Genomic DNA, 64,640 nt, shown 5'->3' with positions numbered 1-64,640 from the left:
TATATTTAATTCAGCGCGATATATGTGAAAAGCCGGTAATTCAATTGCCGGCTTTTCATTTCTCCTTCCCAAACCCGACAGGATATGAGACATGGTTTACATACAGTAAACCATCTCATATCCCCTTTTTTTTTGCATATTCCACACTACTAATGTTAGTAGTGTGTATGTGCAAAATTTGGGTGCTGTAGCTTGTAAAATAAAGGATTAAATGGCGGAAAAAATTGGCGTGGGCTCCCGCGCAATTTTATCTGCCAGAGGGGTAAAGCCAATGACTGAGGGCAGATATTAATAGCCTAGAGAGGGTCCATGGTTATTGGCTCCCCCTGGCTAAAAACATCTGCCCCCAGCCACCCCAGGAAAGGCACATCTGGAAGATGCGCCTATTCTGGCACTTGGCCACTCTCTTCCCACTCCCGTGTAGCGGTGGGATATGGGGTAATAAAGGGTTAATGTCACCTTGCTATTGTAAGGTGACATTAAGCCAGATTAATAATGGAGAGGCGTCAATTATGACACCTATCCATTATTAATCCAATAGTACTAAATGGTTAATAAAACACACACACGATTACAAAGTATTTTAATGAAATAAAGACATGTTGTAATATTTTATTAGACTCTTAATCCATCTGAAGACCATTGTCCTGAAACAAAGTTAAAAAAACAAACAACAATATTCCATACCTTCCGTTGTTATGTCCCACAAAGTAAATCCATCTGAAGGGGTTAAATCATTTTACAGCCAGGAGCTGTGCTAATGCACTCGCTCATGGCTGTAAACCCCCGGGTGCTGAAAGGAAAGCTGGGTGATCTGTAGTTACCTTGAGTTGCGGTGATGCGCCCTCTGCTGGATGTCCTCATATGAACTCGAGCGTGAGAACTTTCCCAAGGCTCCGGTTCATGAGGACATCCAGCAGAGGGCGCCTCACCGCGACTCAAGGTAACTACAGATCACCCAGCTTTCCTTTCAGTACCCGGGGGTTTACAGGCACGAGCGAGTGCATTAGCACAGCTCCTGGCTGTAAAATGATTTAACCCCTTCAGATGGATTTACTTAGTGGGATGTGACAGATCATCAGAAGGTATGTATGTTGTTGGTTTATTATTTTTCAGAGCTAGGGTCTTCAGGTGGATTGAGAGAGCAATAAAATATTAAAACAACCTGTGTGTTTATTTCATTAAAATACTTTTTAATAATGTGTTTTTTAACCCTTTCATACAATTGGATTAATAATGGATAGGTGTCATAATTGACGCCTCTCCATTATTAATCTGGCTTAATGTCACCTTAACAATAGCAAGGTGACATTAACCCTTCATTACCCCATATCCCACCGCTACACGGGAATGGGAAAAGTGGCCAAGTGCCAGAATAGGCGCATCTTCCAGATGTGCCTTTTCTGGGGTGGCTGGGGGCAGATGTTTGTAGCCAGAGGGGGCCAAAAACCATGGACCCTCTCCTGGCTATTAATATCTGCCCAGTCACTGGCTTTACCACTCTGGCTGAGAAAATTGCGCGGGAGCCCACGCCAATTTTTTCTGCCATTTAACCCTTTATTTTACAAGCTACAGCGCCCAAATTTTGCACATACACACTACTAACATTAGTAGTGTGGAATATGCAAAAAAAAAAAGGGGATATGAGATGGTTTACTGTATGTAAACCATGTCTCATATCCTGTCGGGTTTGGGAAGGAGAAATGAAAAGCCGGCAATTGAATTACCGGCTTTTCACTAACACCGCTGTGTATTTCCCGCAAGTCACACTGCTGGTCCGTGTGGAATCCGTATTTTTCTCGCCCCCATAGACTTTCATTGGCGATTTTTTTGCGCAATACGGTGACAAACGCAGCATGCTGCGATTTTCTACGGTCGTACAAGATCGTATATTACGGATGCGTAATATACGGCAGATAGGAGCTGGGCCATAGAGAATCATTGGGCCGTGTGTAATGCGTATTTTACGGACGTAGTTTATGCGCTCATACGTCCGTAAAACTCGCTAGTGTGAGGCCGGCCTTAGTATGATGGTGCAGCATCAACACTAGAGGACTCTGATTAGTTAAACTGTGCACACAGGACTGGATAGCTCCTCATCCTCAAATTAGAACTGTCCTCCAGCTGTGGAATGGCATCAGTAAAGCAGAGCGCTGCGGTGCCAGTCCTTTTATAACCTCTGATGAGGTAATGCGGCCAGCCAATCACAGTAATCCCTCTACCAAGACTGCTATGGCATTAGTTATAAAACAGCCAATAAGCATGGAGAGATTGCCTGCCAAACAGGTGCCAAATATACAGGGCGGGGATTCGAGCTTCAAATCCAAGCACCAGCCAATGCTATTCGAGTGCCAAACATATCCGAGAACCCAGATACTCGAGTGAGATCAAAGTGAGTATCACAGAGCACGTTTGCCGATCCCTATTAATTACACAATTAAGAATTACAGTATGTTAACATTATTTTCCATTGATGCTGGAGCCCAGTCCTCATGGACCTTCTCTTCCATTTTTGTATGGGATATGTGCCTATATATAGGGGCTCATACCGTATATAGGAGGTGCTATATGGGGGCTCATTGTATGAAGGGTGGCTGTGTGTGTGAGCTTATATTGGAGATAGGGAGGCATCAGCATACTAAATTCTGCTCAATAATATTGATAGATTAACCCCTTCATGACTGGAGCTTTTTTCGGTTTTGCGTTTTCAATTTTTGCTCCCCTTCTTTCCAGAGCCATAACTTTTTTATTTTACCGTCAATATGGCCATGTGAGGGCTTATGTTTTGCGGGACACGAGTTGTACTTTTGAACGACACCATTGGTTTTACCATGTCATTAACTGAAAAAAGAGAAAAAAAGTCCAAGTGTGTCGAAATTGCAAAAAAAAGGTTCAATCCCACACTTGTTTTTTGTTTGGCTTTTTTTGCTAGGTTCATTAAATGCTAAAACTGACCTGCCATTATGATTCTCCAGGTCATTACAAGTTCTTAGACACCAAACATGTCTAGGTTCTTTTTTATCTAAGTGGTGAAAAAAAATTCCAAATTTTGCTAAAAAAAATAAAAATAAATAAAATTGTGCAATTTTCCAATACCCGTAGCGTCTCCATTTTTCGTGATCTGGGGTTTGGTGAGGGCTTATTTTATTTGCGCTGAGCTGATGTTTTTAATGATGCCACTTTTGTGCAGATACGTTCTTTTGATCGCCCGTTATTGCATTTTAATGCAATGTTGCGGCAACCAAAAAACGTAAATCTGGCGTTTTGATTTTTTTCTTACTACGCCGTTTAGCGATCAGGTTAATACTTTTTTTTTTATTGATAGATCAGGCGATTCTGAACACGGCGATACCAAATATGTGTAGGTTTGTTTTTATTTTTATTGTTTTACTTTGAATGGGGCGAAAGGGGGGTGATTTGAACTTTTTTTTTTTTTTTTTCATATTTTTAAACAAATTTTTTTTTTTACTTTTGCCATGCTTCAATAGCCTCTCTGGGAGGCTAGAAGCTGCCACATCTTGATCGCCTCTGCTCTGCACAGGGTGGCGCTCATAGCAATCTGGCATCAACAACCATAGAGGTCTTAAAAAGACCTCTGGTTGTCATGCCGATGCACCACTGACCCCCGATTGCTGATCCCCGTCACGTAGTGGGCATATTTCCGGCCCGATGGTTGGAAGCGCTTGTTAAATGACACTGTCAGAGTTTGACAGCGGCATTTAACTAGTTAATAGGTGTGGGCGGATCGCGATTCCACCCGCGCCTATTGCGGGCACGTCAGCTGTTGAAAACAGCTGACATGTCGCGGCTTTGAGGTGGGTTCACTGCCAGTGCCCACCTCAAAGCTGGGCTTCTGACGTCAGAAAGGGATTAAATAGGTTAACCCCTTCACCCCTGGGCAATTTTACATTTTTTTAGTCCTTTTCTTCCAAAAGCCATAAGTTTATTTTTCTGTCAATATAGCTGTATGAGGGCTTGTTTATTGTGGGATGACTTGTCCATTTGAATAACCTCATTCATTCTACTACATAGTGTACTGTACAACAATTGACATCCTAAACATGTGGGGAAAAGATGACTAAATATAAAGTCCCACCATGGAACAAAATAGCAAAATAATATTCCCCACAACTAGTATGGACGTAAGCAGGACAAGCTGCAACATTACAATAAACCAAAAAGCACCAACACCAGCTTTTTTGTCCAAAATAGCAAATAATACTTTATAAAAGATAATAGAATAAAAACAGATAAACGGGGAATATGGGGAAGCATGCAACAGTGCAGCACAAACCGTGCCCACTAAGAGCCGTGGACGGCATATCTCTATAATATAAATGAACAATGCATAGATGGAATAGGCATATTACAGCATAGACAGATATATAGCCACTGTTGGCTTTATTCAGATGCCATAAGGATATAGGGCATTTACCATAAATACATAGGGGGCATTTGGTAATATAACATACAAACTGACGTAAAAAACATACCCAGGTATATGTGCCCGTCACCACGCCGTACACCGCTGACCCCCTAAGAGCCGTGGACGGCATATCTCTATAATATAAATGAACAATGCATAGATGGAATAGGCATATTACAGCATAGACAGATATATAGCCACTGTTGGCTTTATTCAGATGCCATAAGGATATAGGGCATTTACCATAAATACATAGGGGGCATTTGGTAATATAACATACAAACTGACGTAAAAAACATACCCAGGTATATGTGCCCGTCACCACGCCGTACACCGCTGACCCCGACGCGCGTTTCGGTTATGTAAACCTTCCTCAGGGGGCGTGCCGAGAATCCACATGTGCCGTCTTATATAGTAAGAAGGTAACCGCACCAACCGGAAATGAGAAACCACGCTATAATAGCAACAAGCCCAGAACCCACAGCAATGTAGCGCCGGAAGTAAGGGGGCGTCGCCAGCATGTTGTTATAACAACAACCATACCAGCACATCATGACGCTACCGCGTCAGCTGAGAACTAAGGGACGCCTACATAAAAGAATGTTGCCATGACAGCAACTGCGGCGCACAGGTACGTCACCACCCGGTCAGCTGATGCCGGAACACATGGGGCCCCACGTGACCAAGCTCCAGACCGACCTCAGGGGGCGAGGCACCCACACCACAGTGCGTCCATGGCAAAAGACCATACTTTAATAAAGTATTATTTGCTATTTTGGACAAAAAAGCTGGTGTTGGTGCTTTTTGGTTTATTACATAGTGTACTGGAATATGGGAAAAAAATCCAAGTACAGTGAAATTACACAATTGTTTTTATTGACCATGTTCACACTATATGGTAAAATTGACCTGGCAATATGATTCGCCAGATCAATTTGAGGATGCAGATACCAAACGTGTAGGTTTTTTTTTATGGTGGGAGTGAAGGGGAACACAAATTGGGAACTTTGTGAGAATTTTTTTTCTTTTATCGCCATCTTCTGAGACATGTAATGTGAGGGCTTATTTATGCGTGAGGGCTTTTTTTTTGCGCAGTGTGCTTTTTATTGAGACCATTTTGGGGTAGATACAGTATATTGTCGCCTTTTATTGCCATGGTGTGGAGGCCAAAAACACGTATATTACTTACTGGTAATGTGTTTTTATGGAACCCATGACAGCACCAACGAGAGAGGGAATCCGCCCTTCAAGGACAGGAAACCGTCAAAATTAAAAGGGCAGCTCCCCTTTCCCCATCACTGGATTAGAGAGCATGAGAGGACCTCTGAGTTAGTGTACACACATGTATATGTTCTATGGACACGTCTGCTCTTTCAGCCCAAGACGTTGATATCGCTCTTGTAGAGTGGGCCCTCAGGTAATCAGGGACCGGTCTTCCTGTGCCTACATAGGCCAATCCGACAGCTTTTTTTTATCCATCTGGATAGGGTACCCTTCGAGACTCCCGTCCCCTTCCTAGAACCCTGGAAGGAGATAAACAGAGCCTTATCCTTCCTCCAAGGTTTTGTTGCCAACAAATGGTGAAGAAGGCATCTACTGGCATCTAGGGTATGGAATTTCCTTTCCCTATCATTCTTTGGGTTAGGACAGAAGGAATGTAGAGATATCTCTTGTGAGTTATTGAACCTAGATACTACTTTAGGCAGATAGAGTTTTAAAACCTGACCCTGCCTATCGTCTATTACCATGGTAAAGGGAGGATCTGCTGAGAGGGCCTGTAGGGGGCGTGGTCTGCCTGAGTAGGAGAGCAGACGTGCGGCTGAGGAGCTCCCGTGTGAGATGAGGAACTAGGGTGCATTCTACCCCCACAAAAGGGTGATTTGACACCCAGAGGACCTTATCGCCTCACCAGACCCTGAGAGAAGCCCCAGACTGGGACACCTTACTGCACCGTCCAGAAGTGAGGTGCTGGCTTGGGTGGTGAGGACGGCGGGAAGTTTTGGAACTTACTTGAAGTGTCCGTCTTGCGACTCGGGCACGGAAGCATAGACCACCTGAACAAATTGCTTCCACAGCTCCAGATCATCCACGTTCCCCAAGTCGAGCCCTGGAGACAGCGACAACCGCTGCGATGCCTGCTGTGCTGCGGAGCAAAGAAGTGCAGCGGGAGAGGCGAGGCGGAGGGATACCAACTGCCGGCGCCGGAGACCAGAAAGACCCAGCAAGTGTGCCGCCCGCCCGGTACACAAAGGTAGCCTGAAACACTCACCCGGCCTCGGGGGATCCCTCCCGCGGCATCCCTGAAGCGGCGAGGGCGGAGGTTTACCGCGGCGCCACGACGGTCCGGCCGCAGCACTCAGTAGCTCCGGCGGAGTCCAGGGGCTCGCTGCAGACTAGGCCTCGCTGCAAACTGAGCCCCCTGAGAATATTAGGGGATTGACACTGTGCCACGGGGTGGGGGGAAAAGAGGGGCATCTCCCCCCCCGATCCCTGATCTCTAATACTCAGACCACTTAATATAAACTATAATCATCCTACAGGGACACTTAATCCCCAACCAAAACCCAAAACCTTAGTACCCGCCCCCAGCTGAAACCACTAACACCTACAAAAGTAAAATTAAAGCCTTATCAGCGTGACCACTATATCTGGACAATTGAAATGACCAATTGATCTCTTCATCTCGTGGGTTGTGGGAGATCTATGAAGATAAACAATAAGTAACATTCCGAAGCCTATCTAATTAACCATGGGGAAATCTGGGGTCAAAACATTCCGAGGATCTTCCAAAGCCTCTAAATCCATAACCCAAGCTGATGTGGATAAATTCCTGAAAAAACAATCTGCCCTCTCTGACACTACTAAATCACCAAGACATATAGACTCACAGATAGAGGAAGACTCAGATTCGGACCTCGAAAGTGACTCTGATCTGGGAGGGAATGCAAAAGACAGTCTGGTGACCCGTTCATTTATCAAAAGAATACTATCTAAGGCGCTGGAACCTATAGGGAAAGAGCTGGCGGAAATAAAGCAAGATCTAATGCAACAGGGACACAGGCTGGAAACGGTCGAGTCCACCCAAGCATCAATGTCACAACATACCAATACGCTACTAGACTGCCTCAAAGAACATGAAACGCAGATCCAAACAATGCAATCTACGTTAGAGGATCACGAAAACCGAGAAAGAAGAAACAATATCCGCATCAAAGGTCTTCCAGAATCAGTAGCATTCGACGCACTAACTAAAGCTGCTGTGGAGATTTTTGGTAAACTCTTGCTTGATGGAGACTCAAAAAATATCGATCTTGTCAGAACCCATAGATCTCTCTGCCCAAAACCCAATATGCCGCTTCCTTGATTACAGAATGAAGGATCTTATTCTTCCACGAGCACGAGAGGCGCAAGATATCACATATGAGGGCTCACAAATAAGTCAATTTCAAGATCTTTCGACCAGAACACTGAAAAAACGAAGGCTACTGAAACCAGTTACGGAGGCCTTGATACAAAAAGGACATCGTTTTCGCTGGCTATTCCCCTTTGGAGTCTTCGTTACTGCAGGAGATAAAAAGCTTCAAGCCCGAACATCTGCAGACATCAAAGAACTATGCAAGACCTTAAACATTAACCTGGACATATATCCAGACCTGGAATCATTCCACACAGCATCTCAGCTCCAACCATTATCAGCTCCAACCCCGTGGCACCTTGCAGGAACTCCTAAATCTCAAAGGCTGAAAAGGAAATCAACAAAAACACCACCTTCAAAAGGAGACCCTGAAATAACCTGAACCCAAGTTCTGACTAATTTCTTAGAGGAAAAAAAAAAAAGAGACTCACCTGCTGAAAGCAGACTCTACAGTAATGTCTTATTACCAAATTTAAGATTTAAGTCAGTATTGGATCAAGATGGTTAATTAATAATCTTAAACCTTTTTCCCCTAACCCATCCATACCCTCTTCCCATCCCTATCCTAACCCTCCTCTTTTACCCGAACTTACCAACCCCCCCCCCCCCCCAACACTCTACTTGCCCCCCCTCCCCCCCCTTTTTTCTCCATTCCCTACCCCATCCCCTCAATCTCATATAATACCTAGGCTTCGGGTATATATTATGAATCTCCCAAAAAAAAGCCTACGAGTTTCCTTATGTTAACTGGTTCTATGTTTACTAAAGTCAATTTTCTCATTATTATGTTGCTTACTAATTATTGCATGTTCTATTTTTTTCCTTTTTCTCTATGTCCTTTCTACATTCTTGTTTCTCCCCCACCCTTTCCAATCACCACCTTAACCCTAGCACCTTACAGCAACAGAAATACCAGATGATGACCACTCAACGAACACTCGACTCTTCCGATCACTACACTAATGGCAGCACAGGATAAGGTGTTTACCATTGCATCATTTAATGCAAATATCCTAAACTCACCATCCACTAGATGACATACACTGGATTTCCTCAAGAGACAAAAAGCGGATATCCTGTTCATACAGGAAACGCATTTCAAGCCTGATAAACTCCCCAACTTCGAACGCAATTATTATGATACATGGTTCCATGCTACCACACCACAAGTAGGCTCGAGAGGTGCATCGATTGCGATAGCAAAAGGAATACCTTTCCAATCTCATACCATTTTAACAGATCCTAATGGTAGATTTGTTTTGGTCAAAGTTTTATTGGCGGGAAACCTGATCACTATATGTAGCTTATATGCTCCCAATAAAAAACACATAAAATGGCTACTATCACTGTTCAGGAAAATTGAAGATTTCAGAGAAGGTTCCCTCATAATAGGGGGAGACCTAAATATTGCCTTAAAACCCCTTATAGACACGACAACAAAAAAAAGTACAATCTCTATAAGAGATCTATTTAGGATTAAAACAAAAATTGGGTCAATGCAAATATTAGACATATGGAGACAAATGCACCCATCTGAACTTGACCACACTTATTATTCCCACCCTCATAAGTCATACCATAGACTCGACTATATATTCATACCCAGGCAACTGCTACCAAATGTAATAAGCTCTACAATACTCCCTAATGTTCACTCAGATCACTCCATAGTATTACTCCAAATGACGCTGCTCAAACCCCTCTCCATTAATAGGCAACTTAACGAGTCCATCTTGAACTCCCCAGAAATATGAATGCGTGTCACAAAAAAACTCAATCAATATTTTGAACAAAACGATACTGGTGGGGTCTCAGTCCCAACCCTATGGGAAGCACATAAATCAGTAATTAGGGAGGAACTGATCTCTATCACTTCGTATCTCAACAAAGACAACAAGAGGAGATATATGATTTAGAAACCCAACACAAAAAACAGCTGAGGCAGCATATATTAAATGAGCTAACCAAAAAAAGACAACGTCTTAAAGAAATTCTAAACTTAAAATCTGTAAAATGGTACACCTCTTGGCAAAACAAAATGTTTGTACATGGCAACAGAGCTACAAAATTAATGCTATCTAGACTAAAACGACGCCAAGCCCGTACCTTTATCCACTCCATCAAATCTACAAATGGCCAGAGCACCCAAAACTATAAACGAATCGAATCAGAATTTTTAAATTATTATAAACAACTCTATAACTTACGCCCAAAAGAAGATGGCTCTGAAAAATCAAAAAGAACGCAAATTATTAAAACCTTTTTGACCCTTCTGAAACTACCTCAGTTGACAACCCCTCAGCAGCGCTTATTAACCAAACCGTTCAAACTGGACGAACTCCGGTCCACCCTGTCAAAGAGCCCCTTGGGGAAAGCCCCAGGTCCTGATGGATTACCTACAATGTACTACAAGACCTTTTCCCAAATATTACTCCCACGCCTATTAAACACGTGCAATTCAATATTGAACGGCGAACAATTCCCTACACAAGCACTGGAAGCTAAGATATCGTTAATATATAAAGAAGGCAAGGATCCGGAGCTATGCAGTAGCTACAGACCAATCTCGTTATTAAATGTAGATCTGAAATTATTTGCTAGTATGATAGCACGTAGAATAGCAGAATTCTTGCCAACACTGATATCTACGAATCAAACAGGCTTCGTCATGGGAAGGGAAAGACAATGCTTATAAAATACTGCATCTTATGCACTATGCTAAGTAAAGAAAACTACCTTTAGTTTTACTCAGGACTGATGCGGAGAAGGCCTTTGACAGGGTGGACTGGACATATTTAGAGGAGACCCTGGCTGGCTTTGGCTTCCCACAACTAACTTCCTCAATAATGAGGATGTACCGAGACCCCAGGGCCCGTATCAGAATAAATGTCTCTTTGACAGATACGTTTACAATTACAAATGGCACACGCCAGGGCTGCCCCCTATCGCCGATACTTTTCGTGCTGCCGATGGAGCCCTTATCAAGTGCTATACAGCAGAATCCCGAAATTGAGGGCATTAAAATAGGAAAAACCCAGTACAAAATGGCGGCCTTTGCCGACGATCTACTTGTACTGATGACGAGACCACTCAGAAGTTTCCCGGCATTAATGTCAATACTAGAGGAATATAGTACCCTGTCAAACTTTAAAGCAAATCGGAGGCATTAGATCTCAACGTACCCGCACACACTCTTGTTAAGCTGAAGAAACTATATCCCTATACATGGCCTAAACACTACATCACATACAGCCCACTATTTGATAAAGTTAAATCTACTATACAATCCTGGAGAGACCAATTCCTATCATGGTCAGGGAGGAAAAATGTATTAAAAAGTTTAATACTCCCCAAGTTCATCTATCTGTTTCAAATGCTGCCTATACATGTACCAGATTCCTATCTAGCCAAGATAAACTCATTATTCCTCAGATATATTTGGAAGAATGCCAAACCACGAATAACTTATTCCACGCTAGTACTTTCTAAACCTAATGGTGGTATGGGTGCACCTGCGAGGAAATATTATTATGCCGCAATACTGGCACGGTCAGTAGACCTAATACGAGGCACACAAAGTAAACAATGGTTAACGGTAGAGAATGAACTCTCATCCTTACCTATTAGGCCGCTTCTGTTGACTTATGTCAAGAAATGACCACCCCCTCCACAATCTAATCCACTCACCCAAACACTCATCAAGATCTGGGCAAAGACATATAATATACTATTACCACCCTCGTCTCCATTGCTTGAGTTCTCAGACGTTCTAACCCACACAATCAAAACAGAAAATAAAGTGCACAACAACCTACAGGGTCCCAACACACCCATAGATCAGCTATTTGGAGATGGAGTACTTCTGCCACTCTCCGAAATCATAAAACTAACAGGCCTACCGAACCTTAATTTCGTACAGTACTCTACCCTTAAAGAATCATTGAAGTCAATGCAATTTAACTCGGACACCACCCGAAATCTCACCCCTTTTGAAACTCAGTGTGCCAGAGCATCTAAACCGCGGAAAACACTCTCTACTTTATACCAAATTCTCTTAACTGAAGGCCTTTGTTTAAAAAGAGCATATATAACAAATTGGGAAAAAGACTTAGGCTACACATTTAATAAATCCCAAGTGCTACATATCTATAAATATTCGCATGGCCCCACAAGCTGTGTGAAAACACAGGAAAACTCCTTTAAAATAGTATCTAGGTGGTATACCTCACAATCCCAAATACGGATCTGGAGACCAAATACTTCAGCCTTGTGTTGGAGATGTGAAAAAGGAATTGGAGACTACATACATCTATGGTGGTCATGTCCCATTATAAAACATTTTTGGTCCTCAGTGGAGTCAACCATACTGGATATCACAGGGAAAAAACTGAAATTGACGCCAGAAAAACCTCCCATGGCCTGACCTACACCATCGCTCCTCTACCCTAGCCTATAACATAATAGCGGCTGCCAAACTTCTAATTCCGACACATTGGAAATCAACAAAAGTTCCCACACATTCCCAATTGCTGTTTAAAATTGACCAACTATACAGAATGGCTGAATTAGCAGCATCAGTAAATTATACTGTCCTATCGTTTAAGGAAACATGGAGTCCATGGGTTCTCTATAGGTCTAACAAACATCTGATACTGGAAGGATTTACTTAAATAAAACTCAGATACAAGACAAGGTGCCTACTTTCCATTTGTTTCTTTTATCCCCCCCACCCCCCCTCCCCTCCTCTCTAACCTCTTCTCCTCTCTACAACTTTACTACTTATAGTCGCCATCCCTTTGGTGACCAACAACTACAGACTGATTGTAAATAATGCTTGATTCTTTAGTACATTACTTAATATTTAATTTAGTATTAGACCTTCATACAAGACAATTTATTATTGCTTGTTATTATTACGAAGCTCTAGTTCTCCTCTTATACATTTCAAGCATTGTTAATGTGCTCTGCATTCGATTCAAGCTCCTTTATATGCCTGCCGATTGTTGTTTTTCTGTCGATTTGCTATACGCATTTTACTGTTACCTGTTATTACTTTTTGATATCAATAAAAAGAACATTGAAAAGAGAGGGCCTGTATATTGCTTACTCTCCGTGCTGATGTAAGGGCTACTAAGAGTATAGTTTTTAATATAACCAGTTTGATGGATCCTTCACTTAAAGACTCAAAGGGGGGTTCTGTCAAAGCATTCAAGACCAGGTTCAAGTCCCATGGAGGGACCATGGCCACCACAACAGGTCTGGATCTAGCGCATGCCTTAATAAACCTGACCACCCAATGATTACCCATGAGGTTGTAATTATACAGAGCCCATAAGGCTGATACCTGAACTTCCAAGGTACTAATCGCCAGGCCCTGTTCCTGCCCCTTCTGTAGGAACTCCAGGATTTTTTGTAGTGACCGGCTTCCTACTAGCAAACAAGGTAGAGACCAGGTAGCACTGACTTTTCAAGTTCCAGGCTAAGTGCAGCCCAGTCACCTGAGGATGGAACACGAGCCCTTGAGCTAGAAGGTCCGGGATCCGGAAGGACCCACGGTTCTGTGACAGACATGTTCCTCAGCCAAAAGAACCAGGGCCTCTTGGACCAAAAGGGGGCTATGAGTACTACCCTTGAACTGTCCTGCCTGATCTTCCTGAGAACTGCTGGCATTAGGCCGGAGTCACACTTAGCGTAGGGAAATACGGTTCATTTTTTACAGGCGTAATACGCAGAAATGATGTCAAAAACAGTGATCCATATGTAATCCGTAGGCAGGGTGTGGCTGCGTATTTTACGCATGTCTTCCTCCTTATGTAATCCGTAATGCGTTTTTTTTTACGCAGCCTTACAAAATGGACAATTAACGGTTTTGAGGCCTGAAATTAATTTAAATCATCAGGAACCCTATTTAAGGCCTCTACAACAGGTGGCACCCTCCCATCTGGCCATTTTGTTGCTGTGCTTGTGTAGGTGTTTTGGTGGTACTTTGGCAACATGTGTGACCTCCTGCATTTCACCCCAACTCAGCGGGTGTTATTTAACTGGGTGTTGTCACGCCGCTTTGGGCAGCCATACCCCGTGATAGTGGATCTGCGAAGGAGAAGAATGTGGGTGCATTCACTTTGGAGGCAACGCCTCACTAAAGGACATTTTCACAGGCTGTATACAGCTCTGCGGGCACATCCGGACAAATTCTTTCAGTACTGTTGCATGACAATACCCACTCTTTGACATCTTATTGGAGACAGTACGTCCAGGAATAACATATCAGGATACCAGGATGCGGAAATGCATATCTGCAGAGGAGCATCTTCTCCTTACCTTACGGTATGTATTCACCATCCTCACATACTGTATGTTGATGTGTTTTTTTTTTATTTTGTATTTCCTAGCAGCTGATTTAAATTATATTACTAAATTAAACCAAAATCACATACATTTACATTAACTACATATCTGTAAGTAGCCAGTGTAGATTTTGGAAAGTAAACTGGTATCCTGCCTTTTTATATCCTCATATTACTTGTCTTTACTATGCTTTTTATTAAGCATTCTTACATTGTAAATTTTTTGTGTGTGTGTGCTTTCAGCTTCCTGTCAACTGGATTGTCTTATGCCAGAATCCATCTGGAATTTCTAACTGGGCGATCCACTATTTCTGGCATAGTGCGGGATACATGTATTCAAATATGGGAAAAACTTCACAAACTTGTGATGCTGGAGCCCAAAAGGGAGGATTGGCTGAAAATAGCCCGTGACTGTAATGACACTTGCGATTTCACTCACAGCATTGGAGCCCTGGATGGGAAACATACAGTGCCTACAGGTAGTATTCAACCCCCTGCAGATTTAGCAGGTTTACACATTTGGAATTAACTTGGCATTGTGACATTTGGACTGTAGATCAGCCTGGAAGTGTGAAATGCACTGCAGCAAAAAAGAATGTTATTTCTTTGTTTCTTTTTTTTTTTTAATTGGGAAAAGTTTTTTCAGAGGATCATTTATTATTCAACCCCTCAACCTACCAGAATTCTGTTTGGTTCCCCTAAAGTATTAAGAAGTAGTTCAGGCACAAAGAACAATGAGCTTCACATGTTTGGATTAATTATCTCTTTTTCCAGCCTTTTCTGACTATTTAAGACCCTCCCCAAACTTGTGAACAGCACTCAAACATGGTCAACATGGGAAAGACAAAGGAGCATTCCAAGGCCATCAGAGACAAGATCGTGGAGGGTCACAAGGCTGGCAAGGGGTACAAAACCCTTTCCAAGGAGTTGGGCCTACCTGTCTCCACTGTTGGGAGCATCATCCGGAAGTGGAAGGCTTATGGAACTACTGTTAGCCTTCCACGGCCTGGACAGCCTTTGAAAGTTTCCTCCCGTGCCAAGGCCAGGCTTGTCCGAAGAGTCAAGGCTAACCCAAGGACAACAAGGAAGGAGCTCCGGGAAGATCTCATGGCAGTGGGGACATTGGTTTCAGTCAATACCATAAGTAACGTACTCCACCACAATGGTCTCCGTTCCAGACGAGCCCGTAAGGTACCTTTACTTTCAAAGCGTCATGTCAAGGCTCGTCTACAGTTTGCTCATGATCACTTGGAGGACTCTGAGACTGACTGGTTCAAGGTTCTCTGGTCTGATGAGACCAAGATCGAGATCTTTGGTGCCAACCACACACGTGACGTTTGGAGACTGGATGGCACTGCATACGACCCCAAGAATACCATCCCTACAGTCAAGCATGGTGGAGGCAGCATCATGCTGTGGGGCTGTTTCTCAGCCAAGGGGCCTGGCCATCGGGTCCGCATCCATGGGAAGATGGATAGCACGGCCTACCTGGAGATTTTGGCCAAGAACCTCCGCTCCTCCATCAAGGATCTTAAGATGGGTCGTCATTTCATCTTCCAACAAGACAACGACCCAAAGAACACAGCCAAGAGAACCAAGGCCTGGTTCAAGAGGCAAAAAATCAAGGTGTTGCAGTGGCCAAGTCAGTCTCCTGACCTTAACCCAATTGAAAACTTGTGGAAGGAGCTCAAGATTAAAGTCCACATGAGACACCGAAAGAACCTAGATATCTTGGAGAAGATCTGCATGGAGGAGTGGGCCAAGATAACTCCAGAGACCTGTGCCGGCCTGATCAGGTCTTATAAAAGACGATTATTAGCTGTAATTGCAAACAAAGGTTATTCCACAAAATATTAAACCTAGGGGTTGAATAATAATTGACCCACACTTTTATGTTTAAAATTTATAAAAATTTAACTGAGCAACAAAACTTTTTGGTTTGTAAGATTTATGCATCTGTTAATAAATCCTGCTCTTGTTTGAAGTTTGAAGGCTCTAACTTATTTGCATCTTATTAAACCTGCTAAATCTGCAGGGGGTTGAATACTACTTGTAGGCACTGTATCAGGGTGAGTAAGCCACCGAACTCTGTTAGCTGTAGTTGACAGTCACTACAGGTTTATAATTGTAGATATTGGGGCCTATGCGTGAACTGGAGACTCTAGAGTCTTCAATTCATCCATTATGGGTCGGCGGCTACGTGAAAACCAGTTGGACCTCCCACCACCATGACAACTCCCAGGCTCCAATGCTGAAGCAGTGCCATATGTACTTGTGGCAGATGAGGCCTTTCAGTTGACCAGGCATGTCATGAGGCCTTATCCCTGGCGCAACCTGGACCTCCAGGGGTGGGTGTCTAATTTGAGACTTTCACGGGTGCGGAGACTGGTGGAGTGCGCCTTTGGCATTCTGTGTGCCAAATGGCAGGTCCTCCAGTCTGCCATTCAGTTGAGTGAGGCAAATGTTAATGAAGTAATAAAAGCTTGTGTTGTTTTACACAATTTCACAAGAATTCATGAGTGCTCCTCAGCTGATAGTGAAGACATGTTGGCCAATGTGGTTAGGCCTACACCACATGGCCTTCCTCAACGTCACCCCATTTCTGGAATCAAAGTGTGGGATATTTTTACAATTTTTTTTATTTCACCTCAGGGTGCTACTCCCTGGCAAGATATAAAATTATGTTACTTTACTGTGTGTTTTGATTTGACTTATTTTAGAGATGTTTAACAATTTATGAATTGTTTATGGGGTAATAATATGATTGGTCAAACAAACAGAAATTGGCTTGTTGATTAGTTTTTATAAATTATAGCATAAGCCAAATTTGGTATTTATAAGACCATATTGCCATCATATGGCTTTTGTGGCCTTTTAAACTTGGCCAAAGTAAATTAAAGAACAAAACAAACATTGCTATCACAGCAGATTAACAATTTGTGGGTGGATATCCCACAAAATGTGCAACCAGAAAAAAAAAACATTTTTAAAGATTACGAAATGTTGGTGGAGGTGATGGCGGCAGTTCGGGTTGCTGCTCTTGTGGCCTTCGTTGGGCCAATTGTCCTTCACCCTGTTGGTGTGATCTCTGTTGGGCCTGCTCCAAAATCTGGCCATGCTCAGATTGCCCAGTTGAGTACCGGCCATAAGGGTTGATACTATCGGCATCATGAGGATAGTACAAGTCACGTGAGCCATAACCCCCACCAATATGGCCATGTCGTCCAAACCCAGGTTGGGACCAGCCTCCAACACTGGGTCTAGACAAGTGGCCAAATTGGTAAGGTTGCTGGATGGATGCCATTTGGTAAGGTGTAGGCATTGGTGGGTTTTGTTGGGGAAAGGGGTGAGGTGTAGGCACACGTGGAGGTGCTTCAGATCCCTCTTGAACATGCACTTGTTGAGTTTGCATACGCATGAGGTTACATGGTGACAGCTGCCACCTCTCAATGTACTCAAACAAATCATAAGGGCTATTTTTTTTTTTTTTTGGGGGGGGGGTGGGGGGGTACATGCATTAAGAAGGATGTCAAAGCCTCCTCATCCTGAGCAGCCCTGGCCAATTAATTTAACACACCAAGTGTCCACATTCCTTCGACTTTTAATTAGCTCTCTCCTTCTGCAGCCACGGCGTGAGGTCACAGCAGGCTGTGGTGAGGGCTCCAGCAGAACAGTGGGGCTGCTGCTGTGGCCAGGATCTTCGGGCATCAATGAAGCTGATGCATCTGTAGGTGGGGCTGCAGCATCTGGCCCAGGTGGTTGTGGAATATGAGGGGCAGCCGAAGATGGATCCGGAGGGATACACATGGAAGGAGCTGTAGCTGGGCCAGCCACCTCTTCTCCTTCCCCAACAGGATCCATCAATGGCTCGGATTCGGACCCTGTTGTCTCTCTTTCAGTGAGGTTGGATTGCGTTCTGTTATGAAAATGTAAAAATTAAATTTAAAAAATCATCTATGAGCATTCAAAACATATGTGTAATGTGGTGTGAGGTTTGTACTTACGGTCTGAGATCCATACTGGGATCCAGAAAGGACAGCCGGTCAAAATACATGTATTTGTGTGTTGCCGAAGCAGATGACCCACTTCTGTCCCGCTGCTGCCTTTCTCTCCGGTACTGGTCCCGAATGCTGCGCCAACGTCTCATAACATCTTCCACTGCAATGACAGAGAAGAAAATAATGTATAAGGCCATTGTGCACAGTGGTAACCTGCCCTAGTAAGTTGCATTTCTTACTAAATATCTTCAGTAATAAAATTAAACACACAAATACCACAATACCATAAAAGGGGAACACCATAGAATGTAAGTACACCAGGACAGGGTCCTCTCACCTCTATACCAGTCTGTCATTGTAAATTTGCTTACTGTAAGCGACATCTATAAACACTGTACGTAACCCCTTTCTCAGGCCCAGCACCATGAAATAAATAGTGCAATATACATACAAAATCAGAATAAGAAAAATAATAATAGTGTCAAAATATTGTAATTACTGCAGTTTACAATATTAATTGAGAAACATGAGTACTTACTTATTTGCCTCTGGCCCTCACGTGGTCGCTGCTCATAATCTGGGAAAAGGATCCCACAGATGCTCCCCCAAGCAGCCTCTTTCCTTGCCCGGTTTGCATCACGTTGGTCCCAAATTTCGGGCCTTTCTTGAACCAGGATCATATCGACATTTATGATAGATGCCATGCTGCTTGCTCCGTGGAGGCGTATGCCAGACTTCCGGGATGTCTGTCTGGCTTTTTCAGCTAATTAGAATGTCTAAGCTTCCTGATTGAGGGCTTGGCACATTTCCTGTCACCTGGAGATGTCTGGCGTATTTTTCGCAAGTCACACTGCTGGTCCGTGTGTAATCAGTATTTTTTGCACACACATAGACTTTCATTGGGGGATTTTTTGCGCAGTACGCTGACAAACGCAGCATGCTGCGATTTTCTACGGCCGTAAAATACGGCTGCGAAATATATGCCAGATAGGAGCTGCCCCATAGAGAATCATTGGTCCGTGTGCAATGCGTAGTTTTTGCACCTCTCATATGTCCGTAAAACTCTCTGGTGTGACGCCAGCCTTAGACAGACCAGGGGAAAGGCGTAGGCCAGGGTGAAGTCCCATTTGATCAGAAAGGCGTCTACAGCCCGAGGATATTGTCTTTGGCTCAGGGAGCAGAACCTCTCCACTTTGCTGTTCTGCCGAGTAGCAAAAAGGTCGATTTCCAGCTGCCCCCACATTTCCACTAGACGCCTGAATATTGCTGTTTTGAGGGCTATTCGCCCTGAAGAAGTGGTCTGCGGATCAAAAAATCTGCTGTTATATTGTCCTTTCCCCTGATGTGAAGTGCAGATAGTGAAAGGATGTTTCTCCCCGCAAGGCTGAAAATTCGCTTGGTAACATACATTAGGGAGCAGGACCATGTACCCCCCTGATGATTTAGGTATGCAACTGTGACTTGATTGTTTGACAATATTTTTACATGATGGCATCGCAGGAACGGTAGGAGACTCTGCAATGCATTCTATACTGCCAGAAGTTCCCACATATTTGAGGCAGCCCTCTTTTCTACTGCTGACCACATTCCCTGAACCAGATTGTCATTCAGATGAGCTCCCCACCCCCTTGGACTGGCGTCTGTGGGAACTACCCTGTTGACGTGACGAAACCATGGGACCCCTCCCGATGGGACTTCATCTGCAACCACCAGCAAAGTGAATGTACAACCTCCCGAGGTGGTGTCAGTGTACCCTCCAGATACCCCTGCAAGGAACGTTGGCTTTCCAAGATGAACCCCTGCAACTCTCGAGTGGATCTGGGCCCACTTCACTGCCGGGGTACATGAGGTCAGGGAGCCCAGGAGGGACATAGCCCTTCTGAGGGACATCACTGGATCTCGTATTGATCTGGAAAGAAAATTGAGCAACTTTTCCTTCTTTTGCTCTGGTAGGCGACAATCTTGCTGACAACAGGGGAGTAAGAGTCCTAGAAAGATGTGTCCTTTGTGGATCCAACCTTGATTTTTCTAGGTTCAAACACCACCCTAAGCTTTCTAAGATGGTGGCTATGTCTCTCACTTGACTGTGGCAGTGAATGAAAGAACGGTCTACTATCGGGAAGTCGTTCAAGGTATGGTATGACCAGTCTGTTTCCCTGAGGTGGGCCGTAACCTTTGCTATTAACTTCGTGAATACACGAGGGGCCACTGTCAGGCCAAAGGGAAGGGCCTTGTGCTGGAGCTGCCTTGTGGTGCCCCCTACTGGTACCGCCACTCATTTCCAGAACGCTACGTGTATTGGCGCGTAGTAATATGCGTCCTTCAGGTCTAGGACGGCCATATAGAAACCCGGAAAGAGCAGTTGAATTGCTGATTTTATTGATTCCATCTTGAATTTTGGAATCTTCAAGAATTTGTTCAGACCCTTTAGGTTGAAAGTCGTTCTGTACGAGCCGTCCGACTTCTTTATTAGAAACGGGAAAATAGAAGCCTTCCCCTTCTCCTGCTGGTACATCCTGCAGAACATTTTTTCTAAGAGGCTCAGTACCTCTGATTAATGCTATTAGCTCCGAGTCGGACACTCGTGGGGCCGTTGCAACGAACCTGTTTGGGGGATGTCCTCCAAATTCCAGCCTCAACCCTGCCCCCACCAGGTTGAGAATCCTAGGACTGGATGATCTTTTCTCCCAGGCTGGAAGGAAGAATGAGAGCCTTCCTCCCATCTGGGGTGGAGAGTCATTTGGAGGATTTTCTACCACTTCGGGAAGAAGTACCAAACAGGAACCCCTTGCTCTTTTTTGGTTTATCCTCCCACCTCCTATGTTCTGTGGATGTTCTCTTTCAGTTGTATATTTTCCCCCCAAAAGGACTGCCTGAAAGACGAGAAGGGAGGTTTCGGGAACCCTTTCTCCTTATCGGCCGCTTTTCTAATATGTCATCCAAAGCTGAGCCGAATAAGTATGGACCTTCACAGGGGAATGAACACAGTTACCCTTTTGACTGAACGTCCCCTGGGCAATCTTTTAACCAGACTGCGCTCTGGCCCACATTAGATAATGCAGCAGATTTGCGGCTAGTCTGGCTGAGTCAGCCAATGCATCTGCCAAGAAAGCCACTGCTCCCGATTACTGGGAGCGTGGTCAGAATGGAGTCCCTGGACGAATTCCTGCCCAGCAGGTCTTCCAATGTGCTCAGCCAGACCTTGAGGGACCTCGCTGTTCGGGTTGCTGCGATGGCTGGTCCCAGCACCCCTTCCGATGACTCCCATGTTGTAGAAAGTCAACCTTTCTATCAAGAGGGGTTTGTCAACAATCCCAAGTCCCCAAAGGGGAGGGATGAACTTCTTGAGGCCTTGGATACGGCAACATCCAATTTGGGAGCTTTACTCAAAGGGGTACTTCCTTTTGAAGGAGGATGGCAGGGGGCCTTTCTTAATTGACTTCTCCCATTCTTTACTAATGAGACTCAGCAATTTCTCATTCATAGGAAAAGCTCCATGTTTCTTCTTGTCCAGGGTGCCAAACATGACATCTTGGATACATTTGGCCTTCTGGTCAGCTAGTCCCATAGTGGACCTTACAGCCTTAACTAAATTCGGCTTAACGAAATTGTCCATCTCTTCCAGAGGGAAGCAATAACCCTAGCCAGAGTCGCTTTCTGACAAGGCTGATTCTGAAGTATATCGCAGAACCCCCTCGTCCTATGCCATCGACAAAGAAGGAGACACTTCAGCCGTATCCCTTCTTGGTGTTCCTGAGAGGGACTGGGACTGTAATTAAGAGTTCTCCGCCTCAGCTCTGATGAGAGTTCTTAAGGTGGAAGATAAGTCAGGGGTCTCATTAGCCATCATGTCATTAATACATGCCTGGTATAATGTTTTGGCCCATGTGCTAGCCAAATCCTGCCAGCACATCGAAACAGAGCCTGTGCTTCGATTTCCCTTAATACTTTCTAGGGGGCTCCTACCAGAAAGGCCAGATAAAGAAATTTGTATTATTAAAATGGCATTCTCATAGCTCAGTCACCAATCAGAGGAAATTGAAGGGTACAGGAAAATGAGGCAGTACAGTCTGAAAGGTCCCCCCTTTAGGGACCGTGGAATCTTCAATCCTGGTAGAGCTGCGCCAACTTGTCCTAGAATCTTTGGACCTGCAGTCAGTTGGAGCGTCTGGAATTTCCATCCTGGTGAGGCTGGCGTCAGGGGTCTGTGCGGCTGCTCTGGCTCCCAATGCTGCTGCAGATTCTGCTGCTGAGGTGGAGAGGGCTGCTGTGCCTCCATTGCTGCAAAAGTGCCCCTGCCCGGCCGGCGATCTACCCTTAAGTACTGTGCCTGTAAGGGGATCTTCCGGTCAGCGTCTCCTGCAGCTTCTGGTACCCGCCCCCGGAAGCATTCTGGCCGAAAGGTCCTGGCCGCGCTGTGATGCCGGGACGCAGGACTGCCAGCTAACCATGCGGTGATGGCGCCGCAGATTTAAGTGCGACCGACGGTTGAGACCCCATCGCCCCCCCCTCCCAGTACCTCTAGCGCCAGCCGAATCATAGATTGTGCCCTGCCCCAACCGACCGGTCTGGGGACTCTTCTGCTGCCTACGTCATGCACGTGAAGGTTCCCCAGTCAAGCACAGGAAACCACTGATGCGGAGAGAGGAGCCGTCCTTTTTATCTTGAAGGTTTCCTGTCCTTGAAGGGCGGATCCCCTCTCACTGGTGCTGCCATGGGTGACAGGAAAAAAAACGTAATTGGAGTTTTTTTGTTACACTATTTACTGATTATAAAATTAATACACTGATTATAAAATTAATACAATGTTGGACACTTCTGAATGCAGCGATACTAAATATGTGGGGGGGTGTTTTAGTTTCATAGGGCATGATTTGATTGCATTTTTTTTTTTCTTACTTTTCACTGTATTTAATAATCTTATCCCTTTTGCTATACATAGAAGTGCTTCTTCAGCCCTGCTATCTATGCAGAAATCATCATCTCCTATGAACATCAGCCAGGAGGATTGAAATGGCAGGTGGGGGGTGTCGCCAATGGAAGCATGAAATGACATGCTCCGTGCCGGTATGTATTAAATCCCTTTTTTTTTTTTTTTACAGCGATTGACTGTGGGATTTAACAGGTTAACAGCTGCAGGTGGAGCACTATCCTACTTGCAGCTGTTAAAAGGGAACCTGTCACCCCCGAAATCAAAGGTGAGCTAAGCCCACAGGCATCAGGGGCTTATATACAGCATTCTGTAATGCTGTAGATAAGCCCCCGATGTATCCTGAAAGATGAGAAAAAGAGGTTAGATTATACTCACCCAGGGGCGGTCCCGCTGCGGTCCGATGGGTGTCGCGGTCCGGTCCAGCGCCTCCCATCTTCTTACGATGACGTCCCCTTCTTGTCTTCACGCTGCGGCTCCGGCACAAGCGTACTTTGTCTGCCCTGTTGAGGCGCTGGGCCTCTCTGACCTTTCCCGGCACCTGCGCACTGCAGTACTTTGCTCTGCCCTCAACAGGACAGATAAAGTACACCTGCGCCGGAGCCGCAGCGTGAAGACAAGAAGAGGACGTCATCGTAAGAAGATGGGAGGCCCCGGACCACGACGCCCATCGGATTGGACCGCCCACCCAGGTGAGTATAATCTAACCTCTTTTTCTCATCTTTCAGGATACATCGGGGGCTTATCTACAGCATTACAGAATGCTGTAGATAAGCCCCTGATGCCGGTGGGCTTAGCTCACCTTCGATTTTGGGGGTGACAGGTTCCTTTTAAGTTAGCTGTCATTTGCCAGGAAAGATGTGAACCTGCATCAAAGGCACAGACAAGACATGATTTAAGTGTACGCAATATTGTGAAGGGGTTAATATTAAGAAGAAATTATTTCAGCCTATTGGTTCGGCCCTCCACAACTGTCATGGTCTCTTGTGGCCCCTCTGGAAAATTGCCCACTCCTGCTGTACCCTTTTAATATATTTGGAAGAAGGAAAAACAGACAAAACTTTTGTACATTTTATTTTTTTTTTTATTTACCAACTAAATTCCAGTACTACAAGGCAGTTAAACAATGAAAGACAGCAAAAAAATTGCATTAAACATTTGTTAAAGACTGATAGAATAAATAAAAACTACAAAACAAGTAATCAAATCTGTTTTACCTCCCCCCACAAAAGTTCTTTAAAATGCACATGCCCAGAGTCAGATCCCATAAATGTCATTAAAAAAAAAAAAAAGTCCCACTGTTTAAGCCACTGTACAGACAGCGGATGCGGTGTTTGTAGTGAACTGTAAAACCCCACTGAAAAGTGTCGAAGGGACGACTGATTTATACAACAGGTACAGGGCATGTTCTTGAACACCAGCTTTAATCCATCTTAAAACAATAACAAAAAAAAGAAGCCAGATTTCAATGATACAGCAATGAGGCCACTGGTATAGTAATACAGGTAGCATAGATCCACGTCCAGGTGGCACTGACATCAGGGAGCACTCGGAAACCAGTTGCTGCATAAGAGTGGTTGCCACTGACAGAAGCTCGGAATAAGCTGTGTTCACAGGGTAGGGAAATATGGCCTTGCTGCAATTCATAACTAGGACATCTTGCAGCAATATGGGGAGAACAGCCGGGAAAGGCAAGGAACGATTCAGGAGACATCTGCAAAGAGGAGAAGAAGATTTTACCAAAATACAAATTAGACCGTTATGTCCCCACAATCCCCTCCCAAACTCATCTTCTGAATCAGCACATTGTTACATAGGCCATGCAGTGCCTCATTTCTGCATCGGTTAAGATGTTGCTGCACATTAACCGCTCACCGAGTTCTTTCACATGTCACAATTACATGGACATGTGCGCGATACTCGTGCATCAGATTTCTGCCTGCCGCCTATGTATCAGCGTATTTCCAATGTGAAAAAGGGAGGCGCTGAAGAACTGCAGCAGCAGTGTCCCTCCGCCCATGTATCACGGTATGTCCAATGTGAAAATGATAGGCACCGAAGAACTGCAGCTGCAGTGTCCCTCCGCCCATGTATCACGGTATGTCCAATGTGAAAATGATAGGCACCGAAGAACTGCAGCAGTGTCCCTCTGCCTATGTATCAGCGTATGCCCAATGTGAAAATGAGAGGCACCAAAGAACTGCAGCAGTGTCCCTCCGCCCATGTATCAGCGTATGCCCAATGTGAAAAAGGGAAGCGCTGAAGAACTGCAGCTGCAGTGTCCCTCTGCCAGCTTCGGAGAGTGGCCATATATCGCCACATGAGTGGAGAGGATGTGATAATAGTTGTCTATGTGGTGTATCACCTATTGAGAAAGGTAAAAGGTATGCACGAGTGATGAGCGAATATACTCGTTACTCGAGATTTCCCTAGCATGCTCTGGGGGTCTCCGAGTATTTTTTAGTGCTCGGAGATTTAGTTTTTCTTGCCGCAGCTGAATGATTTACATCTGTTAGCCAGCATAAGTACATGTGGGGATTCCCTAGCAATCAGGCAACCCCCACATGTACTTATGCTGGCTAAGAGATGTAAATCATTCAGCTGTGGCAAGAAAACCTAAATCTCCAAACACTAAAAAAAAAATACTCGGAGGACCCCCGAGCGTACGAAGGGAAATCTCAAGTAACGTATACGTTCATCACTAGTAAGCACCAGTTGTGAAGCTGATTCCCTTGTGTCACCTACTTCAAAAAAACACCACATTAATACAAAATTATGCCGTTCATTCTGCTGGTTCCAACACGACCTGCACCTCTATCAGGAGACCAAAGCTGCTGACTACAAAAACACATTTCAGAAAATCTTATTTTTGTGAATATAATGAATGGCCCTCATTCACATGGCCAGAGCGATGAAGGTACACAAGACCTACTTGTAAAGAGTCCCACGTTTGGAAGATTGTCCCCATGAATAAGGGATAATTGCCTGATTGCTGGGACCCCCACTAGCCAAGAGATGCAGGCAGGGCTCTAAAGAGCCCCACGTAAATGGAGTGGAGGTCAGTCATGCGCACTGCCGTACCATTCATGAATTCTTATGTGCGTACTGATCACCAGCCAAACGCTGTCCTCAGCTTTGGTCCATCAAGAATGAATGAAGCTGCAGTGCGCCTGGTCGACCTCCGCTCCAGCCACACAAGGCTCTTCAGAGTCTCGGATCTCAATACCAGTGGAGATTCCACAAAAGAAAAGAGAAAAAAAAAAAAAAAAGCTCTACGCCATGCACAGGGGAGAACTTTCAAACTTAAGAATACCCCTTTTAGTATTCACCTCATATCCAGTAAATGTAGTGATTAAATAAACCTTTTAGATGTAGTACGATTTGAGGTTTACAGTTGTAATATACTCACAACTAGCAGGCTGCTCTCCATATCGTCGCATGATCTGGTCATGAGTGAACTTCACGAAAGCATCATATTGTTCTAAAAGAGAAGGAGAAAGTCACCACAAGGTGAGAGTAGACCCTCCCAGATGTACAGAGTGGTGGAGGTTCACAGGACCGCTCCATAGCAGCTGTGGCCAGGTACTGCTCATAAGCCCCTTTGAGTCGAATAGGTGGTAGATCTGCAGTACCTGGCCTCGGACACCATTAAGCTGATGGAGCCACTCCGCACATCCAGCTGCTGCAGACATCGGGAATAGCTGAGAGACCAGGGTGCCGAACCCCCAGAGATCAGATACTGAGGATGTATCTTAAGGATAGGCCATGAATATAGAAGTCTCTGCCCCTCCCCCCCTTAACCACTATGCGCTTAAAGGAAACGGTCACATGAGAAAACTATAGTAATCAGCAGATATGGGGTTAATCTTCAGGTTAATAACATTCTGACCCTGTACGGTGCCCGCACTTACACCCCAACTGCCAGGAGGAAATTAGCATTACTCCTCCCGGTAGCATTCAGGTTTGTCATTGGGGTGACAGTCATGGGTTCAATCACGGCTCTAGGTATCTGCGCCCCGACTGACAGCCGGCCCTGACGCGGAGCGGCACATCATACTTCCTCTTGCAACCTGGCAGAAGCATTTTGTTTTAGAATAGAAAGGATAATCTACTCACATACCCTCCAACAGCTGCCATCATGTGGATGGAAGTGGTGGAGGGACTGCACAGAGGGCTGGTGGATCAAGGTGGCATCAAACATGGCGCTCTAATAAAAAGCTAAACATCAGCCATAGAGTGGCCAAACCATACATGTCTAAATGTAACTTCTTCCCATGTAGATCAAGGGGATGAAAGCCTGTCCTGTTGGTGTCCTTACAGATACACGTGCACAGCTGGACACAAACTCCCATAACTAGGATGAACTAAGGGCCAAAAGTTACAGAAGTGCAGGAAAAGACACAAGAAGAAATTGTCCATGTGCAGCCAAGCATTGCATCCATCCACAAACAAGCAGATGAAAAGCCGCACTCACCGCCATTCTCCTGCTTACTTGTGAATCCATCCCACGGACCCCACCAAAAGAAGAATACAACCAAGGGGTCCATTACATGCAGCTCCGTCACACAGGAGTCAGCTTAGGTCGGTGCCAGCCTGGGGGACGTGCACTGCCACTTAAACATTGCTCATCGGGTACGAGGCTGCTCATACCTGCCAGTTTTGTGGTCAAAATTTCTTCGTACTCTTCACGAACTTTATCTTCTCGTTCTTTTAAAAGACGTTCACATATCATTCCAACCTGTCTCAGGGTAAACAGTGGCTGCTCCTTCCTCAGTGGTGACGCCGTGGAGGTCCCTGCAAAGAAAAGGATCATGCTTCCATTTAGTGGCAAAGCCTCCGGTGAGATTACAGAATTAGTAAAGGGGTTGTCTACAACTAGGACAACCCCTTCTTAGAACTAAACGTTCAGCCCCAATGAAATAATAAAGCTTATATTCATGCTGGCATCACTGTTTCCGCCTTCGTACAAACTGAACATGAAGAGGAAGCCGGGGCTGCAGCTCATCCTGGACTTCCTCTTCAGTTTGTCCGAAAGCGGAGATAGTGACGCCAGCGTCGATTGGGCGCCAGTGCCCAACGTGTCATTCCACCGCATCACAGCCTCGGGACCGCGAGTGCAGACACTGCTGTAACAGAGCTGGCACAGGAGGTGAATATAAGCCTTATTTTTTTTTATCCGGGCCGAACATTTAGTTTAAAGGGGTAATCCTAGTAGTGGGCAGCCCCTTTAATTCTTGAAGCCATTGTAGCTGTGTCCACAGCATAAATCTAGAAGAGCCATTGTTAGCGGTGACAGGTTAAGATTCCCCAATAATGGTTCCTATCAGAAGTGCAAAAGAAGTGTCCCCGCCACTGAGGGGCAGGATCCGAAAACTTGGGACAATGATATTACACCAGCCGGTTTATGAAAGGGGAATAAAACAACATGTGTTGTACAATTTCCCTCCAGAGACCATCAGTACCGATCACTTGCCAACGCTGCTGGTTGGCTTATAAGAGGGTGCCGAAAAGAGTCTGCACGTTTATCCGTTACCCATAACTAAAAGGCTCCGGACCATTTACTCACCGGGGATATTTTGCCCACCAGGTAAAAAGTGATGTGGCGTGCCTTCGCTGGAGCAGGGCTCTGTCTGCTGGAGGCTGCTTTCCAAGTGTCTTCTCTTCTGCATGCGCTTATACTCTTGCTTTATGTTGTAAAGGATTTGTTCTGCAATGGAAGGAGAGACAAGCGGTAAGTAACGCCAAAAGTGCTCACCAGGCTTCACGCTGGTCTCCGTATATTCATTCATACTGCTATTAAAGGGAAGCTGTCATCAGCATCACCCGAGCTAAGGACACCAATCTAAAGGGGTTATAAACTAGGACTAACTCTGCCTCGCTTCTAGAAATGCTTTTGCAGCTTTCAAGAAATCTAGTTGATATCTTAAGCAAATGAGTGTTAAATTGTAAGTGCTGCGGTAGCCCTGCCCGCTGTCTCTGATCGATCACTCTTCTTTCAGTGATCTAAATAACTTTGCGAGATCTTGCACAAGCGCCATCATTGCCTGAGCCGAGCAGCACAGTCCGGTCCTGTTGACGTTGTGAGCGCTGGACTATTAATCTGCGCATGTGCCATCAGAGGAAAACAAGGAATTTATTTGCTGCTGTTCTAGTACTAGCCAGGTTCCAACATGAGTCTCAAGGCTTCCTTGAGGAGGGATATTCAGGTTACTGCTGCTGCCAATGATCGTCGAGAATACATTATAGACAGGGTTGTGGGGTCTGTAAGACAAACATCCAACTCCTCAATTTCCCTGACTACGACTCCACAGCATTGGTAACTACTGAGCATGTACCGTATTTTTCGGACTATAAGAAGCAATTGAAGCATTTGAAGGAAAATGGGGGGTACTACAGGTCACAGGAGCCGGCTGCTGAGGCCAACTCCTGAGCCCGCGCTAAACAGAAATAAATATTAACTTCTCTCCATGCCCATGGGAGTGGAGAGCAGTGAATATTCATTTATCTTTAATAGTGGACACACTGTTAGCCACAGCCGCCGGCTTACTAAAGTAGCAGGCACCCTTCAGGAGATCAGTGAATAGATTCATTCCCTTAAGTAGCTGGCACACTTCAGAGCCCAGCCGTGGCAGGAAGTCAGCGGCTGAGGTTACTGCGCTCGCTAGTAAAGATCAATGATGCACGGCTTTCCACGCCCATGGGATTGGAGAGCAGTGAGTATTTCAGAAGCTTTGCTCGCCTTGTAAGCAGCAAAGGATGTCACAGTCATGCGCTACTTACAAGCATAAATCAGCTGCCGCCATCAGAACAGGAGGCAGCAAGGGAAGACAAGCAGAATGGTTTATTTTTTTTATGTTTTTCTTATCAGGGCCATGCAAACCAGGCTAGGGATGAGGGGGCCCTTGCATACAAGGTTAGGGGATATTAGTACATAATTGACCACATTTTTTGCTCCAAATTTATTTTTTTCTTACTTTCTCCTCTAAAACCTAGGTTCATCTTATGTCTGGTCTGGTGCGTCCTATAGTCCAAAAAATACAGTACATGAAGTGCAGCACAGATTCATCTCCACTAAAACCCAAGATCCTTAGATCAGGAACAGACATTTATAGGGCATTTTAGAACTTTCCCAAATTATTCTGAAAACATTTACAGCACATCCTGCACTGAACTACTGTACTATAGATGTTATCAGCCGGTCTATTTTATACCGACTCCACCAAAATGGACTCCAACTCTACAACCTGGCTTTTAGCCCCAATGTACACAAAAGAGAAAAAACAGACCAGGCCTATATGTACAGGGATCACCACACCAAAACCAATAATGCAAATGTAGGACACAACTTTATTTAGAAAACAACAATACAAATAGCAAACCACATATAAATCTAAAAACGGCATGTTTTTGCCATGTGTACAAACCCACAATAGGAATAGGGTATGTAGCCCGCACAGAACTCACAATATAAGCACATATACAGTGGCTATCTCAATGTGACCAATCCTGTATAGACAGCATATCCCTGTATTGTGAGCAACCAAGTTACACAAAAAATATATATATACGTACACAGAAATATGTGCATATACATGTATAAGGCTATCTGGTGCAGGGACGCTGAGGAAAAGAATGTGGCCCAGCAATAAGCAAGGAATATAGAATATAGCCACCTGTTCACTAGTAACCATATAGTTACCAGTGATGTTAAAGTCTGAGATATTCAAGTGAAGTGTGCCGCTAGGCAGAGTCCAGATGCGGGCTACACAACAACCCAACGCGTGTCGCCACCAGCCGGTGGCTTCGTCAGGGGTGCTTATTGCTGGGCCACATTTTTTTCCTCAGCGTCCCTGCACCAGATAGCCTTATACATGTATATGCACATATTTCTGTGTACGTATATATATATTTTTTGTGTAACTTGGTTGCTCACAATACAGGGATATGCTGTCTATACAGGATTGGTCACATTGGGATAGCCACTGTATATGTGCTTATATTGTGAGTTCTGTGCGGGCTACATACCCTATTGTGGGTTTGTACACATGGCAAAAACATGCCGTTTTTAGATTTATATGTGGTTTGCTATTTGTATTGTTGTTTTCTAAATAAAGTTGTGTCCTACATTTGCATTATTGGTTTTGGTGTGGTGATCCCTGTACATATAGGCCTGGTCTGTTTTTTCTCTTTTGTGTACTATGTGTCCATTTTTCAGGTCTGAGAGTGATCCCACAGTCCGTGGTGCCCCCTCACAGTTACTTTGGCTTTTAGCCCCAATGCTTCCAAGCGTATGCTAAAATCTGTTGTAGATTGCTTTGAAAACTCAAGAGTTGCACAAAAATGTTGCGACCTTTGATGGGATGAAATCTCAGCTCAAATTCATTATGAGCTGTGGCGTTTCTTATGCCAGACCAATTACTCCAGTCCCTGACTAGAGTAAGTTTTGTGACACGTCACTTCTCAGATGCTCCTCTTAATGAGAAAAAAAAAAAAAGCGGCGAGTCTGATCCTACCACACTCTCTCATCAAGACTGGCATAATATATTTTGTGTTACATCATGTTGAGCTGTTTAGAAATAAATAGGTGGACAATGCCTTGAAATAACGAGATGGCAGGAGATAAGCTGCCGCGATTGGGCAGTTATAGCGCCAGGATTTAAAATTAAAAAAATAAAATGAGAAAGGAATGAGACGAAGTGTTGAGTCCATGTTTCCAACAGATCAGCCGCACTTATGAGGTATGTACGCCCTGGCCACAGGTTCACTATGGTGCACAAAGGCTCATGAGTGACAACTGCGATGTGACCAGAGCTTGTTATCAGAAACACCAACTTCTCAAATGGGGCAGGAAGTTACTGAAGAGACATCAGTAAAAAATTGTGCAAGGAATCTATTGTAGACAGATGTGACATTGTCGGCAGCCTGTGACTAATGGAGTACATCCCTGCTGTAATAAGGCCATACAGGGGGTAAAAAAGCTCAATATGAATGGTAGGAGGTGCACACTCATCTACATTATAAAGGGAAATCCTATACAATATTACACCATCCCACCATTCTGTCCCCATACAGTATCAGGTTTTTGGCAGCACATCGTAGCATGTCAAAAGTAGATGTGCTGCCGAAAACCTGATAATTGCATTAACTGAATAATTGCAGCCAACGAATAAGAATTTTGATTATTTGTTGAGTGAATGCTGACATATTTAAAGGGAATCGGTCACCTAATTTTGGCCCTATAAACTGCAGCCACCGCCATCAGGGCCTTATCTACAGCATTACAGAATGCTGTACATAAGCCCCGATGGGTGTCGCGGTCCTGGTCCATCTTCATACGATGACGTTCTCTTCCTTGCTTCTGTTGCGGCTCCTCTGACCTTTCCTGGTTTCTTTGCACTGCAGTACTTTGCTCTGCCCTCAACAGGGCAAAGTACGCCTGCGCCGGAGCCGCGGCAGGAAGCAAAGAAGAGGACGTCATCGTATGAAGATGGGAGGAGCCCGACCTGGACCACAGTGGGACCACCCTGGGTGAGTATAATCTAACTTGTTTTTCTTATTTTTCAATATACATCGGAGGCTTATCTACAGAATGCCGTAGATAAGCCCCTGATGGCGGTGGCCACAGGTTATAGGCCCAAAATTAGGTGATCGATTACCTTTTTAAAAGGGCTGATAGTTGGGAATGATAAAAAAAAAAAAAAAAAAAAAAGAAGATTGCGATTGCCATTCATGTCTATGGGTCCGTGGAAAACATTGGACTGCACTGAGACATCAATCGGTTCCCACTGATCAGTGATTGTAGTTTGATCAGTATAAATTGAACCAGTTTTCTTGGATGGAGAACATACAGTCACACCGGCCCTTACAAAAGCTTGTTTGCTGATTATTTACTCGTGCCATTAGGACTGCAACAGTCAGCTGATCGCCAGGCCTTGAGAAAGTGCTGGGTGGTCTTTGTGGGACAGTTTTCCAAGCACATCATTATGATAAACCCATTTCATATGTGGCCATAATACAGGTCTATGCATTACCTCAGATACTATAAGAGGTTCTCCATCCTAACTTGTGAGAAAACAAACGTGTGTGAACATCAAGAGACATTTCCCCTAGAAGTAGGATGCTGACAACGACAACACAGGCGTGTAGGGACTTATTGTGCTGCCACAAAACCACTGTACCCAAGTTCACATGAGCACTGTATTTTCCGGTCTATAAGATGCACCCCCCCCCCCCCAAGATTTTAGGAGTAAGGGAAAAAAAATTTTTGTGGGAACAAAATAGAATTAGTTCTTACCGGTAATTCGGTTTCTAGGAACCTTCCACGACAGCAGTATCGGAGGATGTCTCCCCGCCCTAATAGGGGACAGAAACAAAGAGGTTAAATACCCCTCCCCTTCCTGCAACCACCAGTGTTTTTTCTGGACACAGTAGCATGTATAGTTACCATTTAAGTGCAGGAATCATAAATTTATAAAACAGATAGGGAGGGAAATTAGTGCTGTCGTGGAAGGTTCCTAGAAACCGAATTACCGGTAAGAACTAATTCTATTTTCTCCAGTCACCTTCCACGACAGCAGTATCGGAGTGATACCAACCGCTAATTTCTTTAGGGAGGGACAACCGCCTGCAGAACACGTCTGCCGAACGTTAGATCCCTGTTGAAGTTGAGCCTGTAGTGCCTGGTGAACGTGTGTATTGACGACCAGGTGGCGGCTCTGCAAATCTGCTCTGCTGATGCGCTTCCCCTTCCTGCCCAGGAGGTTGAGACTGAGCGGGTAGAATGGGCCTTCAATGAAGCTGGAGGTGAGAGCTTCTGAGAGGAGTATGCCAAGCTAATGGCCTGCTTAATCCAATTAGCGATTGTGCTTTTGGCTGCCTTCTTGCCCTTATTACGCCCCGACCACAGGATGAACATGTTTTGGTCCAATCTCCAATCTTCCGTTTGTTGGAGGTAGAACAGGACTACCCTGCGGACATCCAGGGTGTGAAAGGCTTCCTCTTTAGGATTAGAGGGATTGGGGCAGAAAGAAGGTAATATGATGTCCTGATCTCTGTGAAAGCTTGAAGCTACCTTAGGTGTAAAGGACGGGTCTAATTTGAGAATTATACTATCCGTATTTACAGTCAGGAATGGTTCCTGAATTGATAAGGCCTGTAATTCCCCTATACGCCTGGCAGTAGTGATAGCTACCAGAAAGACCGTTTTGAGGGTTAAGATTTTTAAGCTAGATGTTGAAAGGGGTTCAAAGGGTTCCCCGGTCAGACCTTTTAGCACCAGGTTTAAGTCCCAAGGAGGGGTATGGATCTGGAGTCTTGGACGGATTCTGGTTGCCGATGATATGAAACGTTTCACCCATCGATGACATGCTAGATCCTGGTCAAAGAAAGCACCAAGAGCTGACACCTGAACCTTTAGGGTACTAGGTGACAGACCCAGCTCCAAGCCCTTTTGTAGGAATTGAAGAATCTGTGCAATATTTGGGTTAAAGGGATCCGGTCTGTTCGGGGCACACCAGGACGAAAATCTCTTCCATATCTTGCCATAAATGGCGTTTGTTATTGGTTTCCTACTTTTTTGTAGGGTCTCGATTACCTCCTGCGAGAGTCCTCTAGCTCTCAGGATCTCGGCTTCAGTAACCAGGCTGTCAACTTTAGTTTGTGTAAGTCTGGATGGATCAGGGGACCCTGTTGAAGAAGGTCGAGTCTCTGTGGAAACGGGCCTTCTAGACACATGCTTGTTAGAGCGCTGAACCAGCTCCTTCCTGGCCATAATGGGGCCACCAAAATCGTTGTGACCTGATCCGTCCGGATCTTCTGCAACGTCCTGGGTAGCAATGGTATTGGTGGAAAAGCGTATGCCAGGGTAAACTCCCAGGGGTGGGAGAACGCGTCCAGTCCTAGTGTCCCGCTTGAGGGGGTCAGGGAGAAGAAGGTGTCTGATTTCTTGTTCTGAATGCTGGCAAAAAGGTCCACATCGGGAGTTCCCCACCTCTGGACCAGGGCTAGGAATACCTCCTGGTTTAGAGACCATTCCCCTGGATGGAAGTCTCTCCGGCTGAGATAGTCCGCCTGGGAATTGTCCAATCCCCTTATATGAACTGCCGAGATTGACATCAGGTGGTTTTCTGCCCAGGAAAAAATCCTTCCAGCAGTCAGCTTCAGGTTCGAGTGTCCTGTGCCCCCTTGGTGTCGGAGATATGCCACGGTGGTCATATTGTCGGACATCACCCGGACATGGTAGCCCTGGATGATGGCAGATGCGGCTTTTAGCGCCTCTTCCACCGCTTTCAATTCCCTTAGATTTGAGGAACTGCGTCTCACATCTGGGGCCCACAACCCCTGGAAGTGGAAGCCTTCTATCACGGCACCCCAACCTCTCTGACTTGCGTCTGTTGTGAGGACTCTGAGGGGAAGCTGATCCCAGCTGACTCCCCGGTGTAGATTCTGGGGGTTCAGCCACCATAACAGAGGATCTCACATGCGAGGGAAGGGGAATCTTCCTGGTTAAGGCCATCTGATGTCCTCTTGAGTATGCCAGGATGTGTGACTGAAGTATTCTCGTATGGGCTTGCGCCCAGGAGACTGCTTGAATGCAGGATGTCAAAGAACCCAGGACTGACATAGAGTCTCTTAGAGTCGGGGCTCTTTGATCTCTGAACCTGGAGATCCTGCGAACAAGATCGGTCTGACGGTCCCCGGGTAGAAAAGACATTCTCTTCTCTGAATCCAGAAGGATTCCTAGGAATTTCTTCCGTGGCGAAGGTTGGAGGTCTGACTTCTCCAGGTTCGGGATCCACCCGAGAGATTCCAGAATGTCGAGGACTCTTGTCACATCCTGATTGAGACGTGAAGCGGATGGAGCGATGATAAGAAAATCGTCCAGGTATGGTATGACACAGATCCCCTGTTGACGGATAAAGATTACCGCTTCTGTCATGATTTTGGAGAAGACTCGTGGAGCCGACGAGACTCCGAACGGGAGGACGTTGAATTGGTAATGGCTGACCCGTTTGTTTTGGGAGATCGCGAACCTGAGGAATCTTCTGTGGTCTGGGTGTATTGGCACATGATAATATGCGTCCCTCAGGTCCAGCGTTGCCATCACCCAGTTCTGACCGATCAGCGGGATTGCTGATCTGATTGATTCCATTTTGAATCTTCGGTATTTTATTACTTGATTCAGAGGTTTCAGGTTGATAATGATGCGATGTTTCCCTGAGGGTTTTTTCACCACGAAGAGGTGGGAATAGTGACCTTCTCCTATTTCCCGATGTGGTACATGGGAGATCACCTTCTCTCGAAGCAGGTCTAGGATATCCGGCATCAAAATTTCCCGAAGTCCTGGGGATTGTAGGGAAGTGATAGACAGACGATGGGGAGGAGGACTCTCGAACTCCAATCTTAATCCCTCCCGAATGGTACGTAGGACCCACTGGTTTGTGGTAATCACCTGCCACTGGGAGAGGAATCCCGAGAGTCGACCCCCGACCGGAGGGCAGTCATTGTTTTTCAGAGGCCTGGGTCGGTTGGGGGACCAGGATGTTTCTGGCCTTTCCTCCCTTGGGGTAACTCCATCGTCCTGATTTACCCTTACCCCTGTAATTCTGCTGGGGGGTTTGGTCACGGGGGGGACGAAAAAACCGCTTCTTAGGGTTCTTTTGTTCCGGAAGGACCTTCTTTTTATCCGAAGCTTTGTCCAAGATCTCGTCCAGGACCGGCCCAAATACATAATGACCCTGGAAAGGTATACCACAAAGTTTAGACTTTGAGGTAATATCACCTCCCCAGGATTTAAGCCACAAAGCTCTTCTAGCGGAATTAGTGAGAACCGCTGATTTAGCGGCAACCCGTACTGATTCTGCGGAGGCGTCCGCGAGGAATCCAGTTGCTCTTTGGAGCAGAGGAAGAGAATTAAGAATCTTCTCTCTGGGTGTACCCTGTACCAGGTGATTTTCCAATGTACGCAGCCAGAGGAACAGGGATCTGGCTACACAGGTTGATGCCACGTTGGACCTCAGTAGGTTAGTTGAAGTCTCCCAGGATTTTCTTAATAAACTTTCAGTTTTGCGATCCATGGGATCTTTTAGCTGGGAGGAATCTTCAAAGGGCAGAGCCGTTTTTTTGGTTACCCTTGAAACCTGGACATCAACCTTGGGCATTTCGAAAAGAGAACAGTCTCCCTCCAATGGAAAACGTTTTTTGAGTTCAGATGGGACGTTTAACCCTTTCTCTGGAAGGCCCCACTCATGGAGGATGAGGCTTTCTATATTCTCGTGTATGGGGAATCCCTTTACAGTTTTGGGCTTTAACCCCCTGAACATGTCATCCTGTACAGAATGGACCTCCACCTCCTCCTCCACCCCCATGGTGCCCCTCACCATAGACACTAATTCCTCCAAATCCTCGGAGGAAAAGAGGTATTTTTTGTTGTCAGATTTGGGAGCAGAGGTAGAGGCAGAACTCTCATTCTCCCAATGGTCCCCCGAGTCAGAAGTATGCACTTCTCCTGAGTCAGAGTCAGAGACTACAGGGGCTATTTTCCTTTTCTTAGCAGGAGGAGGCTGTGGTGTCGGGGGTTGGGAGAAGGTCGCCATGGAAGATTGAACTCCCTGCCTGATGAGAGTCCTGATGCTGTCCATCAGAGAGGGCTGTTCAGCACGCAGAACCTCGTCTGTGCATGGCTGGCAGAGCTTCTTTTTATGTGTGGGGGGAAGCTTGGACGCACATGCAACACACTTGCGACTGGGCACCTTCTTAGAGGCAGAAACTTTGTCTCCCTAAAAGAGAGAGAAAGACGGACTAAGTCAAATGAATTCTAGAAAAAATGGACAGCAAGGGACATCATCCCACTACTTACGGCAGGGGGGTGAGCGCTGGGCTCTGCAGAAGCAGAGTGAAGGGTTTTGTCGCCATCCATATCAGAGATCTGACTATAGGGAGTATAGACAGGAGGTCTTACCTGGAGGCTTCCTTAGCCAGGAATAAATAGGTTGTTACCAAGGCTCCCAGCGAGATTAGTGGTGCTCCTCCCCCTCGTGGTGTCCGTTTGATGGGGGGGGGGGGGGGGGGGGGGTCAGGAATGCCCCGTCCATGCCGCCGCTGCAAGTCCTGGGTCAGGACGCTGTACGGCGCGCGCGGGAGCTGCGGTGCAAGGAGCCGGCGAAAAAAACGGAAGTTCGGCAGAACATCACTTCCGGTGCGCGCGCGCGCGCGCGCCAGCTCCAACAGCAGCGTGGAGGGAGGAGGAAGCCGGGGAGCTTGAGAAGGACCCCGGAGCACCGCACCGCCCTGCTTTGCCTCCCGAAAGAGGCGCGGGTAGGGGTCCCAAGTCACGTGAAGGGACACGGAGATGGGAGCAGTCTGGATGGAGGAGGAGAGCGGAGCCCCCGACCTCGACTGCCCGGCTAAAGGTAACAGTGCTCCCGATCGCCGGCCACGGCAGCACTATCAGAGGACCTCTTCATGCCCCATAGGGGACAGGAAAAACACTGGTGGTTGCAGGAAGGGGAGGGGTATTTAACCTCTTTGTTCCTGTCCCCTATTAGGGCGGGGAGACATCCTCCGATACTGCTGTCGTGGAAGGTGACTGGAGAAAAAGTGAGTCTTATGGTCTGAAAAACAGTATTTGGCGAGTTGTTTTCAAGCACAAAAGGAGGAAAAAAAACAAAAAAACAACAGTGCAGCGTCTTACAGCTCCATCAAAGTGTACAGGATTTATAGAAATCTCATGCCCACTGATTTTTTTTTTTTTTTAAACACTCTTTACAGGCCTGAAACCTCCCACGTCAATTTCCCTCATGGTAAATGTGTGTTTAGTTTGCAGATTCTCCCACAGACGCATTATATGCAGATTTTCCTCACAAGCGCATTAATTGCATTTCCAGAGAAAAAGCAGCAAAGGCGCAGACTATCCGCACGTGGCCATCAGTGAGGGTTCATCCTACGAGGAGTATTTGAGGCGTTTATGCTGCAGATTTTCAGGACCTATTAGGTAGATTACATTACTGCTCTCTTAGGTTTTTATCATGTTTTTCTCTTTTTGATGCCCCACGTTTTAAATAAACGCTGCTTCGCTTCTGTTACTTTCTGGTATTTGGCTGTGACAAATCTACTGATAGTCATCACAGACTACACGCGTTTATTCCTTGCGGATTTTCCACATCTGATGCAATTCTGAGAGGAAAATCCACACACAACAAACCCACAAGAGGAACTGAAATGGAGCAAATAAACACGCACCGCAGATCAGTGTACACCGAGAAAATAAGATAAAAGCACAGCGAGCCTGAGGTTTCTATAAATCTCATCCACTTTACTGTAAAATGCTGCGGTTTCATGCAGTAAAAATACCCACCAAAAACTCATGACAAGTTATTTGGGTTGTCCACTCCTCACACAACCCCTTCTCAACCACCAAGGCTCCCCCCAGTAAAACAATAAGCACTCCCCTCTGGTTGTAGCAATGTCGACCGTGGCTCTCCCAGGGATTGCATGACATTATGCCACATGATCCCTGAGGCCAACCTGCACTTCTCTCCCCTCCTTCAGACAAACCAGACATGGAGGCAGGGAGAGCTGCGGCTTCTCTCACCTACCCCGGATGTCAATCACGCCTGTAGGAGAGGAGTGAGGGGCAGATCGGTTGCTGGGATTGCGTGACATAATGTAATTAAATAGAGCCAGTGCCGGCACCGAAGGGGAGTATAGGAGGTATTCTTTTTGGAGGGGAAACAGTGATTGAGTAGGAGTTGTTATAGTGAACAACCCCTTTAAAGAGCGAGAATAGTCTGCAGCAAGGATATGCGCACAAGTGAGTTATTTGGAGGAGAGAGGGAGAATATAATTATACATACATACACTCGCCCCCCCATTTATTAAAGGACTGAAAGACACTGCAAAAACAATGAGAGCCGACATGCTGCCAATCTCAAACTACTTCAAATTTGCCAACATAACTAATCAGCGTGTGCAGGAGGCTTCAGAGGCCGCACTCACTTTGCTGGGACAGTAACACGATGCTTGAACACAGCCTCTTACTTTGTGACCTACAGAACTGTGAAAGTGGGCGATAACCCAGTAACAGATTCTCTATATTTTTCCTGACTGATTTTTTAAAATGAAATCTGTCTGCGGGTTTTACTATGTAATCTACGAGCAGCATGATATAGGGGCAGAGACCCTGATTCCAGTGATGTGTCACTTAGGCTGGCGTCACACTAGCAGTATTTGGTCAGTATTTTACATCAGTATTTGTAAGCCAAAACCAGGAGTGGGTGATAAATGCAGAAGTGGTGCATATGTTTCTATTATACTTTTCCTCTATTTGTTCCACTCCTGGTTTTGGCTTACAAATACTGATGTAAAATACTGACCAAATACGGCTAGTGTGATAGCAGCCTTAAGGTACCTTCACACTAAGCGACTTTGCAACGATAGCGATCCGTGACGTTGCAGCGTCCTGGATAGCGATCTCGTTGTGTTTGACACGCAGCAGCGATCTGGATCCCGCTGTGATATCGCTGGTCGTTGCTGAAAGTTCAGAACTTTATTTGGTCGTCAGATCGGCGTGTATCGTTGTGTTTGACAGCAAAAGCAACGATGCCAGCAATGTTTTACAATGGTAACCAGGGTAAATATCGGGTTACTAAGCGCAGAGCCGCGCTTAGTAACCCGATGTTTACCCTGGTTACCATTGTAAATGTAAAAAAACAAACAAACAGTACATACTCACCTTCTGATGTCTGTCACACGTCCCTCGCCGTCCGCTTCCCACACTGACTGAGTGCCGGCCGTAAAGTAAAAGCAGAGCACAGCGGTGACATCACCACTGTGCTGTGCCTTACGGCCGGCACTCACAGTCAGTGCAGGAAGCAGACGCCGGAGGACGTTACGGACACCAGAATGTAAGTATATACTGTTTGTTTTTTTTACATGTACACTGGTAACCAGGGTAAACATCGGGTCACTAAGCGCGGCCCTGCGCTTAGTAACCCGATGTTTACCCTGGTTACCCGGGGACCGGCATCGTTGGTCGCTGGAGAGCTGTCCGTGTGACAGCTCTCCAGCGACCACACAGCAACGCTGCAGCGATCGGCATCGTTGTCGATATCGCTGCAGCGTCGCTTAATGTGAAGGTACCTTTACTGGGCTGTGTTTGGAATACAGTGTTTGATCAGCAGGAGATTATCACTACAAGACTGGGTTGTGCATCTCCTAGTCAACTGCTCTGTGTAACCCAGCCCCCACCACTGATTGGCAGCTTTCTGCTTATGCACAGCGTACATAATCAGTGATGTTGGCGGTTATAAAGAGCTCTGCAGTGGAAAAACCTGGATTGTTTCAAAACGGCAGCACGCAGCCCAGTAAGTGGCCCACTGCTGGAATCAGGGTCTCTGCACCTACATGATGCTGCCCTCAAATATGGAAACAAAACCTGCTGACAGATTCCCTTTAATAATGAAGCAGAAAAGTCCAAAACAGTTGGCAACCCAAAAAATTAACCCCTTCATGACCCAGCCTATTTTGGCCTTAATGACCTTGCCGTTTTTTGAAATTCTGACCAGTGTCCCTTTATGAGGTAATAACTCAGGAACGCTTCAACGGATCCTAGCGATTCTGAGATTGTTTTTTCGTGACATATTGGGCTTCATGATAGTGGTAAATTTAGGTCGATAATTTTTTAGTTTATTTGTGAAAAAAACGGAAATTTGGTGAAAATTTTGAAAATTTCGCAATTTTCACATTTTGAATTGTTATTCTGTTAAACCACAGAGTTATGTGACACAAAATAGTTAATAAATAACATTTCCCACATGTCTACTTTACATCAGCACAATTTTGGAAACAAATGTTTTTTTTGCTAGGAAGTTATAAGGGTTAAAATTTGACCAGTGATTTCTCATTTTTACAACAAAATTTACAAAACCATTTTTTTTAGGGACCACCTCACATTTGAAGTCAGTTTGAGTGTTCTATATGGCTGAAAATACCCCAAAGTGACACCATTCTAAAAATTGCACCCCTCAAGGTGCTCAAAACCACATTCAAGAAGTTTATTAACCGTTCAGGTGTTTCACAGCAGCAGAAGCAACATGGAGGGGAAAAATTAACATTTAACTTTTTAGTCACAAAAATGATCTTTTAGCGAATTTTTTTTTATTTTCCCAAGGGTAAAAGGAGAAACTGGACCACGAACGTTGTTGTCCAATTTGTCCTGAGTACGCTGATACCTCATATGTGGGGGTAAACCACTGTTTGGGCGCACGGCAGGGCTCGGAAGGGAAGGAGCGCCATTTGACTTTTTCAATGAAAAATTGGCTCCAATCTTTAGCGGACACCATGTCGCGTTTGGAGAGCCCCCGTGTGCCTAAACATTGGAGCCCCCCACAAGTGACCCCATTTTGGAAACTAGACCCCCCAAGGAACTTATCTAGAAGCATAGTGAGCACTTTAAACCCCCAGGTGCTTCACAAATTGATCCGTAAAAATGAAAAAGTACTTTTTTTTCACACACAATTTCTTTTAGCCTCAATTTTTTCATTTTCACATGGGCAACAGGATAAAATGGATCCTAAAATTTGTTGGACAATTTCTCCTGAGTACACCGATACCTTACATGTGGGGGTAAACCACTGTTTGGGCACATGGTAAGGCTCGGAAGGGACGGAGCGCCATTTGACTTTTTGAATGAAAAATTATCTCCATCGCTAGCGGACACCATGTCACGTTTGGAGAGCCCCTGTGTGCCTAAACATTGGAGCTCCCCCACAAGTGACCCCATTTTGGAAACTAGACCCCCCAAGGAACTTATCTAGAAGCATAGTGAGCACTTATAACCCCCAGGTGCTTCACAGAAGTTTATAACGCAGAGCCGTGAAAATAAAAAATAATTTTTCTTTCCTCAAAAATGATTTTTAGCCCAGAATTTTTTATTTTCCCAAGGGTAATAGGAGAAATTGGACCCCAAATGTTGTTGTCCAGTTTGTCCTGAGTACGATGATACCCCATATGTGGGGGTAAACCACTGTTTGGGCGCACGGCAGGGCTCGGAAGGGAAGGCACGCCATTTGGCTTTTTGAATGGAAAATTAGCTCCAATCATTAGCGGACACCATGTCGCGTTTGGAGAGCCCCTGTGTGCCTAAACATTGGAGCTCCCGCACAAGTGACCCCATTTTGGAAACTAGACCTCCCAAGGAACTTATCTAGATGTGTGGTGAGCACTTTGAACCCCCAAGTGCTTCACAGAAGTTTATAACGCAGAGCCGTGAAAATAATAAATGTGTTTCCTTTCCTCAAAAATATTTTTTTAGCCCAGAATTTTTTATTTTTGCAAGGGTAACAGGAGAAATTTGACCCCAAAGTTGTTGTCCAGTTTCTCCTGAGTACGCTGATACCCCATATGTGGGGGTAAACCACTGTTTGGGCACACGTCAGGGCTCGGAAGGGAAGTAGTGACATTTGAAATGCAGACTTTGATGGAACGGTCTGCGGGCGTCACATTGCATTTGCAGAGCCCCTGATGGTCCTAAACAGTAGAAACACCCCACAAGTGACCCCATTTTGGAAACTAGACCCCCCAAGGAACTTATCTAGATGTGTGGTGAGCACTTTCAACCCCCAAGTGCTTCACAGAAGTTTATAACGCAGAGCCGTGAAAATAAAAAATAATTGTTCTTTCCTCAAAAATTATGTTTTAGCAAGTAATTTTTTATTTTTGCAAGGGTAACAGGAGAAATTGGACCCCAACAGTTGTTGCCCAGTTTGTCCTGAGTACGCTGGTACCCCATATGTGGGGGTAAACCACTGTTTGGGCGCACGTCGGGGCTTGGAAGGGAGGGAGCACCATTTGACTTTTTGAACGCAAGATTGGCTGGAATCAATGGTGGCGCCATGTTGCGTTTGGAGACCCCTGATGTGCCTAAACAGTGGAAACCCCTCAATTCTAACTTCAACACTAACCCCAACACACCCCTAATCCTAATCCCAACTGTAGCTATAACCCTAATCACAACCCTAACCCCAACACACCCCTAACCACAACCCTAACCCCAACACACCCGTAACCCTAATTCCAACCCTAACCCTAATCCCAACCCTAACCCTAACCCCAACCCTAACCACAACTGTAACCCCAACACACCCCTAACCCTATCCGTAACCCTAACCACAAGCCTAATCTTTACCCTATTTCCAACCCTAGCCCTAATTCCAACCCTAACTCTTATTCCAACCCTAACCCTAAGGCTATGTGCCCACGTTGCGGATTCGTGTGAGATTTTTCCACACGATTTTTGAAAAATCTGCAGGTAAAAGGCACTGCGTTTTACCTGCGGATTTACAGCGGATTTCCAGTGTTTTTTTGTGCGGATTTCACCTGCGGATTCCTATTGAGGAACAGGTGGAAAACGCTGCGGAATCCGCACAAAGAATTGACATGCTGCGGAAAATACAACGCAGCGTTTCTGCACGGAATTTTCCGCACCATGGGCACAGCGGATTTGGTTTTCCATAGGTGTACATGGTACTGTAAACCTGATGGAAAACTGCTACGAATTCGCAGCGGCCAATCCGCTGCGGATCCGCGGCCAAATCCGCACTGTTTATTTTATTATAGTCCCTACCTATGGGGGTGATAAAGGGGGGGGGGGGGGGGGGGTTAATTTATAATTTTTTTATTTTGATCGCTGTGAGAACCTATCACAGCGATCAAAATGTACTTTTAACGAATCTGCCGACTGGCAGATTCGGCGGGCGCACTGAGCATGCGCCCGCCATTTTGGAAGATGGCGGCGCCCAGCGAGGAGGCGGACGGACACCGGGAGCCTCGGTGAGTATAAAGGGGGGGAGATCGGGGCCCGGGGGGGGGGGGGCGTCGGAGCACAGGGGGGTGGCATAGCAGCACGGGGGGAGCGGGCAGGAGCACGGGGCAGCGGAGCACAGGACCGAGGGGAGCGGAGCACAGATCGGTCGCTTGGGGGGGCGATCGGTGGGGTGGGGGGTCACATTAGTGCTTCCAGCCATGGCCGATGATATTGCAGCATCGGCCATGGCTGGATTGTAATATTTCACCAGTTTTTCAGGTGAAATATTACAAATCGCTCTGATTGGCTGTTGAAAGTGAAACTGCCAATCAGAGCGATCGTAGCCACGGGGGGGTGAAGCCCCCCCCCCCCCTGGGCTGAAGCACCACTCCCCGTCTCTGCAGATCGGGTGAAATCGGAGTTAACCCCTTCACCCGATCTGCAGGGACGCGATCATTCCATGACGCCACATAGGCGTCATGGGTCGGAATGGCACGGGTTTTCATGACGCCTACGTGGCGTCATGGGTCGGGAAGGGGTTAAGCACCAGCAGCAAATCACTATGAACAGAGGCCCCGATTCATTATGCCCGGCATTTTGCGCCAGTCTTGATGAAATTGGGATCTTACTCGAGTACACGGTTCATTATAACATAAGACCATGGCCCCAATACAGTAAGAATGGCATTCTGCACACCAGTCTTGGTGATTGGGACTGCTGGCGTAAAGTGACCTAACCCACAAGGGGGGCATGCCCACCGGTGCGACCGCCAGGTCTGTTACACCAGTGGTGTGAAATCTGAATGATCAGGCGGGTGGCTTTAACCTGCACCACATTCACTGCCCATTTTGGCAGAGCGTAAAAATACATAAAGTTGCAGCACTTTGGCACAGCTTCGAGTTGTGCCAAAATCTGAGACAAGAATAGATGGAAAATAAGTGGGTGGGAAGGTGCAAGGAAGCCCTCGGCCACCCCATGGTGCAGCACCCTGTACTAGGCCTGACCAGGCACTTTATGCAGATGGACTCCGTCCCTGTAAAGGTCACTGAAAGCCACAACACCTAGGGCCATTGTCCCCCACCGATGAGCAGTGAGGAAGCCATGAGGCAACACGGCCCCATGTGACGGCTACTGCATTCTTCTAGGGCTGAGCATCATCACTCCGTGCAGTGACACATTGTAATGCAGATCAGTCACCTCTAATCAGCACTTACTGGAGAGCGGCCATAATCACTGGTTAGTACTGGTTCTCCCAGTACAGAGTGCGGCTCCTGGGAACATCAGCAGGATGATCTGCACTCACAGCCACAATGCAGGGCACAGACCAAGTATCTGCACATCCTGAGTGGGGGCGTCACCATCATTCTGCACATTGTATTCCTGGACTTACGTCTCCTTATAATGGAAGCCTATAGGGAACCTTACACGTGAGGCGGCAAGTCGGAGGACCGCTGCCAGCCCTGTCCTCTCTGCTGCCGCCCTGCAGGAGCACTGCCAGATGTGCAGGATCACTGGAGGCTTCAAGGGTAGTCAGGTTTTTTTTAAGGCCAATTTGGGCTCCGGGGAATTTTCCAGTTCTGAGACCTGTAACTTAAAATATGAAAATCCAGTATATCTCCTAATCTTCAGACCTGGGAATAATTATAATAATTTATGGGGTTGGCCAGACCAGGGACATTTATTTTTTTGTATGAACAACGTGTCTTTGGGGATAAAAATCATTCTTGCATTGGGTTTCATGACAAAGGTCGCACTGCTTGGCTTTTACGGGAACTTTGTTTCCTGCCACATCCAATTTTGATGTGGTCACAAATCAGCTTAGAGGGGTCAAAACGGAGATAAAAGAATCAAACTCTCTCCCCTGGACCCACAGAATGAGCTCTCTAGAATACGTACCTTTCTCACTATGGAAACAACAAAACCCCTCACTGTGGCCCTGATCCACTCCCGCCTGGACTACTGTAACGCCCTAGTAATTGGCCTCCCCCTTAGGCTACGTTCACATTTGCGTTGTTGGGCGCAGCGTCGACGGATACCGACACATGCGTCATGCGCCCCTATCTTTAACATGGGGGACGCATGGACATGCGCCGGTATGCGTTTTACGACGCATGCGTCATATTGACGCACAAGACAGGGCGCAGGGGACGCTACTTGTAGCGTTTTCCCTGAGCCGAAACTCCTGATCTTTACTATCTTATGACAACGCATGCGTCGCAAAACGCTGCGTTGTGTACATGCGTTGTTGGTTGCGTCGCCAACGCTGCGCCCAACAACGCAAATGTGAACGTAGCCTTACTCGACTTTCCCCTCTCCAGTCGATCCTTAATGCAGCAGCCATGATTGTTACTCGGACGTGTCCCCTCTTCGCCAGTCGTTACACTGGCTGCCCATTCATTATAGAATCCAATTCAAAGTACTTGTTCTCAACCACAAAGCTCTCCACAGTGCGGCACCCCCTTACATCTCCTCCCTCATTTATATTTATCAGCCTAGCCGACCGCTGCACTCTGCAAATGACTTTCGACTAACCTCTGCACTGATCCGTACCTCCTACTCCCGACTCCAAGACTTCTCCCGCACTGCGCCAATCCTCTGGAATGCTCTACCCCAAGATATTAGAACCATCCACAACTTACATAGCTTCAGGGGCTCGCTCAAAACATTTGTTTAGGGCGCCCTATCGTGTGTGCGTGTGTACATGGCACCCAACACCACACATACCGGCTGGTGACAACCTCATGCAGCCTTTATCTATCCCAATTCCCTCAAGATGGCTGGTCCATCATTGTAAATAAGCCCCTGTACTGTGTCTTCCCCCCACCTCTTTGTAGATTGGGAGCTCTTATGCGCAGGGTCGTCATTTTTCCTTTAATTATTGTATTATCTTTAGCATTATTACTTATGACTTGTGCATGAAGTGTTAAACTGAAGCGCTGCGGAATATGTTGGCGCTATATAAAGATTACTATTATTCCCGGTTAACCCATTCTGCAGCCAGCGATAGACTGGGCAACATGGAGGCTATAGAAGGGAAATGGTGCAAAATATTTAATTAAGCCCAAAATACATAAATAAAAAATTGTTCACAAAAATTGAACAACGACTAATATAGTTGTAATAGCTGTGGTGCCCCAATGCTGGGGGTCCTGTGCCCGACACAAGTCACCAAGACTGCAAGTGAAGCGCCAGGCCCTGGAATGGAGCCGTAGCCAGCAGACCGGGCCACCTGGGCTACTGCAGCAATATTAATAGCCTCTCATTTGCTGCCAACTGAGCTCACTTCTCCTGGAAACCTGTATAATAACCCTCGCTGCCCCTACAGATACGTCCTACCACCTGACGCCAGGAGATTACCTGGCAGACTAAGCCGCTATGGAGGCACTACACGCCCTGGCTGCGCAGGCCCACAGGACTGCCATGGCGGGCTAGGGGTCCTCCCACCAGGAGCCAGTACACAGGTACAAGACGTAATGAGGGGCTCTGTGGGGCAGGTAGGAGCCCCACCAGTGCCATCCACGGAATCTGGGGGCACCGCCTCATTAAAGGGTCCATTCACCTTTCCCAAGATGTTCCCCACCCTAACAAGCAGACGGCTGACAACTATAGATGGGGTTGTGCCACCTGCAGCTCCCAGCGAGCCCCAGATTAATGGAGGGCGGCCACAGACGGTCTGCTGTGGAGACTATGGACTAGATGGCTCTCTCAGCTGGCACCACAGGCCCCCATACGGCAGCCATGATCTCAGCCCTGCTCAGGTGAGGAGGACAAGTCCCAGCTGTTAGAGGGTCCGCCCATAATAAAGATGGCGGCGCCAGTGTCACTACTAGGGAATCCCTGCCCCCTGTGCCCCCCATCAGTAACAGCAGCGTTGTCATAGGGCCCGGGGACCAGGAAGGAGCCCCCCTCATGCAGCCACAGCCCGTGTGACCATCCTCAGGCCACTGGTGGCTACTGGGAACAAAGCTTCCCCGGCAGTGATGGCCGCCTCCCCTCCCCTCCCCCCTACCTGTGGTGAGCCGGGACGACACCTCTCCGAACGGTGACGGCTCCATCCGGAGGTATTTCTGTGGGGAGGCGGCGGACGGGGACAGGGGGGCGCATCGCCGCCGCTTGGGGGAGGCCGCCGGGCTGAGAAGCGGGTCGAAGTCGATAGTCCTTTTAAGGGTGGCTCCGCAGGCCATGTCCGGGGTGGTCGGGCAGTCTATGAGCCGGACTGGGGGGCCTCACACCGCGGCTCCGCTCCCTGCTGTCCCCGGCCTCGGTCCTGCCGCCGCCGCCCTGGCCGATTCTTCGCTCTCCGGCTTCCGCGGAGTGTGCCGGCCAGTTATCAGCTTCGCCCACAGCGGGGACTTGCCGGGCGGAGGAGGATGGCTGAGGATGGTGCCCGCTCACAACGACGCCGTGCGTTACCAGGCTCGGGCTCCTTCCTTCTGCTCTCAATATGGCGTTAATAACAACGCCACTGATTCATTCTCGCACCGACAAGCACTAGTGCTGCCCGGAGGCTTCTGGGAAAGCGAGTTTCCTCCAGGGGACTTTCTATCCTACAGGGCTGCGAAGGAACTACAAGACCCGACATGCAACGCTTCGAGGAAGTCGCTTCCGTGTTTGAATTTAAATCCCAGTAGTTGTTGTGAAACTTGTCATTGGCAGCCGCGGCACGTCCAGCTGGGGGTGGGCGACTGCGGGCCAAGGCGCGGGCCATATAGCCATAATATGTGCACCGAGGGGCGATCTCCGCTCCTAAGGATGCTGGGAGACTTTGGCTTGAGCCCGTGTTGCAGGGCCACCAGGACATTGCCGCAAACCCTTTGTCCCGTCGCCTCTGCAGCCATTTATTGCTGTGATCCCTGCCCAGAGTTTACAGGATCTTTCTCTGGAGCTTCAGTGGTTTGGAATAAAGAGGAGGATATCCGCCATTGTTCCTCTAGTGTAGGCTGCGCTTATAGTCTCTGTGCGGCGTAATAAGTCGCCTATTGCATGGTCATTGGGGCAAGAATGCGGAATTTCTTTGTTGTATTTTTTATCTTTTAGGGTATGTGCCCACGGGCAGTAAACGCTATGGGTTGGACATGGTACATCTGCAGTGTCCAACCCGCAGCAGCCAGATGTTACAGCATAGTGGATGGGATTTCAAGAAATTCAATGCGTGCACAGACGCCTGTGGAGACAGACATGCGGTGCGTCTCTCCAGACTGCAGCATGTCAATTTTTCTTGTGGAGATGCCAACCTCCGCAAGATAACTATCATCCGTACAATGTATTAGGGTACCGTCACACAGTGCTATTTTCATCGCTACGACGGTACGATTCGTGACGTTCTAGCGATATCGTTACGATATCGCAGTGTCTGACACACAGCAGCGATCACGGACCCTGCTGAGAATCGTACGTCGTAGCAGATCGTTTGGAACTTTCTTTCGTCGCTTGATCACCCGCTGACATCGCTGGATCGTTGTGTGTGACACCGATCCAGCGATGTGTTTGCTTGTAACCAGGGTAAACATCGGGTAACTAAGCGCAGGGCCGCGCTTAGTAACCCGATGTTTACCCTGGTTACCAGCGTAAACGTAAAAAAACCAAACAGTACATACTCACATTCCAGTGTCTGTCCTCCGGCGTCTCAGCTTCTCTGCACTGTGTGAGCGCCTGCCAGCCGGAAAGCGAGCACAGCGGTGACGTCTGACATCACCGCTCTGCTTTCCGGCTATGGCTCTTACACAGTGCAGAGAAGCAGAGACGCCGGGGGACAGACACCGGAATGTGAGTATGTACTGTTTGTTTTTTTTAAGTTTACGCTGGTAACCAGGGTAAACATCGGGTTACTAAGCGCGGCCCTGCGCTTAGTAATCCGATGTTTACCCTGGTTACCCGGGGACTTCGGCATCGCTCCAGCGCCGTGATTGCAACGTGTGACCGCAGTCTACGACGCTGGAGCAATAATCATACGACGCTGCGACGTCACGGATCGTGCCGTCGTAGCGATGAAAATGGTACTGTGTGACAGTACCCTTAGAGGTGGTGATTCTGCACGGTTCAATGAACACAATCGGAATCACTTGCGTTCAAAAGCCTGCAGTGCTTTGGCCACAGCGGACATCAGAAATGGAAAATAAAGTGCAAGTCCATGCATCATGATAGCTATAATAGGAATAAATATGATATCTATGCCTGAGTCAAACATAAAAAATAACTTCCCAAATGTACCTTGAGACATCCTGCTCCTTATGTGGGGTAAGTAGAACCTCCATGTGCGTTTCACCACTATGCTGTAGCTTTGTCAGGGGGTATGAGACAAGGGTAAGTGTCACACTTTTATACCCAGTCAAGTGACGCCAATAATTGAGAAATAAATAAATGAATGCAGATGATTAGGGGCGTATTGTGTATAAAGTGCAACAGCGCATGAGGGTTAATATCCAGCCCCATAATCTGAACGCATGAATGGCTAGGTGATAATGATCGACATTGTCTTCATGTTGCATCATGACTGGGACGGCGCACAGTGCACCCGTCATGTCAAATGACCACCGCGCACCATTATACTAAGTGATTCTGGTCTTATACTGAAAGCAATCAAAAAAATGTTATGTACCCCAAAATATTACCAATAAAAACCCCTAACTAATCCCACACACAACCAGCCCCGAGAATAAATATAGGGGGTTCCCACTTTACTGGTAGAACAAGGTCGCTGGAAAAGCGACATGACTCCTGCCCCTCAAATAAAATCCAGTGAAATCCGTGCTCCCAAATCTAAATGCCCCCCCCCCCCCCCTCCTCCTGAGCCTCACGGTGGGCAGTAAGCGTCCACATGTTTGGCATTACTGTAGCGGGGAGAGACTTGCTAGCAATTGATGGGGTGCATGTCTCCAGGAGCCCAGGCAGGACACGATGTGGGGGCACTAAGCTGGCATAATAGCAATTCTCCAGAAAAACGCATGGTGTGACTGTTGCAAAGTGAAACCACTTGTGGGGAAAATAGTGCCTGCAGCTGTAGATGAATTCCCTGAGAGGTGCATTTAGAAAATTGGGCTCCTCAAACTACCGTACAGTATATACTCGAGTATAAGCCGAGACCCCTAATTTTGCCACAAAAAACTGGGAAAACTTATTGACTCGAGTATAAGCCTAGGGTGGGAAATGCAGCAGCTAGGTTACGTGTTTTTGAATATCCTATTGAATCAGGAGCCACATATAATGGTCCATACAGTTCATGATGGCCCCATAAGATGCTCCATATTAAAATATGCCCCATATAATGCTGCATAAAAGGTTAATGATGGCCCCATAAGATGCTCCATAAAATATTATGCCCCATATAATGCTGCACAAAGGTTGATGGCCCCATAAGATGCTCCATAGAATATTATGCCCCGTATGCTGCTGCGATTAAAAAAAATAAATGACATACTCAACTCTCGTCGCTGAGAGCCAGGTGGCAGTGTCGCTGCTGGCTCACGCCCCTAGCACTTGCAATATTCCCTGTCCTCGTTCCAGCGCCGCACGCCGCTGTGTCTACCGGGTCTCTGCAGTGACTGTTTAGGCAGGGGGCACGCACTAACCACGTCATCGCGCCCTCTGACCTGAATGTTACAGCCAGAGGACGCAGAAGACAGAGCCCAGCGGTGGAACGGGGACAGGTGAATATCACATGGCTCACCCTCCCCTGTCATACTCACCCCTTCCTGGCGTGGTCTCTCTGTATGTCCCTGCTTCTCCGATGGTCTCCGGCGTGCGCCAGCAGCTTCTTCCTGTGTTCAGCGGTCACATGGTACCGCTCATTAAAGTTATGAAGATGCTCCACGTCTATGGGAGTGGAGTCGCATCTATATTCATCACTTTAATGAGCGGTACCAAGTGACCGCTAAACACAGGAAGAGCTTCAGGCGCCGGAGACCATCGGAGAAGCAGGGAAGTGCAGAGACTGCATAAGGAGCAGGTGAGTATGATGTGACAGCCGCCGCTCCCCCACCGACCCCCTGGGACAATGACTCGAGTATAAGCGGAGAGGGGCACTTTTAGCCTAAAAAAAAGGGCTGAAAATCTCGGCTAAGGTTAGTTTCACATTGTGTTAACAGCAGTCTGTTCAACATATGCGTTAACGGGCTGCTGTTAATGCAAGTGCCGACATGACATCGAGCTAGCGCAGATAGAGCTAGCAGATGCTTAATCTGCGCTAGCAGTGACGGACCCGGAAACGCTGCAGCCCACGTCCCAGGGTCCGTCACTCAATGACTGCACATCGCTAGCGCATGCCCACTGTGGCCGTGCGCTAGCGATGCGTCCGACATTGGACTCAATGGCAGCGTTAACGGACTGCGTTACACCGCGTTATGCCGCTGTGTAACGTAGTCCGTCTAACGGACGCCACAGACTCAGTGTGAACCCAGCCTTATACTCTAGGACAAATAGTGGAGTCCAGTTTCATCTATTCACCCTTGTATAACTGAAAAATTTGCAGATAAGAAAATACAATTTTTACCACTAAAATGTTATATTTCCAAGGCCCAATGTTATGAAATTCTGTGAGGCACCTGTGGGTTCAAAATACTCTCTACACCCCTAGATGAAATCCGTAAGCAGTGAAGTTTCCAATATGGGGCCACCTGGGGTGGGTTTCTGCTGATCTGGCACCTCAGGGGTTCTATTATAGGCACCTACTGCGCCTGCGGCCGACTTCAGCTGCCAGCCTCCAATTAGCTGGCGGCTGTTGTTAACTATTGACATGCGGGCGTGCGCCTGCACGTCAATAGGAAACCACCGCAGCGCCGGAAGGGGCCCGGTGAGCAGATGAGAAGGGGCCCGATGCAGGCCCCCTCTCTCTGCCCACCAGGTCCGGGGGCACATAAATGCCGGCGGGCATTCACAGTACTCGGGCGGATTATCAGAGGGTCAATCTGTGCGGTAGCCCAGGGCCCCCCACACCACTGGGCCCTGGGCTACTGCCCATATTGACCCTCTGATAATCCGCCCCTGCCTACAATGTATTCAAACAAAATCTGCTCTTTAAAAGCCTGCAGCGCTCCTTCCCATCCGATCCCTACCGTGTGCTCAAACAGTAGTGTGCAAGCACGTATGGGGTACTGACACGTTCTGTAAAAATTGCAGGACAAGTTGTCCTGTCTATTTTCTCCTATTACCCCTTCTGTAAATTAAAATTTTGAGGCAAAAGTAAAATTTTAGCGGAAAATCAATTTTTTTGTTTTCATTGCCCAATTTTATAAAATTTGGTGATGTAAATGCTGACCATGCAGCATATGAATTCCTTATGGGGTTTAATTTGCCAAATGGAGGCCACCTTATTCACGTTACTCATATAGCGCCATTGATTCCACAGCGATATATACAGACATTTTCATCACTGTCCCCATTGGGGCTCACAATATAAATTCCCTTTCAGTATGTCTTTAGAATTTGAGAGGAAACCAGAGTACCAGGAGGAAACCCACGCAAACACGGGGAGAACATACAAACTCCTTGCAGATGTTGGTCGGATTTGAACCTGGGATGCCAGCGCTGCAAGGCTACATTGCTAACCACTGAGCCACCGTGCACTCACAAGTGTTTTTGCTTTTTTTGGCATCTGAGGAGAGTCTCCAAATGCAGCAGTATCAAAATTTCTGTTTCAAAAATTAAATGGCTCTCTTTGCTTTCCGAGTTTTGCTATGTGACCAAACATTAGTTCCTGACCATACATGGAGGATCACTGCATTTGAGAGAAATTGCATAACAAATTATGTGATCCATTTTCTCCTATTTCTCCTTGTGGGAATTATAAATTTGGCACGCAAGCAGTATATTAGTGGAAAAACTGTAATTTTTTGTTTTCACATCTAAAGGTTATAAAGTTTTGTGAATCAACTGTCTGTTTAACCCCTTAGTGACAGAGCCAATTTGGTACTTAATGACCGAGCCAATTTTTACAATTCTGACCAGTGTCACTTTATGAGGTTATAACTCTGGAACGCTTTATCGGATCCCGCTGATTCTGAGATTGTTTTTTCGGGACATGTTGTACTTCAAGTTAATGGTAACATTTTTTCGATATTACTTGCGATTATTTATGAAAAAAATGGAAATATGGCGAAAATTTTTAAAATTTTGCAATTTTCAAACTTTGTATTTTTATGCCCTTAAATCAGAGAGATATGTCACAAAAAATAGTTAATAAATAACATTTCTCACATGTCTACTTTACATCAGCACAATTTTGGAAACAATTTTTTTTTTTGTTAGGGAGTTATAAGGGTTAAAAGTTGACCAGCAATTTCTCATTTTTACAACACCATGTTTTTTTTAGGGACCACATCACCTTTGAAGTGATTTTGAGGGGTCTATATGATAGAAAATAACCAAGTGTGACACCATTCTAAAAACTGCACCCCTCAAGCTGCTCAAAACCACATTCAAGAAGTTTATTAACCCTTTACGTACTTCACAGGAACTAAAACAATGTGGAAGAAAAAAATGAACATTTTACTTTTTTTTGCAAACATTTTACTTCAGAACCATTTTTTTTAATTTTCACAAGTGTAAAAACAGAAATTTAACCACAAATTTTGTTGTGCAATTTTTCCTGAGTACGCCGATACCCCATATGTGGAGGTAAACCACTGTTTGGGCGCACCGCAGAGCTTGGAAGTGAAGGAGCACCGTTTGACTGTTTCAATGCAGAATTGGCTGGAATTGAGATCGGACGCCATGTCGCGTTTGGAGAGCCCCTAATGTGCCTAAACAGTGGAAACCCCCCACAAGTGACACCATTTTGGAAACTAGACCCTCCAAGGAACTTATCTAGATGTGTGGTGAGCACTTTGAACCCCCAAGTGCTTCACAGAAGTTTATAACGTAGAGCCGTGAAAATAAAAAATCGCATTTGTTTTCACAAAAATGATTTTTTCGCCCACAAATTCTTATTTTCACAAGGGTAACAGGAGAAATTAGACCACAAAAGTTGTTGTGCAATTTCTCCTGAGTACGTCGATACCCCATATGTGGAGGTAAACCACTGTTTGGGCGCACCGCAGAGCTTGGAAGTGAAGGAGCACCGTTTGACTTTTTCAATGCAGAATTGGCTGGAATTGAGATCGGATGCCATGTCGCTTTTGGAGAGTCCCTGATGTGCCTAAACAGTGGAAACCCCCCACAAGTGATACCATTTTGGAAACTAGACCCCTTAAGGAACTTATCTAGATGTGTGGTGAGCACTTTGAACCCCCAAGTGCTTCACAGAAGTTTATAACGTAGAGCCGTGAAAATAAAACATCTCATTTTTTCTACAAAAATGATCTTTTTGCCCCCAAATTTTTATTTTCACAAGGGTAACAGGAGAAATTAGACCACAAAAGTTGTTGTGCAATTTCTCCTGAGTACGTCGATACCCCATATATGGGGGTAAACCACTGTTTGGGCGCACCGCAGAGCTTGGAAGAGAAGGAGTGTCGTTTTACTTTTTCAATGTAGAATTGGCTGGAATTGAGATCGGACGCCATGTCACGTTTGGAGAGCCGCTGATGTGCCTAAACAGTAGAGACCCCCCACATATGACACCATTTTGGAAACTAGACCCCTTAAGGAACTTATCTAGATGTGTGGTGAGCACTTTAAACCCCCAGGTGCTTCACAGAAGTGTTATGACCCCAGTGGACAGGGTCTCAGAGGAACGTGTAAGTCTGCAAGATACAAAAATCCAGCTCATAGGGCTGTGGTAACTGGGTTGACCAAATAGCTACTCCTAACGCCAACACTAGAAGTAGCCGGGGATCATGCCTACGGTGATCGCTAGATGACTCGCGCCAGCCGGAGAATCTAACTACCCCTAGGAGAAGAAAACAAAGACCTCTCTTGCCTCCAGAGAAAGGGACCCCAAAGCAAGATACAAGCCCCCCACAAATAATAACGGTGAGGTAAGAGGAAATGACAAACACAGAAATTAACCAGGTTCAGCAAAGAGAGGCCAGCTTACTAATAGCAGAATAAAGCAAGATAACCTATCTGGTCAACAAAAACCCTATAAAAATCCACGCTGGAGATTCAAGAACCCCCGAACCGTCTAACGGTCCGGGGGGAGAACACCAGCCCCCTAGAGCTTCCAGCAAAGGGCAGGATACAGATAGGAACAAGCTGGACAAAAATACCAAACAAAACAAAAGCAAAAGGCAAAGAAGCAGACTTAGCTTGAAAAACAGGAACCAGGATCAGAGGACAAGAGCACAACAGATTAGCTCTGATTTCAACGATGCCAGGCATTGAACTGAAGGTCCAGGGAGCTTATATAGCAACGCCCCTGAACTAACGGCCCAGGTGAGGATATAGGAAAAGACAGACGCTCCAGAGTCAAATCACTAATGACCACTAGAGGGAGCAAAAAGCAAAATCACAACACAGAAGTTTATAACGTAGAGCCGTGAAAATAAAAAAATCGCATTTTTTTCTACAAAAATGATCTTTTTGCCTCCAAATTTTTATTTTACCAAGGGTAACAGGAGAAAATGGACCCCAGAAGCTGTTGTACAATTTGTCTTGAGTACGCCGACACCCCATATGTGGGGGTAAACCACTGTTTGGGCGCATGGCTGAGCTCGGAAGCAAAGGAGCGCCATTTGACTTTTCAATGCAAAATTGACTGGAATTGAGATCGGACGCCATGTCGCGTTTGGAGAGCCCCTGATGTGCCTAAACAGCAGAAACCCCCCAAAAGTGACCCCATTTTGGAAACTAGACCCCCCATGGAACTTATCTAGATGTGTAGTGAGAACTTTGAATGCCCAAGTGCATCACAGAAGTTTATAATGCAGAGTCGTGAAAATAAAAAATATATATTTTTTAACAATAAAGATTTTTTAGCCCCCAAGTTTTTATTTTCACAAGGGTAACAAGAGAAATTGGACCCCAAAAGTTGTTGTCCAATTTGTCCTGAGTATGCTGGTACCCCATATGTGGGGGTAAACCACTGTTTGGGCGCACGGCAGAGCTCGGAAGGGAAGGAGTGCCATTTTGGAATGCAGACTTTGATAGAATTGTCTGCGGGCGTTATGTTGCCTTTGCAGACCCCTAATGTACCTAAACAGTAGAAACCCCCAACAAGTGACCCCATTTTGGAAAATAGACCCCCCAAGGAACTTATCTAGATATGTGGTGAGAACTTTGAATGCCCAAGTGCTTCACAGAAGTTTATAATGCAGAGTAGTGAAAATAAAAAATATTTTTTTTCCCACAAAAAAGATTTTTTTTAGCCCCCAAATTTTTATTTTCACAAGGGTAACAAGAGAAATTGGACCCCAAAAGTTGTTGTCCAATTTGTCCTGAGTATGCTGGTACCCCATGTGTGGGGGTAAACCACTGTTTGGGCGCACGGCAGAGCTCGGAAGGGAAGGAGCGCCATTTTGGAATGCAGACTTTGATAGAATTGTCTGCGGGCGTTATGTTGCGTTTGCAGACCCCTAATGTACCTAAACAGTAGAAACCCCCAACAAGTGACCGCATTTTGGAAAATAGACCCCCCCAAGGAACTTATCTAGATATGTGGTGAGAACTTTGAATGCCCAAGTGCTTCACAGAAGTTTATAATGCAGAGTAGTGAAAATAAAAAATATTTTTTTTCCCACAAAAAAGATTTTTAGCCCCCAAGTTTTTATTTTCACAAGGGTAACAGGAGAAATTGGACCCCAAAAGTTGTTGTCCAATTTATCCCGAGTACGCTGATGCCCCATATGTGGGGGTAAACCACTGTTTGGGCGCACGGCAGAGCTCAGAAGGGAGGGAGTACCATTTGACTTTTTTAGCGCAAAATTGGCTGTCGTGTTTGGAGACCCCCTGATGTACCTAAACAGTGGAAACCCCCCAATTCTAACTCCAACCCTAACCCCAACACAGCCCTAACCCTAATCTCAACCCGATCCATAATCCTAATCACAACCTTAACGATAATCACAACCCTAACCCCAAAACAGCCCTAATCTCAACCCTAACCATAACCCTAATCAAAACCCTAAATCCAACACACCCCTAACCCTAATCCCAACCCTAACCCTAATCCCAACCCTAATCCCAAACGTAACACTAATCCCAACCCTAATCCAAACCCTAACCCTAATCCCAACTCTAACCCTAACTTTAGCCCCAACCCTAACTTTAGCCCCAACCCTAACCATAACTTTAGCCCCCGTCGTCACAAAAAAAGTTCAATGTAACCTTTATTTTGTACGTCGCGTCCGCCATTTCCGCGGATGCGTGGCCGTAACTCTGCCCCCTCCTCCCCAGGACATAGACTGGGCAGCGGATGCGTTGAAAAACTGCATCCGCTGCCCACGTTGTGCACAATTTTCACAACGTGCGTCGGTACATCGGGCCGACGCATTGCGACCGCCCCGTACCGACACAAGTGTGAAAGAAGCCTAAGGCTACTTTCACACTAGCGTCGTACTCGGCCCATCGCAGTGTGTCAGGCCGACGTACCGACGCTAGCGTTGTAAGCGCCGCACAACGGGTGCAGCGGATGCTGTTTTTTCAACGCATCCGCTGCCCCATTGTGAGGTGCGGGGAGGCGGGGGCGGAGTTCCGGCCACGCATGCGCGGTCGGAAATGGCGGACACGTCGCACAAAAAAGTTACATGTAGTTTTTTTTGTGTCGACGGTCCGCCGAAGCACGACGCATCCGTCGCACGACGGATGCGACATGTGGCAATCCGTCGCAATGCGTCGCTAATGCAAGCCAATGGAGAAAAAACGCATCCTGCAAGCACTTTTGCAGGATGCGTTTTTTCTCCAACGACGCATTGCGACGGAAGCCAAAAAACGCTAGTGTGAAAGTAGCCTAACCCTAACCCTAGCCCTAACCCTAACCCTAAATTTAGCCCCAACCCTAACCCTAACTCTAACCCTAACCCTAACTCTAACCCTAACCCTAACTCTAACCCTAACCCTAATTTTAGCCCCAACTTGTCTTCTCCTGCCGGCCGGCAGATGGCAGCAGATGGCGGGCGCACTGCGCAAGCGCCCGCCATGATGAAAAAGCCGGCTGGCAGGAGAAGACAGAAGAGGACCCAGGGACCCCGGGTGAGTATGATAGGGTCCCCGAATCCCCCTATTTCTCTGTCCTCTGATGTGCGATCACATCAGAGGACAGAGAAATACCTGATCGCTTTTTTTTTTTTTTTTTTTTCCGGTCGCCGGTAAACTGTTAATTACCGGCGATCGCAAAGCAGGGGTCGGTGCAAACCGACCCCGATCATGTTCTTTGGGGTCTCGGCTACCCCCGGCAGCCGAGACCCCAAAGAACATCCGGGTGCCGGGCGGCGGGCGCACTGCGCGTGCGCCCGCCATTTTTTCCCGGAAAAAAGATGGCGGCGCCCATGGGGAGACACGAGGAGCACCGGGGGAGGTAGGTAAGTATTGGGGGGCTATTGGGGGCCATCGGGGACCACATTTCTCTGTCCTCCGATGTGCGATCACATCGGAGGACAGAGAAATTAAACGGCAAATCGCGTTTTTTTTTTTTTTTGTTGCGACCGCCGGTAAACGGTTAATTACCGGCGATCGCAACTCGGGGGTCGGTAAAAACCCCCCGAATCATGTTCTCTGGGGTCTCGGCTACCCTCGGCAACCGAGACCCCAGAGAAAATCCGACTCTGGGGGGCGCTATTCACTTTTTCCACAGCGCCGTTAATTAACGGCGCTGTGGATTAAGTACCCTTAGCGGCCGCCGTTAAAAGGCGTATCGGCGGTCGTTAAGGGGTTAAAATGCTCAGTACACCCCTAGATGAATTTCTTGTGGGCTCTAGTTTGTAAAAAGGGCATCACTTGTGGGTGGTTTCTTCTCTTTTGACATGTCATGGACTCTGCAAATTCAACATGGCATCCACAATATGTTCCACTCAAATTTACACTCCAAAAATCAAATAGCACACTTTGCATTCCAGACCCTGCCATGAGCCCAAAGAGCAGTTTTTGACCATGTACGGGAAATTGCCAATTTCAAGAGAAATTGAGTATCAAATTACAGAGTCCACTTTCTCCTATTACTCCTTGTGAAAATTAAAAATTTGAGGTCTAAAGCAACAATAGTGGTTCTTTTTTTTTTTTTTTTTTTTTTTAGAAAACAAAAGTAAAAGTAATACAAAATTTCAAGCTATTGCAACAATTGGGGACTAAAACTTCACATTTAATAATATATTAATATTAATAGTTCCAATGACAATACAGACAACAGACAGTTACAAAGGCACACAAATGTCACAAGACAGATCTAGGTATTTCACAACTCTAGATTCTTAATGAATAGGTCACAAAAAACGCTTCCACTGTTTGCTCTACTGCAGGGGTGCACAACATGTTTGTTTTTGGTCAAGAAGGAGGATTTGGAGAGGTTCTGCTCAGTTTTTGCTCCAAAAAATAAGTTTGAACATACAGTACAGACCAAAAGTTTGGACACACCTTCTCATTTAAAGATTTTTTTGTATTTTCATGACTATGAAAATTGTACATTCACACTGAAGGCATCAAAACTATGAATTAACACATGTGGAATTATATACTTAACAAAAAAAGTGTGAAACAACTGAAATTATGTCTTATATTCTATGTTCTTCAAAGTAGCCACCTTTTGCTTTGATGACTGCTTTGCACAGTCTTGGCATTCTCTTGATGAGCTTCAAGAGGTAGTCACCGGGAATGGTTTTCACTTCACAGGTGTGCCCTGTCAGGTTTAATAAGTGGGATTTTTTGCCTTATAAATGGGCTTGGGACCATCATTTGTGTTGTGCAGAAGTCTGTTGGATACACAGCTGATAGTCCCACTGAATAGACTGTTAGAATTTGTATTATGGCAAGAAAAAAGCAGCTAAGTAAAGAAAAACGAGTGGCCATCATTTCTTTAAGAAATGAAGGTTAGTCAGTCTGAAAAATTGGGAAAACTTTGAAAGTGTCCCCAAGTGCAGTGGCAAAAACCATCAAGCGCTACAAAGAAACTGGCTCACATGAGGACCGCCCCAGGAAAGGAAGACCAAGAGTCACCTCTGCTTCTGAGGATAAGTTTATCCAAGTCACCAGCCTCAGAAATCGCAGGTTAACAGCAGCTCAGATTAGAGACCAGGTCAATGCCACACAGAGTTCTAGCAGCAGACACATCTCTACAACAACTGTTAAGAGGAGACTTTGTGCAGCAGGCCTTCATGGTAAAATAGCTGCTAGGAAACCACTGCTAAGGACAGGCAACAAGCAGAAGAGACTTGTTTGGGCTAAAGAACACAAGGAATGGACATTAGACCAGTGGAAATCTGTGTTTTGGTCTGATGAGTCCAAATTTGAGATATTTGGTTCCAACCACCTTGTCTTTGTGCGACGCAGAAAAGGTGAACGGATGGACTCTACATGCCTGGTTCCCACCGTGAAGCATGGAGGAGGAGGTGTGATGTTGTGGGGGTGCTTTGCTGGTGACACTGTTGGGGGATTTATTCAAAATTGAAGGCATACTGAATCAGCATAGCTACCACAGCATCTTGCAGCGGCATGCTATTCCATCCGGTTTGCATTTAGTTGGACCATCATTTATTTTTCAACAGGACAAACACACCTCCAGGCTGTGTAAGGGCTATTTGACCAAGAAGGAGAGTGATGGGGTGCTACGCCAGATGACCTGGCCTCCACAGTCACCAGACCTGAACCCAATCGAGATGGTTTGGGGTGAGCTGGACCGCAGAGTGAAGGCAAAAGGGCCAACAAGTGCTAAGCATCTCTGGGAACTCCTTCAAGATTGTTGGAAGACCATTTCCGGTGACTACCTCTTGAAGCTCATCAAGAGAATGCCAATAGTGTGCAAAGCAGTCATCAAAGCAAAAGGTGGCTACTTTGAAGAATCTAGAAAATAAGACACAATTTCTGTTGTTTCACACTTTTTGTTAAGTATATAATTCCACATGTGTTAATTCATAGTTTTGATGCCTTCAGTGTGAATGTACAATTTTCATAATCATGAAAGGTCCTTCAGCTACACAGGACATGCAGTATCCTTGCAGGTCCCAATATCTTTCTCTCCTGTACTGCACCGATCAGATAGATCAGTGTGGGTCAGGCACAGAGAGAGTAGTTCTCTCTCTCATCAGGAAGGATGCTGTCAGCATTCTCCTCATTCAGAATAAGCAGCCTCCGGACTGTGAGGCGCGTACACTTTTTAGCAAAATTTTTCTTTGCTAAAAAGTGCATCTTATTGTCTAATAGAGAGTGGAGCTAAAATGTACATTTGTCTGCAGTGCATTTTTACCATGTATGTTGTCACGGGTCAAAACCAAGAGTTTTACAATGCTGGGTTCTTTTGTGGTGCCTTTAGCTCTGATAAGTTGTCACAGTCTTGCCTATCTACTATATAATTGTCTAAGGGTCACTTCCGTCTGTCCTTCTGTCTGTCTGTCGCGGTTATTCGTTCGCTGATTGGTCTCGCCAGCTGCCTGTCATGGCTGCCGCGACCAATCAGCGACGCGCACAGTCCGGAAGAAAATGGCTGCTCCTTACTCCCCGCACTCACTGCCCGGCACCCGCATACACCCCACCGCTCAAACAGGGTTAATGCCGGCGGTAACGGACCGCGTTATGCTGCGGGTAACGTACTCCGTTACCGCTGCTATTAACCCTGTGTGACCACGTTTTTTACTATTGACGCAGCCTATGCAGCGCCAATAGTAAAAACATCTAATGTTAAAAATAATTAAAAAAATAAAAAATGATTATATACTCACCTACGCCGCCTTTCCCGCTCCTCGCGATGCAACCGGCACGTTCCGGTCGCACGGGTGGTCTGGCAGAAGGACCTGCCATGACGTCACGGTCATGTGACCGCGACACGGTCACGTGACCGTGACGTCATCACACCCTGGGACCGGAAGATGCCGCCTGCACCCCACACAGGCGACAGTGCTACAACGGGCCTGCGGAAGGTGAGTATATGTTTATTTTCTATTTTTTTAACCTGTGTCATACGTGGCTGGGCAATATACTACATAGCTGGGCAATATACTACATGGGCTGTGCAATATACTACATGGCTCTGTGCTGTATACTACGTCACTGGGCAATATACTACGTCACTGGGCAATATACTATGTGGCTGGGCAATATACTACGTGGGCTGTGTAATATACTACGTGGCTGTGCAATATACTACGTGGCTGGGCAATATACTACGTGGGCTGTGCAATATACTACGTGGCTGGGCAATATACTACGTGACTGGGCAATATACTACGTGGCTGGGCAATATACTACGTGGCTGGGCAATATACTACGTGGCTGGGCAATATACTACGTGGCTGGGCAATATACTACGTGGACATGCATATTCTAGAATACTCGATGCGTTAGAATCGGGCAACCATCTAGTAATTTTAATATTCTTCCAGTAAATTTATAAGCCTGACAGCCTTATTAAAAGGCATATTGAGATGCAATTAAGTACTTGTGGCCCGTTAAATACCATTGATGGTGCCCAGTTCTGGAGATGGATGGCTCCTATAGTTGTACTAATACCTACTAAAAAAATGAAGTTGTGTAGGTCAGGCATAGAGAAAATGTACGTTTCATAAATACATATTACATCTATTGTTTAATAATCAGACCTCACATGTAGCGTTTTCATGATATAACCTCCAGCCTCTTTATCTAAATTAGGCTACTTTCACACTGGCGTTTTTTGTCCTCCGTCGCAATGCGTCGTTTTGGTCAAAA

The 64,640-nt window shown here is 46.2% G+C and overlaps 1 protein-coding gene across 1 annotated transcript; it reads right to left on the bottom strand.

Moving 5' to 3' along the window:
- Positions 1 to 24,173: 24,173 nt before the first annotated feature.
- AKIRIN2 (akirin 2) lies at positions 24,174 to 49,353 on the bottom strand. The gene is made up of 5 exons (XM_077289748.1): positions 48,928 to 49,353; positions 28,683 to 28,823; positions 27,767 to 27,910; positions 26,526 to 26,597; positions 24,174 to 24,830 (listed from the first exon to the last, which is right to left on the bottom strand). The coding sequence occupies exons 1-5, from the start codon at positions 49,100 to 49,102 to the stop codon at positions 24,820 to 24,822; spliced, it is 543 nt and encodes a 180-aa protein (XP_077145863.1). The 5' UTR covers positions 49,103 to 49,353; the 3' UTR covers positions 24,174 to 24,819.
- Positions 49,354 to 64,640: the final 15,287 nt, after the last annotated feature.

This window comes from Ranitomeya variabilis, chromosome 2, assembly GCF_051348905.1.
Source record: "Ranitomeya variabilis isolate aRanVar5 chromosome 2, aRanVar5.hap1, whole genome shotgun sequence".
Taxonomy (NCBI): domain Eukaryota; kingdom Metazoa; phylum Chordata; class Amphibia; order Anura; family Dendrobatidae; genus Ranitomeya; species Ranitomeya variabilis.
The sequence above is the reverse complement of the archived record's forward strand: the minus strand, read 5'-3'. Positions and strand labels throughout refer to the sequence as shown.

Coding starts and splice junctions, on each gene's coding strand:
- AKIRIN2 (XM_077289748.1), bottom strand. CDS start 49,102: ATGGCCTGCGGAGCCACCCTTAAAAGGACTATCGACTTCGACCCGCTT. Junction 28,824..48,927: donor GTCGTCCCGGCTCACCACAG/GTAGGGGGGAGG, acceptor CTTCCATTGCAG/AACAAATCCTTTACAACATA. Junction 26,598..27,766: donor TTTGACCACAAAACTGGCAG/GTATGAGCAGCC, acceptor CTTCTCTTTTAG/AACAATATGATGCTTTCGTG.